This window comes from Pongo abelii, chromosome 20, assembly GCF_028885655.2.
Source record: "Pongo abelii isolate AG06213 chromosome 20, NHGRI_mPonAbe1-v2.0_pri, whole genome shotgun sequence".
Taxonomy (NCBI): Eukaryota; Metazoa; Chordata; class Mammalia; order Primates; family Hominidae; genus Pongo; species Pongo abelii.
The window spans coordinates 9,653,249-9,711,361 of NC_072005.2; the positions used below are offsets into that span (position 1 = coordinate 9,653,249).

The 58,113-nt window shown below is 43.6% G+C and overlaps 2 protein-coding genes, 1 long non-coding RNA gene and 1 pseudogene across 6 annotated transcripts; 1 reads left to right on the forward strand and 3 right to left on the reverse strand.

The window, feature by feature from the left end:
- The first annotated feature begins 4,248 nt into the window (after window positions 1-4,248).
- LOC134760625 (uncharacterized) lies at window positions 4,249-12,430 on the forward strand. The gene is made up of 2 exons (XR_010138416.1): window positions 4,249-5,813; window positions 9,581-12,430. It is a non-coding gene; the product is annotated as an uncharacterized LOC134760625 (long non-coding RNA).
- Window positions 6,460-35,529, reverse strand: ZNF562 (zinc finger protein 562). 4 transcript variants are annotated; one of them, XM_063719292.1, is made up of 7 exons: window positions 35,314-35,398; window positions 34,920-35,005; window positions 21,071-21,225; window positions 19,758-19,846; window positions 18,399-18,525; window positions 16,963-17,069; window positions 6,460-14,316 (listed from the first exon to the last, which is right to left on the reverse strand). In XM_063719292.1, the coding sequence occupies exons 3-7, from the start codon at window positions 21,093-21,095 to the stop codon at window positions 13,384-13,386; spliced, it is 1,281 nt and encodes a 426-aa protein (XP_063575362.1). In that variant the 5' UTR covers window positions 21,096-21,225; window positions 34,920-35,005; window positions 35,314-35,398; the 3' UTR covers window positions 6,460-13,383. The 4 variants fall into 4 exon arrangements, with proteins under 4 accessions (XP_063575362.1, XP_063575363.1, XP_063575364.1 ...); XM_063719293.1 differs by lacking the exon at window positions 34,920-35,005 and having other exon boundaries at window positions 35,361-35,529; XM_063719294.1 differs by lacking the exon at window positions 34,920-35,005 and having other exon boundaries at window positions 6,460-14,313; window positions 35,314-35,423.
- Window positions 35,530-41,975: 6,446 nt separating this feature from the next.
- Window positions 41,976-42,759, reverse strand: LOC100458026 (small ribosomal subunit protein eS4, X isoform-like; annotated as a pseudogene).
- Window positions 42,760-48,856: 6,097 nt separating this feature from the next.
- LOC100458385 (putative zinc finger protein 812) lies at window positions 48,857-54,830 on the reverse strand. Its single transcript, XM_009252760.4, is given in 6 exon segments — window positions 48,857-49,548; window positions 49,551-49,598; window positions 49,601-50,003; window positions 52,455-52,577; window positions 53,496-53,584; window positions 54,806-54,830. Coding segments are annotated over 6 exon segments (1,365 nt in total). The 3' UTR covers window positions 48,857-48,871.
- Window positions 54,831-58,113: the final 3,283 nt, after the last annotated feature.

Below are 58,113 nucleotides of genomic sequence, written 5' to 3' on the forward strand. Positions count from 1 at the left end.
AGGGTGATTAGGTTTTAATGGGATGGTAAGGGGTGCCTGATTGGTCACCAAGGAGGCCATAGTGGTATCCCATACCTGTGGATTAAGGTAGGGAGACACGAGAAGAGGATGGAAAAGAGGCCTTGAATCAGGCATAAGGACAGCAATGAGGTGTGGCTGTAGTCCAGGAATAGTCAGGGAAGCAGATAATTTAGTTAAAATGTCTCAGCCTAATAAGGGAACTGGGCAGGTATGGATAACTAAAAAAGAGTGCATAAAAGAATATTGTCCAAGTTGGCACCAGAGTTGGGGAGTTTTAAGGGGTCTACAAGCCTAGCCATCAATACCCACAACAGTTACAGGGGCAAGGGAAACAGGCCCCTGAGAAGAAGGTAAAGTGGAGTGGGTATCCCTCATATTGATTAAACAGGGGATGGACTTACCTTCCACTGTAAGAGTTACCCAGAGCTCGGTGTCCATCATGGTCCAGGGGGCTTCTGAGATGATCGGGCATCATCAGTCTTCAGCCGCTAAGCCAAGGAGATCTGGGAAGGAGTCAGCCAAGGAACATTGGGTTTGAGCTCCAGGAGCTTTAGGAGTGGCGGTGATGTGAGTCAGAGAGTCAGACTTCCAGTAGGGGCCCACACCAACAGGGCACAGCTTATGAAGAATCCCAAGATATGTTGCCACTTGGCGACTTTTTCTTGGTTACTGAACACCTTGAAGGCGAGGTTGATTAAATCCTGTTGTGGGGCTTGAGGGCTGGAATCCAATTTTTGGAGTTCTTTTTCTAATGTTAGGAGTGGATTGGGTGATAAAATTCATATTAAGGATAAGGGGGCCTTCTAGCCCCCATGGGTCTAGGGCTCTAAAGCATCTAAAGGTAGCTGCTAATTGGGCCATAAACTGGGCGGGGTTTTCATCTTTACATTGGGTAGTTTTCTTTAGCTTGTCCTAATTAACAGCGCTGTATGCCTGCCTTTTTGAGCCCATCAACTAGGCAGTAGACCATGTAATCTTGCCTAGCTATACCTGGGGATTCCATCTGGTATTGCCAATGGAGATCCTCTCAGGGAACTGCCCTGGTGCCCTCTTGGAGGCCTGGCTCATGAAGGTGGCAGGTGTCCATGTAGGACTGGGCTAGAAAATAAACTCTTTCTCGTTCATTTGGGGAGAGGGTACAGGTCAGGATGACATTTAAGTCACTCCAGGTTAAATTGTAGGACTGAGTTAGATATTGGAATTCCTGTATATATTGAGTGGGGTCTGATGAGAAAGAGTCTAAATGCTGGCTCATTTGGGAAAGGTCTGATGGAGAAAAAGGCACATGTACCCTGACTATGCCTTCAGCTCCAGCCACCTCTCTAAGAGGAAATCTTGGGGCACGTTGGGGAGAGCTAGTCACAGAACAAAACTATAAGCCGGACTGGGTGTGAGGAGGGGAGGTAATAGAAGCATTATAGGGTGGGGTAGCAGAGGCTGTGGAAGAATTGGGACCCAATTCAGCCTGGCGAGGAGCAGCTGGGGGAGGAGGAGAGAGGTCACAGGGGTCAGTGGAAAAGGAAGATTCAGAGGACTCTGAGCTTGGGGTGGAGACCAAAGGAGCAGATGGGAGAGAAAGAAGGAAAATCTGGGACAAGTCGCATTGGGAGCAGAAACTAGGGTGGGAGTGAAGTGTAAAAAATGCCTGGACATCAGGCATCTCAACCTTTTGCCCAATTTTCAACAAAAATTATCAAGGTCTTGTAGGATAGACAAATCGAAAGTGCCATTCTCTGGCCACTTGGAAAAATTGTCGAGTTTGTACTGGGGCCAAGTGGTATTACAGAAGAAAATAAGATGTTTAGGTTTTATGTCAGGTGTTAGTCAAAGGGGTTTTAGGTTTCTAAGAACACAGGCTAAGGGGGAAGAGGGAGGAATGGAATGCAGAAGGTTGCCCTTAGTGGAGAAGGTAAGTTTAAAGAGGAAAGTAGACACATGCAGAAATGGAGGTGGGCAGCTACCAGTCTTCCAGTGGGCATCCCTGACTGAGTCTTGGGCTTTAATGTGGGTGAGCAGCCAAAACAAGCATCCCTGCAATTGACCTGCCATCAAGGGAATGTGGGTGAATGATCAAGGCAGGCATCCCCGTGGTGATCAAACACCAAGGGAAGACGGTCTTCCCAAGTCCATGACCAACATCCGGGTCTTTGGATGCACGGATAAAGTGTGTCTCCTTTTTGTCTCTACCAGGAAGGGAGAGAAACTGAAATTGAAAGAAGAGAGATTGAAGGGAGGTGAGAGAGGTTACGTAGAGAGCAAAAAAACCACTTACCCGAGTGCAAAAAACCACTTACTGGTTTGAAATTAGTGAGACGATCCTTCTGCTGGCTGGTCTGATGACCCAAGGTCATAGGTGGATCTCCTCATGGAGGGAGTATAACGACAGGGGATGGGTCTCCTGAGGAGTTCCACTGTCCCAGGTTTCAGCACAAAATGTTACATGCGTCTGAGTAAAGAGAGCACCTAGCAGGCTTTGTGCGAGCAACCATGGCAGTATATTACATCCGGATGCAGATGGGCTGGGTCCAACAAAACAGTCAGCAAAGGGTGGTGGGATTATCATTAGTTCTCATAGGTCTGGGATAAGTGGTGGAGTTAGGAGCAATTTTTTTTGCAGGCAGTGGGGTGGATGTTACAAAGTACATTCTCAACGGTGGGGAGGATATTACAAAGTACATTTACAAGGGCGGGGAGGGTGTACTGTCACAAGGGCCAAGGGCAGGGTACATTCACTAGGTGTGGGGAGGATGTATCTTATAAAGTACTTTCACAAGGGTGGGGGAATATCACAAAGTACATTATCACAAGGGCGGGGGGATGTTGCGATGGCTTGACCATGGTATGGCCAGCTCAGAGTACCTTACAGTTCTGATGTTTAAAATCGTCTTTTTTTTCTTTAAAAAAAAAAAGAAAAAAAAAAGCAGGATTCCACTTTGTCACACAGGCTGCAGTGTAGTGGCATTTTCATGGCTCACTGCAGCCTTTACTTCCTGGGCTCAAGCAATCCTTTGCCTGAGTACCAGGGACTACATATGCGCACCACCACATCCAGCTAATTTTTAAAAATATATTTTGTAGAGAAAAGACTTCTCTATGTTGCCCAGGCTGCTCTCAAACTCCTGGGCTCAAGCGATCGTCCCTCCTTGGCCTCCCACATTGTTGGCATTACAACTGCGAGCCACTCTGCTTGGCCCTTTATTCTTTTACATATTTAATTTTTTTAAAAATCAACAAAGATAGAGGGAAAATCCAAAATGGAATATGAACAGGAACAATCAATCTGAACTTTGTATCAAATGGGTAATAAGACTATGTAACAGGAACAACACAACAACAGTTGCTGCCTAGACATTAGAAATAGAGGCCAGGCACAGTGGCTCACCCCTGTCATCCTAGCATTTTGGGAGGCTGATGCAGAAGGATAACTTGAACAGGATTTCAAGACCAGCCTGGGCAATATAGTGAGACACTGTCTTGACAAAAAAAAGAAAAATTAAAAAATAAAAAAAAATTAGCTGGGCATGGTGATACATGCCTGCATTCCCAGCTACTCAGAAGGCTGAGGTGAGAGGATTGCTTGAGCCCAGGAGGTTGAGGCTGCAGTGAGCTATGATTGCACCACTGCACTCCAGCCTGGGTGACATGGCAAGACACCATCTCTGAAAAAAAAAAAAAAAAAACCACCACCGGCCACTGTGGCTCATTCCTGTAATCCCAGCACTTTGGGAGGTTGAATCAGGCTGAGTCAGGGGGGTCTCAGGAGTTCAAGACCAGCCTGGCCAACATGGCAAAACCCCGTCTGTACTGAAAAATTAGCTGGGTGTGGTGGTACACACCTGTAATCCCAGCTACTTGGGAGGCTGAGGCAGGAGAATCACTTGAACCCAGGAATTGGAGGTTGCAGTGAGCCAAGATCATGCCACTGCACTCCAGCCTGGGTGACAGAGCGAGACTCTGTCATTCATAAATAAGTTTAGAAAAAAAAGAATGTGTCTGAAGGGGTCTTGAGCATCCCTGTGGGCAAATTCCAGGCATCATCCATAATGGTGAATGCACAAATACAAAGATACAAATGAGCCAGAGCCAACCTTACATTCTTGCAGTAAATGCCACTGGGTTTACTATTTTCTTATCATGGGGTTGGAATTTATTTGCTAATTCCTTCCCTCCTTCTTTCCTTTTTTTTTTTTTTTTAAATGGAGTCTTGCTCTGTTGCCCAGGCTGGAATGCAGTGGCATGATCTTGGCTCACTGCATTTTTTAATTTTTAAGTTTTTTTGTAGAGAGGGGGGCTTGCTATGTTGTCCAGGCAGGTCTTGAACTCCTGAGCTCAAGTAATCCTTTTGCCTCCTTTCAAAGTGTTGAGACTCCAGGCATAAGCCACTTTGCCCAGTTGCTACTATTATACTTAGCACATTTTTTTGTTTGTTTTTTGAGAGTCTTACTCTGTCTCCCAGGCTGGAGTACAGTGGTGTGATCTCAGTTCACTGTAACCTCCTGCCTCAGCCTCCTGAGTAACTAGGAATGCATGCACATGCCATCACACCCAGCTATATTTTTTTAGTTTTAGTAGATACAAGGTTTCACCGTCTTAGCCAGGATGATCTCGATCTGACCTCGTGATCCACCTGCCTTGGCCTCCCAAAGTGCTGGGATTACAGGCACATGAGCCACCGTGCCTGGCTTACTTAGTGCATTTGTACCAATATTCATTACCAATATAATTCTGTAGTTTTTAATGACTGTACTGTTTTTATCAGTGATAAAAATGATATATATATATCTCTTCTACTGGCATCATAAAAAGATTTAGCAAGATTTGCTTCATTGTTAATACTCTGAAAGGATTTATGGAGAATTAGGACCAACTGGACCTTGAAAATTTCATGTAATGTAAGGATGTCTGGCTGGACATGGTGGCTCATGCTTGTAATCCCAGCACTTTGGGAGGCCCAGAAGAGAGGATCACTTTAGCTCAGAAGTTTGAGAACAGCCTGGGCAATGGATTGAGATACCTTCTCTACCAAAATAAAAAAGTCTGAGCTTAGGTGCTGTGTTCCTTGTTGTTACAGTGTGAGCCACCGTGCCTGGCCAAGACTGGGTAATTTATGAAGAAAAAGAGGTTTAATGGACTCACAGTTCCACATTGCTGGGGAGGCCTCAAAATCATGACAGAAGGTGAAGGAGAAGCAAAGGCACATCTTACATGGCAGAAGGCAAGAGAGCCTGTCCAGGGGAACAGCTGCTTGTAAAACTGACAGTCCTCATGAGACTCAATCACTGTCATAAAAACAGCACATACCTATTATCCCAGCTACTTGGCCAACTGAGGCATGAGAATTACTTGAACAGCATGGGAAAACCCACCCCCATGATTCTATTACCTCCCACCTGGTCTCTCCCTTGACACCGTGGGGATTACGGGAGCTACAATTCAATTCAAGATGATATTTGGGTGGGGACACAGCCAAACCATATCACCTGGCAACTTGCTTGCAGCTCATAACATCAACTGTTTCTTTGGGCCTTCAGTCCTGCTGACTTCAGGCCTGCTGAGTCCCTAAGCAGAGGAATATGAATTCAAATCTTGATTTTCTCATCGCAGCCCATACTGGGAGATGCCCAGTACCTCTGTGAACACTGACAGAATTTTTTTTTTTTTTTTTTTTTGAGACAGAGTCTCACTCTGTCACCAGGCTGGAGTACCATGGCGCAATATGAGCTCACTGTAACCTCCACCTCCCAGGTTCAAGTGATTATCCTATCTCAGCCCCCAAGTAGCTGGGACTGCAGGTGAGTGCCACCACACCCAGCTAATTTTTGTATTTTTGGTAGAGATGGGGGTTCACCATTTTGCCCCAAATTGTCTCAATCTCTTGGCCTCGTGATCCGACCACCTCAGCCTACCAAAGTGCTGGGTTTAAAGGCGTGAGCCACCGTGCCTGGCCCAGAATTCTTTACTGCTAACACAAGTGGGCCTGGTTCTGGAGGATTTCCCAATGGGTCCTGAAGAACCACAGTTTATTGGCTTGTGGGCAAAGGGGTATGTGTATCAGTTGGCCTTTACTGTGTAATAAACAGCCACAAAAATTACTAGCTGAAAGCAGCAGCTACTTAATTAGCAGAAGCCTCTTGAGGATGGACTTGCAAACCGAAGTTGTGCTGGTTTCTGCTGGTCAAAGCAAGGACTGGCTCACATAAAAAGGAAAGGAGAGAGATTGCACCTTCAGATAGTAATCTCAAGACATCTGTAATCACCACAGGGTGTCACTGGGCCTCTTTGTCAAGGAGCCTGTTCTTTCTGCCACCAGATCTAATAGCTTGTGTGACAATGCACTTCCTTCTGGGTCTCTCTCCAAGTGTAGTAAGTGTATATGGGAATCACTTTATTCAAACAGCCTAGTGCACTTAGTTAGAAAGAAAACGTATTAACAAAGACTTACATTTAAAATTGTTATTTATGGTAACAACGAAAAGTAACATACAAATTTCAAACATCAAGAATAAAATAAATTAAAGTATGATCAATACAGATCAATACAAAGAGGGGAACACAATGAAACAAACAGAAAAAAATAAGATGCTAGAAATTAATCCAAATTATTACTAATTAAATTATATGTAAGGCACTAAATGTGCAACATAAAAGGATTGTTAATTGGTATTATTCAAGTATTCTTTTTTCTTTTTTTTTTATTTTTTTGTGACACAGAGTTTCACTCTTGTTGCCCAGGCTGCAGTGCAATGGCACAATCTCGGCTCACTGCAACCTCTGCCTCCTGGGTTCAAATGATTCTCCTGCCTCAGCCTCCCAAGTAGCTGGCATTACAGGCATGCACCACTAGGCACGGCTAATTTTGTATTTTTAGTAGAGATGGGGTTTATCAGTGTTGGTCAGGCTGGTCTTGAACTCCTGACCTCAGGTGATCCACCAGCCTTGGCCTCCCAAACTGCTGTGATTACAGGCGTCAGCCACTACACCCAGCGGTACACAGATTTTTTAAAACTCCAGCTAAAGTATGTATAAAAAGACACATTTTTTAAAAAAGCATACAGAAAGACTAAGTAGAGAAAAATCAAGCTGATATATAAATATCTAACAGAATTAGTGGAAAAGAAAACATGCGAGAAATAGTGTAGATTTTCAAGCCAAATATTATCTGAAAGAATTCATAAACCTGGGTACTCTCTACCAAGATTAACACAAGGGAAAGAATGCACAATTAATAAGTCATTCCAGAATGCAAAAGGAGACTGAAGTTACACAACCAGCAAAAATGAAAAATATAAAAAGTATAAATTTTTGCTACACATTTGAAAATAAAAACATGCCTAGAAGAATATTCTCAAAATGCTTATGCAAGCCTTAGTTGTCTTTTTTTTTCTTTTTTATGAGATGAGTTTTGCTCTTGTCACCCAGGCTGGAGTGCAGTGGCATGAACTCAACTCACTGCAACCTTTGCCTCCCAGATTCAAGTGATTCTCCTGCCTCAGCCTCCCAAGCGGCTGGGATTACAGGCGCCCACCAACTCACCTGGCTAATTTTATTTTATTTTTTGAATTTTTTTGTAGAGACAAAGTTTCACCGCGTTGGCCAGGCTGGTCTTGAACTCCTGACCTCAGGTGATCCCCCTGCCTCGACCTCCCAAAATGCTGTGATTTAAGGCTTGAAGCACTGTGCCCAACCTAGTTGTCTTTTTTTTTTTTTGAGACGGATTCTCACTCTGTTGCCAGGCTGGAGTGCAGTGGTGCGATCTAGGCTCATTGAAACCTCCACTGCAGGGGTTCAAGAGATTCTCCTGCCTCAGCTTCCTGAGTAGCTGGGATTACAGGGACACACCACCATGCCCAGCTAATTTTTGTATTTTTAGTAAAGACGGGGTTTCAACATGTTGGCCAGGATGGTCTTGATCTCTTGACCTCGTGATCTGCCTGCCTCAGCCTCCCAAAGTGGTAGGATTACAGGCATGAGCCACCACACCCAGTCTGATAACTGTTTTTTGTTTGTTTGTTTTTTGAGATATGGGGTCTATGTTGTGCAGACTGATCTTTAACTCCTGGCCTCAAGGAATCCTTCTGACTGAGCTTCCCAATGTGCTGGGATTAAAAGTGTGAGCCACTATGACCAGCCAGAAGAGATAATTTTAACTTTTTAAAATATTTTGTAGTATTGGCCGGGCACGGTGGCTCGCGCCTGTAATCCCAGTACTTTGGGAGTATGAGGCATGCGGATCTCCTGAGGTCAGGAGTTTGAGACCAGCCTGGCCAACTTGACAAAAACGTCTCTACTAAAAATACAAAAATCAGCCAGGCAAGGTGGAGGCTGCCTGTAATCCCAGCTACTTGGGAGGCTGAGGCAGGAGAACCACTGGAACCCAGGAGGTGGAATTTGCAATAAGTTGAGATCACACCATTGGACTCCAGCCTGGGCAACGAGTGAAACACCAACTCAAAAACAAAGAAACAAACCAAAAATACGAAAATACCTTGTAGTATTTTAAAATAGAGATGTTGTCTCGCTATGTTGCCCAGGCTGGTTTGAACTCCTTGGCTCAAGGGATGCTTTTGCCTCAGCCTCCAGAAGTGCTGGGATTACAGGCCTGAGCCACTATTCCCAGTCTAGATGATTCTTATAGATTAAGAATTTGGAAATAGTAGGAACACGTCCCACTACAGTATATGACAGTCATTGTATACAAATATCATTAAGGGAAAATTTAAAAAAAAATCACAATGTTATTCAAACATAGCTCCATAACATATTAGTAAAGGTAATCAAGTCTTTTTAAGTGATCCATTATGTCACAGTCGAGCTTATACAGGAATACAAGGTTGATGTAACATTGGAAAAGCAATAAATACAAATACCACATTAATTTAATTTAATTTATTTATTTTTGACAGAGTCTCACCCTGTCACCCAGCATGGAGTGCAGTGGTGCAATCTCGGCTCAATGCAACCTCCACCTCCCGGGTTCAAGTGATTCTCCTGCTTCAGCCTCCCAAGTAGCTGGGATTACAGGTGCACATCACCACACCCAGCTAATTTTTGTATTGTTAGTAGAGATGGGGTTTCACCATGTTGGCTGGGCTGGTCTCGAACTCTTGACCTCAAGTTATCTGCCCACCCCAACCTCCCAAATTGCTGGGATTACAGGCATGAGCCCCCACACCCAGCCTGACCACATTTATTTTAGAAAAGCCCCCTTCCATGCATTCACTTCTTCAAGTTTTTTTTTTTTTTTTTTTTTTTTTGAGATGGGGTCTTGCTATGTTGCCTAAGCTGGTCTAGAACCCCTGGGCTCAGGCCACCCTCCCAAGTAGCTAAAACTATAGGCATGCATTACCACATCATTTCATTGAAGTATTTATTAGGTACCATCATGAGCTAGGTGCAGTTCTAGGTATTGAGTTTTATCAGTAAATAAACATGATCATCACAGAGGATGCAAAGGAAGCATTTAATACATTCAAGAGGAATTCAGCCTCATAAATTATGAAATATTGGGAAATAATTCATCATGTAAAAACTGGATATAAAGAAAAAACTTTTCCTGCAGGACATTGTTGCGGGAAGTCAGGGACCCCAAACAGGGGGACCAGCTGAAGCCATGGCAGAAGAACGTGGATTGTGAAGATTTCATGGACATTTATTAGTTCCCCAAATTAATACTTTTATAATTTCATATGCCTGTCTTTACTGCAATCTCTAAATTGTAAAGATTTCATGGACATTTATCACTTCCCCAATCAATACCCTTGTGATTTCCTATGCCTGTCTTTACTTTAATCTCTTAATCCTGTCAGCTGAGGAAGATGTATATCACCTCAGGACCCTGCAATAATTGCATTAACTGCACAAATTGTACACCATGTGTGTTTGAGCAATATGAAATCTGGGCACCTTGAAAAAAGAACAGGATAACAGCAATGTTTAGGAAACAAGAGAGATAACCTCAAACTCTGACCGCTGGTGAGCCAGGTGGAACAGAGCCATATTTCTCTTCTTTCACAAGCAAATGGGAGAAATATCACTGAATTCTTTTTCTCAGCAAGGAACATCCCTGAGAAAGACAATGCACACCTGGGGGTGGGTCTCTGAACTGGCCCCCCTGGGTGTAGCTGTCTCTCATGGTCGAGACTGCAGGGGTGAAATAGACCCCAGTCTCCCATAGCACTCCCAGGCTTATTAGGAAGAGGAAATTCCCGCCTAATAAATTTTGGTCAGACCCGTTGATCTCAAAACCCTGTCTCCGGATAAGATGTTATCAATGACAATGGTGCCCGAAACTTCATTAGCAATTTTAATTTCACCTCGGTCCTGTGATCTCACCCTGCCTCCACTTGCCTTGTAATATTCTATTACCTTGTAAAGTACTTGATGTCTGTGACCTACACCTATTTGCACACTCCCTCCCCTTTTGAAAATCCCTAATAAAAACTTGCTGGTTTTTGTGACTTGTGGGGCATCACGGAACCTACCGACATGTGATGTCTGCCCCGGACACCCAGCTTTAAAATTTCTCTCTTTTGTACTCTGTCCCTTTATTTCTCAAGCTGGCTGACACTTACAGAAAATAGAAAAGAACCTATGTGAATATGGGGGCAGGTTCCCCAATAGGACATAAACTCTTCAAAAAATAAAAAAAGAAATTAAAACCTACAGCCAAGCCAATAAAATGGAGCACATATCTCACCAGAACTGCAAAGACAAGTATGCTGGTATTACTACTTTTAGTTGGTGTTGTGCTGTGGGTTAAAATCAGTCCAGTAAAGCAAGAAAATATTTAGAAAGAGCTTCATCATCATATGAATTTTGGGGGTCATTTTTCAGTCCAAAGTACTTAATATGATTCTTTTCTCTTTCCACATAGAGAATCAGATAATCTGTAAATAATGACTCTTAGTTTTCCACTTTAGGAGTTAGGTATATATATATGTATATATACAGTGACCCCCCAAATTTCACATGACGCTCCAAACTGTATGTGAAAAAAGAAGGGGGTGGGGAGGGGGGAACCGACTGACCTATTTGTTGGTCTCCATTGTGTGAAGACATGAGGAAGTGGGCACTTACATGCCAGGAAGAGAGCTCTCACTAGAGGTTGACCATGCTGGCACTCTGATCTCAGACTTCCAGCCTCCAGATATGTGAGAATATAAATTTGTGTTTTGGGCCAGATATGGTGGCTCAGGCCTGTAATCCCAGCACTTTGGGAGGCCAAGGCAGGTGGATCACCTGAGGTCAGATCTGACCAACATGGAGATCAGCCTGACCAACATGGAGAAACCCTGTCTCTACTAAAAATACAAACTTAGCCAAGGTTTGTGGTGCATGCCAATAATCCCAGCTACTGAGGGTGAGGCAGGAGAATTGCTGTAACTCAGGAGGCAGAGGTTGCAGTGAGCCAAGATCATGCCGTTGCACTCCAGCCTGGGCAACAAGAGCAAAACTCCATCACAAAAAAAAAAAAAATCTGTGTTTTTAAGCTCATTGATTTAAAATTAAATTAATTTGTAAGCCATTTGGTCTGTGGTATTCTGCTATGGTTGCCTGAGCTGACTAAGGCAGATATTGGTACTGAGAAGTGAGGTACTGCAATTAAAAACAAACAAAAAACTAAAAATGTTAAGCAGCTTTGAAACTGACAAATGAGTAGAGGCTGGAAAAATTCTGATATGCAAGCTGGAAATAAGGATGGTAAGGGTTATTCTGGTGAGGTGTCACTGGGGAATGAGGAACATGCTATCGGGAAATGAAGAAAAGACAACCCTTGATATGAAGTGATGAAGAACTTGGCAGAACTGTATTCTACCATTTTATGGAAGGTAGAGCTTGAGAGAGATAAAACTGGGTATGTATCACTAAGATCTGTAATTAAAGTGTTAAAGGACACAGGAAGCTTCATTCTTCCTGACTGCTTACAGGTAAATGTGCTGAGAACAGGCCCCCCAAATCTGACCATAAACAGGCCATGAGAAACTGGCCATAAACAAAATCTCTGCGGCACTGTGACATGCTCGTGATGGCTATGACGCCCATGCTGGAGGTTGCTGGTTTACCAGAATGAGGGCAAGGAACACCTGGCCCACCCAGGGTGGAAAACTGGACAACTGCTCAAGGCATTCCTAAACCACAAACAATAGCATGAGTGATTTGCGCCTTAAGGACATGATCCTGTTGCAGATAACAAGCCAGAGCCTGTCCCTTTCTTTCCCATAAGGAATACTTTTAGCTAATCTATAATCTATAGAAATAATGTTTACCACAGGCTTACTGTCAATAAATATGTGGGTCAAACTCTGTTCAAGCTCAACTCTGAAAGCTGTGAGCCCCGATTCCCACTCTGCATTCTGTGTCTTTGTCTTAATTCCTCTGGAGCCACTGGGTTAGGGTCTCCATGACCCAGCTGGTCTCAGCAAAAATGCAAAAGGAGAGCTGAATTGCAGAAGAAATTGTTAAGGAAAAAGGAACCATAACTTGGAGATTTGGAAAATTCTCAGCCTATCCATACTGCAAAAATTAGAAAACTTGTACTGAAGAGAATCCTCAAAGTGAGAAGAGAGACTGGATTATACTAGAAGAGACACTGCTACTTACATTGTGCCACCTAAAATGGACAGAGAAGACAGAACAGAACAGGCAAGGTTGTCACACTTCTTATTTTACAAGAAGGGGACACAGAAATAATCACCTGTGAAAGTGCACTGGCAGTTATGGATGGTTTCATTCCTGACATGCTCTGCAGGATCCATGGGAACAGAAGAGAACCTTGGAGGAGCATCTTTTTAACAATCCACCTATGAGGCCTACATCATCTTGGCTTCTGGTAAATTTTGACATGAATGTGCCACACTGGCAGCCACTAACCAACAGGGGCTGGGATCAATCTGCATGATTTATCTCATACAGAACTTGTTAATGCTATGATCTTAGGAATCTAATCACCAAGGTGAGGCAGCCTGCAGTACTGACCTCACCATCCATGACCCTTCTTCACAGATGCCCAGACTCAGGGAACCATGAAGTTGTATTCAGAACCTGTAGGTTTAATTTCAGACCCTTGGGATGCATCTAAGGCCAATCCGTGAGCCATTACTACTTCCAAAAGGCATTTAGGACAAATCTGATGGTCTTTGCACTGCCAATAATTAAAGATGGCAACCAATGGGCTAAATGGTAACAACACTCATATCCTTACATTCATAGGATTTCTCCCCAGTGAGAATTCTTTCATGCATACTTAGGCATGAGGAAACAGCAAATGCTTTCCCACATTCTTTACATACAAAGGGTTTCTCTCTGGTATGAGTTCACAGGTGGGGTGAGGAATACAGAAATTCCTTCCCACATATCTTGCATTTACCTTTCTCCACTGTGAGTTTTCAAATGTTTACTACGATGGGAAGAAGTAATGAAGGTCTTCCCACATTCAACACATTCATAAGGCTTCTCTCCTGTGTGAATTCTTCTATGTTGAGTAAGCGTTGAAGATCTATTGAAGGCTTTCCCACATTCCTTACACTGATAGGGTTTCTCTCCAGTGTGATTTCGTATGTGTATAGCAAGGCCTGTGTATTGAGTGAAGGCTTGGCCACATTCCTTACATTCATAGGGTTTTATTCCAGTGTGAGTTCTTACATGTTGAGTAAGGTGAGTTGATCTAGTGAAGGCTTTCCCACATTCCGTACATTTGTGTGGTTTTATTCCAGTGTGAATTTGAATGTGAACATTAAAGGATGAGGAATTTCTAAAGGATCTTCCACATTCTTTACATTCAAAGGACTTCTCTCCTTTATGAGTTTTTGCATGTGCAGAAAGTTGAGAAAAATTAGTGAAGGATTTCCCACAGTTCTTAGTCTTTTCGGATTTCTTTCCAGTATGAACTGTTACACACTGCTTTAGGTGTGAGGAAGGTGTGATGACTCTCTCACATTCCTGAAATTCACAGAGTTTCTCTCCAATGTGGATTCCCATGTGATTATCAAGGCTTGCAAAATACTTAAAGCCTTTTCCACATTCCTTACATTTGTAGGGTTGTCTTCCATTGAGAATTTCAAGATGCACAGCAAGGCCTGGAGTTAAGGTGAAGACTTTTCCACATGGATTAAATTTGGAAAGTTCCTGTCCAATAGAGGCTTCCTTGTGCACACTGAGGATGTCTTTTCCATAACAATTACCCTCAGAAGTGTTCCCTCCATTCTGAGCTCTCATGTGTGTCTTAAGGCAAAACTGTTCACTGAAGACCTCACCACAATTCTCACAGAGTTTCCATCCACTGTAGCTTCTTGTCTGCTGATGAGGGGATAAAGGATTTAAAATGTTTTCAGACATATTAAGAGATTTCACCCATCTGAACACAGAAACATTATTTTGAGGACAATTACTTTTTAATGTTTAATTTTTTTTTGAGACAATGTCTTGTTCTATCTCCCAGTCTACAGTGCAGTGGCACAATCTCTGCTAACTGCAACCTCCACCTCCCAGGCTCAAGTGATTCTCCTGCCTCAGCCTCCCGAGTAGCTGGAAATACAGGTGTGCGCTACTGCACTGGGGAGTTTTCTATTTTTTTTTTGTAGACTCAGGTTTTGCCAAGTTGCCCTGGCTGGTCTCAAACTCCTGAGTTCAGGTGAACTGCCTGTCCTGGCCTCCCAAAGTGGTAAGATTACAGGCGTGACCCACCATGCACAGCATGTTTTACTTTTTTCAGAGCTGGGGTTTCGCTCCATTGCCTGGTCTATAGTGCACTGCAGTGATCATGGCTCACTGTAACCTCAAACGCCTGGCTGGGTTCAAGTGATCATCCTAGCTAAAAGCTGTGTAGCTAGGACTATAGGCATGCATCATCATGCCTGGCCAATTTTTTGATTGATTGATTGATTTTATTTTATTTATTTTTGGGATGGAGTCTCACTTTGGCTGGAGTGCAGTGTCATGATTTCAGCTCACTGCAACCTCCGCCTCCTGGGTTCAAGCAGTTCTTCTGCCTCAGCCTGCCGAGTAGCATGTGCAACCAGACCCAGCTAATTTTTGTATTTTTACTACAGATGGGATTTCACCATGTTAGCCAGGGTGTTCTCAAACTCCTGACCTTCTCATCCGCCCACCTAGGCCTCCCAAAGTGCTGGAATTACAGGTATGAGCCACTGTGCCCAGGCTCAATTTATTTTTATAGAGACAGGGTCTTGGTATGTAGCCTAGGCTGGTCTCAAACTCTTCAACAAACCCCTGTCTCAGCTTCCCAAACTGCTGGGATTACAGACATGAGCTACCAAGTCAGCCTACTTTGATAACCATAACTTTTACAATTTTTCTTCCATGGTTTCATTTCCTACCCTCTTGATTTCTTGCCAGAATTCTATGCCACTGGCTCTAATTGTTCAAAAAAAAACTGTCTTTTTTTGATTGTCAGGGGTGGTTTGAGACAGGGTCTCACTCTGTCACCCAGGCTGGGAACCATGGCACAATCACAGCTCACTGCAGCCTTAAACTCCCAGGCTCAAGCCATCATCCTGCCTCAGTCTCCCGAGGAGCTTGGATTACAGGTGCATGCCAACGTGCCCAGCTAATTTTTCATTTTTTTGTAGAGACAGAGTCTCCCTGTTGCCCAGGCTGGTCTTGATCTCCTAGACTCAAGCAGTTCTCCTGCCTCAGCTTCCCAAAGTGCTGGGATTACAGGTGTCAGCCATTGCACCCAGCCAAATTGTGCAGATTTTCATGAAACTGTTTAAATCCTCAATGTCTAGTTACATATGTGGGAATATGTACTTTTGGGTATTTTGCAGTGACAAGTTATACAGGTATGGAACATCAGAAAATTCATCACATTCAGACTATCTCTCCAGAGACCCTGCTCCCTCAAGGGTGCAGGCTACTTCTCTCTCAAGTATCTCTCATTTGTGCTGTTTCTTTTTCACTGCCAACTCCACCTCCCGTGTTTAAGCAATTCTGCCTCAGCCTCCCATGTAACTGGGATTACAGGTGCCCACCACCACACCTGGCTAATTTTGTATTTTTAGTAGAGATAGAGTTTCACCATGTTGGTCAGGCTGGTCTCAAGGTGCTAACCTCAAGTGATCCACACACCTCTGCATCCCAAAGTGCTGGGATTACAGGACTCACTTTCTTTTCTCTTCTTTTCTTTTTTTAGACGGAGTCTCACTTGGTCGCCTAGGCTGGAATGCAGTGGTGCAGTGCTGGCTCACTCAGCAACCTCGGCCTCTGCGTAAGCGATTGTCCTGCCTCAGCCTCCCGAGTAACTAGGATAACAGGTGTCCACCACCACACACAGCTAATTTTGTATTTTTAGTAGAGACAGAGTTTTCACCATGTTGACCAGGCCTGTCTCAAACTCCTGACCTCAAGTGATCCACCTATCTTTGCCTCCTAAAGTGTTGGAATTACAGGCATGAGCCACCACATCCAGCCTTTTTTTAAAATCAGAGATGGTATCTTGCTATACTGCCTAGACCGGTCTTGAATTCCTGGGCTGAAATGATGCTCCCACCTCAGCCTCCCAAGTAGCTGGGAATACAGATGTAAACCACACCACTAACTGAGCTGATTTTTTAGAATGGAATTCTCAGTCTTTTCTGAGAGAGGAAATTAAGAAATATCCCTCGTGGCCTGACACAGTGGCTCACACCTGTAATCCCAGCACTTTGGGAGTTCAAGGCAGGTGGATCACGAGGTCAGGAGATCAAGACCATCCTGGCTAACATGGTGAAACCCTGTCTCTACTATAAATACAATAAATTAGCTGGGCATGGTGGCGAGTGCCTGTAGTCCCAGCTACTCGGGAGGCTGAGGCAAGAGAATTGCTTGAACCTGGGGGTTGGAGGTTGCGGTGAGCTGAGATGGTGCCACTGCACTTCAGCCTGGCAAAGCAAGACTCCATCTCAAAAAAAAGAAGAAAAAATAAATATCCCTCATGAATCTTACCATTTGTATCCCAGTGAATATTTGATTCTTCAAAAAACCCTGCTGAAGTGATGACCGTTTGGTTCTAGGCTGTATTTCCCATTCTGAAGTTAAGCAGAAAAAGAAATCTAAGGGTTTAGAGAAGAAATTATTAGTTTAAAATGAGTCATTTGTCCTTGTTTTCAAATTAAACACAATATAAAAATAAAAGCCACAGGCCAGGCACAGTGGCTCAGGCCTGTAATCCCAGGACTTTGGGAGGCCGAGGTGGGTGGATCATGAGGTCAGGAGATCAAGACCATCCTGACCAACATGGTGAAACCCTCTCTCTACCAAAATACAAAAAATATATATGTATATATATTAGCCGGGTGTGTTGGTGTGTGCCTGTAGTCCCAGCTACTCAGGAGGCTGAGGCAGGGGAATCACTTGAACCCGAGAGGCAGCAGTTGCAGTGAGCTGAAATCACACCACTGCACTCCAGCCTGGGTGACAGAACGAGACTCCATCTCAAAAAAAGAAAAAGAAAAAGAAAATAAAAGCAACAGAACCTTGAGGATTTTGGTATGTCAAAAATTTGGCTATAAGGATGTGGGGTTTATTACACAACTGATGTGTTTAGATAGTTTATTACAAACTGCTCCTGTGAAAATTACAACTGATGGGGAACAGGAGGAGAAGATTATCAGGAAAGGAAAGCAGGAAAGATCAGGATAAAGAGCATATATCAAAATGATAAACTTAACAAAAAAAAGAACAACTTTGGGAAGCTGAAGCAGGAGAATGCCAAGAACCCGGGAGGCGGAGCTTGCAGTGAGCAGAGATCCTGCCACTCCTGGGTGGCAGAGTGAGAGACTCCCTCAAAAAAAAAAAACAAAAACAAAAACAAAAACAGAACAGGTAGTTTTGTTTGACTAGACGGAAAATAAAAGTCAGAGATATCTGAAATTCTGGGAAAAATAGCTTAAATTTTCTCAGGCAAAGTGGATCTTTAAAAATCTTTTTTTTTTTTTTGAGTCAAAGTCTCACTGTCACCCAGGCTGGAGTGCAGTGGCACAATCTCGGCTCACTGCAACCTCCGCCTCCTGGGTTCAAGCAATTCTACTGCCTCAGCCTCCCGAGTAACTGGGACTACAGGTGTGTACCACCATGCCTGGCTGATTTTTTTGCATTTTTAGTAGAGACAGGGTTTCACCGTGTCAGTCAGGCTGGTCTTGATTTCCTGACCTTGTGATCTGCCTGCCTCAGCCTTCCAAAGTGCTGGGATTACAGGCGTGAACCTCCGTGACTGGCCTAGTCTTTATATTTAGGAATTTTTTTTTAGAGATGAGGTTTCACAATGTTGCCCATGCTAGTATCAAACTCCCAGGCTCCAGCGATTCTCCCACCTCAGCCTCCCAAGTATCTGGGACTAAAGGTGCAGGCCAGTATGGCAAGCAAAGTGATGTTACTCTTACCCACAGAGGCCAGGTTCATGTAGTTCTCCAGCATCACATCTCTGTAGAGGTATTTCTGAGTTGTGTCCAGTAAAGCCCACTCCTCTGGGGTGAACTCCACAGCCACATCATCAAACGTCACTGAATCCTAAGTCATCAAACACATGCTGGTTTGAGCCAATGAACACTTCCACCAATATTCACTGGAGAATGAGGAAAGGGGAACCTTATACTCACTTATATGTGGTTCTCAAGTCTCCCCTGATCTATTCCAGGGTTTAATGTCTCAGGAGCTCTTGTGTCTAAACAATCAAGGTTGAACTCCTACGGGCATATACCTTTAACAGCATTTTTTTCTTTTTTTGTGTGTGTGACAGAGTTTTGCTCTTTTTGCCCAGGCTGGAGTGCAATGGCACGATCTCAACTCACTGCAACCTCCACCTCCTAAGTTCAAGTGATTCTCATGCCTCAGCCTCCCAAGTAGATGGGATTACAGGCATGCAACACCATGCCTGGCTAATTTTTGTATTTTAGTAGAAATGGGGTTTCACCATGTTGGCCAGGATGGTCTCAAACTTCTGACCTCATGTGATCGGCCCACCTCGGCCTCCCAAGGTGCTGGGATTATAGGTGTGAGCCACCATGCCCATCTGAACAGTACTTTTTAGAAAATTTTTTAAATCTTTTTTGTCTGATCTATTTATTTTTAATTTTTTAATTTTTTTAATTTTAATTTTTGATTAGAACAATACTTCCTAAACATGAATTTTTATCTATCTAGCAGCTATCTATCTATCTATCCAATCTTTTTATTTATTTATATATAAAGACAGGGTCCCACTGTGTCACACAGGCACAATCGCTGCTTACTGCAGCTTCGATCTCCTGGGCTGAAGTGCTCCTCCCACCCCAGCCTCCTGAGTAGCTGGAATTACAGGCATGAGCCACTGCACACTGCTTACATTATCTCAGCACAAACAGGCTAGAAGCTCTTCCTGTCCCATTGGTCTCTAGGCAGCACACTCCTCAGCACACTGCAGATACCTGATAAACGCTGATGAGTGAATAAATTATTTGATAAAAGGACACTTTCATCTGCTTTATCATCTGTCACTGCACCCAGCAATGTAATAAAGATGCAGTTGGCACCATGAAGGTCAAGCTTAATTAGTAATTACCGAGCTACTGGAATGATCTTCAAGTTAACACTTTATGTACAGGAGACCTCATTCCCTGGGGAAATTCATCTGGGGACTCAGTCCTTGAGTAAGGCTTCATTTGCTCTAAGAAAACTCTGGAGATGAGTCTGTCTAGAAGGAAATGTGTCTACCTATTGGATGTAAGTATGTCATTTTGTACAACGGTACATTTTCTGTTTACCTGGTAAGAATTTGACCGGTGGTCCTCTACCATCGTTCCTATCTTTGTCTTTTCTTCAAAAGGACAGATTGGTTCCCTGGAAAAAAACCCTAGTGGAAAAGTAAGAAGGCATGAGAAGCCACAGCTGCCCACATTCTCATGCCGAGAAGTCATTCCATCCTAGCTTGAAATTCCCATATGCTCCTGCACACTCGAAAAAACTATACACACACAACACTTCCATGAAATGCCATAGTACTCCTGTATCACCTAGACCCAGAAAAGCAGATGTGGGCTGAGCTGCCTGTTGTGTAAAGGGTAACAGTTTCCTTTTTCAAGGAAACATACACCCTGAAAAATGTACTCTCTATCTGCCCATAATAGTAACACTCATGAAGCTTATGTAGCATTTCCAAAGGCACACAAACCAGGGCTGAATTCTAAAACAGCATTCTGACTGGGCACAGTGGCTCATGCCTGTAATCCCAACATTTTGGGAGGCCAAGGCGGGCAAATCACTCGAGGTCAGGCATTGAAGACCAGCCTGGCCAACATGGCAAAACCCCGTCTCCACTAAAAAAAAAAAAAAAATTACAGGAGGCTGAGGCAGAGAATTGCTTGAACCTGGGAAGTGGAGGTTGCAATGACTCGAGATCAAGCAACTGCGCTTCAGCCTGGATGACAGAGTGAAACTCCGTCTCAAAAAAAAAAAAAAAGAAAAAAAATTAGCTGAACCTGGTGATGCATGCTTGTGATCCCAGCTACTTAGGAAGCTGAGGCAAGAGAATTGCTTGAACTCAGGAGGTGGAGGTTGCAGTGAGCCAAGATTACACCACTGCACTCCAGCCTGAGTGACAGAGCAAGATTCTGTCTCAAAAAATAAATAAATAAAAATATGAATAAAATAAAACAGCATTCTGTGTCTCACTTGAATTCCTCCTAAAAGAACTAGCAGTGGCCGGGTGCGGTGGCTCATGCCTGTAATTCCAACACTTTGGGAGGCCAAGGCAGGCAAATCACCTGAGGTCGGGAGTTCAAGACCAGTCTGACCAACATGGAGAAACCCGTCTCTACTAAAAATACAAAATTAGCCTGTGGTCCCAGTGACTCGGGCAGGTGAGGCAAGAGAATTGCTTGAACCCAGGAGGTGGAGGTTGTGGTGAGCTAAGATCACACCATTGCACTCCAGCCTGGGCAACAAGAGCAAAACTCCATCTAAAAGAAAAAAAAAAAAAAAAGCAGCATGCCTGTTCAGGCCCAGCTCACTGGACTCTTATGTTGTGGAGGGTGACCTAAAGCAGAATTTCTGAAAAAGAGCATCAACAAGGACTTACCAAGGGACAAATCAATGGCTGACATCCTCTGAAGCTGATGGTGAGATGTGCCTCAATGCTGTCTTTCTTGATGCCAAGATCGCCTCAGGGCAGCTTATGAATCTAGGTGGATACAGGCAATCTCCATTCCTCTTTGTACAGGGTTATCTGAGGTCCTGTTCATACCAATCATCAAACAACAAGCATCAAACATCAGTCATTGAGCATTATGCATGGGCTTTCTCTCTGCAGGTGACAGATGTGAAGGCCACCAAAAACTGTATACTTAGTATCATCACTCAGTAATGATAGTATTAGTAACAGCAACTGACATTTATTGAGGACTAGTATGTCAGAAGTAGCTCTAGTAGCTTTATATATACATGCTCACTTAATTTTCATAACCATCCTTCCCAATAGCTATCATTGCCTACATCTATCTATCTATCTGTCTATCTATCCATCTATTTATTGAGACAGGGTCTCACTCTGTTGCCCAGGTTTAAGTACAATGGCACAACAACAGCTCTCTGTAGCCTAGACTTCCCAGGCTCAAGTGATCCTCCCACCTCAGCTTCCTGAATAGCTGGGACCACAGGTGTGCATCATCAAGCCTTATTCTTATATTATTATTATTATTTTGAGACAGAGTCTCACTCTGTTGCCCAGGCTGAAATGCAGTGGCATGATCTTGACTCACTGCAACCTCTGCCTCCCAGGTTCAAGTGATTATCAGGCCTCAGCCTCCCAAGTAGCTGGGATTACAAGTATGCACCACCACGCCTGGCTAATTTTTATATTTTTAGTAAGGATGGGGTCAGTCAGGCACGGTGGCTCATGCCTGTAATCTCAACACTTTGGGAGGCCAAGGCAGGTGGATCACAAGGTCAGGAGTTCGAGACCAGCCTGGCCAACATAGTGAAACCCTGTCTCTACTAAAAATAGAAAAAATTAGCTGGGTGTGATGGTGGGCACCTGGAATCCCAGCTACTCAGGACACTGAGGCAGGAGAATCGCTTGACCATGGGAGGTGGAGGTTACAGTGAGCTGAGACTGTGCCATTGCACTCCAGCCCAGGCGACAGTGCGAGACTCCATCTCAAACAACAACAATAAAAAAGAAATGTGCAAGGATGGGGTTTCATCATATTGGCCAGGCTGGTCTCAAACTCCTGGCCTCAAGTGATTCTCCCACTTCAGCTGCCAAAGTGGCTGGGACTACAGGTGCACACCACTGGATCTAATTTTTTGCATTTTTAGTAGAAACAAGGTTTCACCAGGTTGCCCAGGCTGGTCTCAAACTCCTGGGCTCAAACAATCCTCCCACCTTGGCCTCCCAAAGTGCTGGGATAATAAGCATGAGCCACCATGCCTGGCCCATTACCTCTATTAATGCTGAAAAAAACCTACATTCAAATAATCCTAGTAATTGGTCTGATATTTGACCCTAGAGCCTGATCTCCTGTATATGCTGTTACCCCAGTATGACTAGAAGACAGTCCAGACCTGCACAGAACAACTCAGTAGTCACTAGCCACGTGTGTTATTGATAACTTCATTGTGTACCTAAGATGATGAAGAACAGAATTTAAAATATTCAAAAGATGGCCGGGTGCGGTGGCTCACACTTGTAATCTCAGTACTTTGGGAGGCTGAGGCAGGCAGATCACCTGAGGTCAGGAGTTCAAAACCAGCCTGGCCAACATGGCAAAACCCTGTCTCTACTAAAGATACAAAAATTAGCCAGGTGTGGTGGCACATGACTGTAATCCCAGCTACTCAGGAGGCTGAGGCAGGAGAATTGCTTGATCCTGGGAGGCAGAGGTTGCAGTGAGCCGAGATCATGCCACTGCACTGTAGCCGGGGAGACAGAACAAGACTCCATCTCAAAAAAAAAAAAGAGAAAAAAAATACAGACAATAGGCCGGGCACAGTGGCTCATGCCTGTAATCCCAGCACTTTGGGAGTGTCAAGGCGGGCAGATCACGAGGTCAGGAGATCGAGACCATCCTGGCTAACACGGTGAAACCCCGTCTCTACTAAAATACAAAAAATTAGCCAGGCATGGTGGTGGGTGCCTGTAGTCCCAGCTACTCGGGAAGCTGAGGCAGGACAATAGCATGAACTTGAGGTCAGGAGTTCAAGACCAGCCTAGCCCATATGGTGAAACCTCATCTCTACTAAAAATACAAACCTTAGCCACTCGTGGTGGCACATGCTGTAGTCCCACCTACTCAGGAGGCTAAGGCAGGAGAATCACTCAAACCCAGGAGGTGCCCACCTCAGCCTCCCAAGGTGCTGGGATTACAGATGTGAGCCACCTCGCCTGGCCAGCTGTTGTTCTAAATGTTGTTCTTTACTGAAAAGAATGAACACAACAGTTGGCACTTGGTATACAACTAATGTAGATAATGGCCTTATCTCTATGCCTATTTGAAAAAACAGCCAGAATTGGCCGGGTGCGGTGGCTCACACCTGTAATCCCAGCACTTTGGGAGGCCGAGGCGGGCAGATCACGAGGTCAGGAGATTGAGACCATCTGGCTAACGCAGTGAAACCTCATCTCTACTAAAAATACAAAACAAAACAAAAGAAAAAAAATTAGCCAGGCATGGTGGCAGGCACCTGTAGTCCCAGATACTCGGGAGGCTGAGGCAGGAGAATGGCATGAACCTGGGAGGCGGAGCTTGCAGTAAGCAAGATTGCGCCACTGCACTCCAGCCTGGGTGACAGAGAGAGACTCCACCTCAAAAAAAAAAAAAAAAAGGAAAAAGAAAAAAGAAAGGAAAAGAAACAGCCAGAATCACTCCACACCATTGCCTCCAGACTGCATAAATTTTCCTTCCTATTCACTTCCAAAATACAGTCCTCAAGGGTCCTGACATTCCAAAAATCATCACACTGGTTGACTGTGTAGATGGTTTTTTTTTCTTTTTTTTTTGAGACAGAGTCTCGCTCTTATTGCCCAGGCTAGACTGCAGTAGCATGATCGCCACCACTGTAGCTATTGTTCTTTTTTTTTCTTTTTCTTTTTCTTTTTTGAGATGGAGTCTCGCTCTGTCGCCCAGGCTGGAGTGCAGTGGCACGATCTCGGCTCACTGCAGCCTCCACCTCCCAGGTTCAAGCGATTTTCCTGCCTCAGCCTCTTGAGTAGCTGGGACTACAGGACTTCAGAGTAGCTGGGACTCCCTAGTTCAAGTGATTCTCCTGCCACAGCCTCCCAAGTAGCTGGGATTACAGGTGCCTGCCACCATTCCCAGCTAATTTTTTTTTGTATTTTTAGTAGAGATGGGGTTTCACAATGACTGCCAGGCTGGTCTCGAACTCCTGACCTCAGGTGATCTACCCACCTTGGCCTCCCAAAGTGCTGAGATTACAGGTGTGAGCCACCACACTTGGCCTGTGAATTTGTTTTTGGGTTTTTTTTTGTTTTTTTTTTAAGAAGGAGTTTCGCTCTTGTTGCCCAGCCAGGAGTGCAATGGTGCGATCTTGGCTCACTGCAACCTCCGCCTCTTCAGTTCAAGCTATTCTCCTGCCTCAGCCTCCCAAGTAGCTGGGATTACAGGCATACATCACCACACCTGGCTAATTTTTGTGTTTTTAGTAGAGACTGGGTTTCTCCATGTTGGTCTGGCTGGTCTCGAACTCCTGACCACAGGTGGTCCACCCGCCCCAGCCTCCAAAAGTGCTGGAATTATAGTTCACTTGTTTTAACGTTCCTTAAAGTTTAATTTTCCCCAAGAAGGGACTGCACATTTTGGGTTGGATTTATTATCAGTACTTACAAAAAATACTATGTTATGGTTAAGTTGTTCCACCACTGGCCAGTGGACTGTCTTCAAGATGGCTCCTTTCCTTTTGACAAGACCCTAACAGTCACTGATTGTTTTCATACAGGGCATGTATTCCAACACTATCTTGTACATTTCTTGCACGGTTTGGCTTATGGATGTAATCATATATGTGATCTGAGGACTTCTGGGTTTCTGCCATTTTTGAAAAGTTTCTCAGGGCTGGATGCAGTAGCTCACACCTATAATCCCAGCATTTTGGGAGGCTGATGCAGGTGGATCACCTGCTTATGAATGTAATCATATATGTGATCTGATTTGGCTTATGGATGTAATCATATGTGTGATCTGAGGACTTTTGGGTTTCTGCCGTTTTTGAAAAGTTTCTCAGGGCTAGATGCAGTAGCTCACACCTATAATCCCAGCACTTTGGGAGGCTGATGCAGGTGGATCACCTGAGGGCAGAAGTTCAAGACCAGCTGGGCATGGTGGCTCACGAGGTACAGCCTGGGTGACAGAGTGAGACTCTGTCTCAAAAAGAAAAGAAAAGAAAATATCTCAAATACCACCGTTTATATAATACATTTCTATATATGCACATGTGTGCTTTAAAAAACAGCTCTAGGCCAGGAGTAGTGGCTCATGCCTGTAATCCCAGCACTTTGGGAGGCCAAGGCAGGTGGATCACCTGAGGTCAGGAGTTTGAGACCAGCCTGGCCAACATGGTGAAACCCTGTCTCTACTGAAAATACAAACATTAGCTGGGCGTGGTGGCACATGCCAGAAGTCCCAGCTACTCAGGATACTGAGGTTGGAGAATTGCTTGAGCCCGGCAGGTGGAGGTTGCAGTGAGCCAAGATCCTGCCACTGCACTCCAGCCTGGGGACAGAGCAAGACTCTGTCAAAAAAAAAAAAAAAAGCAGTTTCTGTGGCTACAAAGAAGTGAAAAAAACTCCAAGGAGATGGTAAGAGAATCAAATTTCCATATCCACAACACCCTTCTCCTTAATCCAGCACCAAGAATGTGGAAAATTTCTACCAACTCACAGTTTCTACACTGGAAAAAACTGAGATCAAGGTGGACAACCACCTTCTCCACCATCCTGGGTTCCCTGGTAAAAGATCAGTCCCTCCCTGTCTCAACCCACAGGAAGCATCACAAGAGCCTGAAGGGAGAAATACCCTGAGGACATCCAGGGACAAAGATGGGAGGCAGGACTACCATCCCCAGCCCTGGGAGCACCATACTGTAGGGGTATGCTACACAGGTCCCCTGGGCAGAACACACAGCCAGCCTTCCCACATTGCTGGAATATGCCCTTTAGGACTCCCCAACTCTGGATGGGCAGTATTCTTAATTGTTTGCTAGAGCAGAGGCAAACATGGGTTTGAGATTCCACCTAGTGCTGAAAAGGAGGCAGTGACCTAAGGAAATTTTAAAGAAAGGAAATCGTTTTGGGAGGCTAACACAGGCAAATGGCTTGAGCTCAGGAGTTCAAGACCTGCCTAGGAAACATGATGAAAACCCACCTCTACTAAAAAGTACAAAAAGTAGCCAGGTGTGATAGCGTGCACCTCACCTACTTAGGAGACTGAGGTGGGAGGATTGCTTCAGCATGGGAGGTAGAGGCTGCAGTAAGCCATGATCACACCACTGCACTCCAGGCTAGGTGACAGAGAGAGACCTAGTCTTAAAAAAAAAAAAAAATCAAAAGAATTTAAGAGGCTGGTTGCTATGGCTCATGCCTGTAATCCCAACACTTTGGGAGACTGAGGCGGGTGGATCACCTGAGGTCAGGAGTTCAAGACCAACATGGAGAAACACCGTCTCTACTAAAAATACAAAATTAGCTAGACATGGTGGCGCATGCCTGTAATCCCACTACTCAGGAGGCTGAAGCAGGAGAATCGCTTGAACCCAGGAAGCAGAGGTTGCGGTGAACCGAGATCGCACTATTGCACTCCAGCTTGGGCAACAAGAACAAAGCTCCATCTTAAAATAAACTTAATGATACCCCTTAAGATACTAGAAAAGCAAAAACAGACCAGATTCAAAATTAGTAGAACAAAAGAATAAAGACCAGAGCCAAAATAAACGAAATTGAAAATAAAAAACAATACAGAAGATCAATAAAACATGAAGCTGATTACTTGAAAAGATAAACAAAATCAACCTTCGGCTAGACTAAGGGAAAAAAATGACCCAAATAAAATAAAAAATGAAAAAGAAAACAGAACAGAAACCACAGAAATACAACCGATCATTAGAAACTATTATGAAAAACTATATGCCAATAAACTGAAAAGCCTGGAAGAAATGGACAAATTCTTGGGTGCATACAACCTACCAAGACTGAACCATGAAGAAATAGAAAACCTCAACACCAATAACAAGATTGAAGTGATAACAAAATGAATCCCATCAAAGAAAAGCCCAGGACCTGATGACTTCACTGCTGAATCCTACCAAAAACTTAAAGAACTAATACCAATACTACTTGAACTCCTCAAACAAAATTGAAGAGGAGAGAATATTTCCAAACTTAGTCTACAAGGTAAGCATTATTCTCATATCAAAACCAGACAAGAGCACAACAACAACAACAAAACTACAGGCCAATATCACTGATGAACATACCTGTAAAAACTCTCACCAAAATATTAGCAAACCAAATTCAACACATTAAGAAAATCATTCACCACAATCAAGTGAAATTCATCCTAGAAATACAAGGATGGTTCAACATATGCAATCAATAAATGTGACATACCAAATTAACAGAACCAAGAACAAAAACCGTATAAGATTTCCACAGATGCTGAAACACCATTCGATAAAATTCAATATTGCTTTTTGACAAAAGTCCCCAACAAACTGTGTATAGAAAGAATATACCTCAAAATAATAAAGGCCATATATGACACACCGACATCCAACATCATACTGAACAGGGAAAAATTGAAAGTCTTTCCTCTGAGATCTTGAACAGAACAAGGATGTCCACTTTTGCCACTTCTATTCAACATAATACTATAAGTTCTGGCCAGAGCAATTAGGCAAGAGAAACAAATAAAGGGCATCTCAACTAAAAAAGAAGTCAAATTAGCCTTGTTTGCCAATGACATGACCTTTTCCTCCTTAGAAACAGGGTCTCCCTCTGTTGCCCAGGCTGGAATGCAGTTGTGATCACAGCTCACTGCAGCCTCAGTCTCCTGGGCTCAAGTGATACTCCTGCCTCAGCCTCCCAAGTAGCTAGAACCACAGGCATGTGTGACAATGCTAACTTTTTATTTATTTTCTTTTAGAGACTGGGGGCAGAGGGGTCCTCAATATATTACCCAGGCTGGCGTTGAACTCCTGATTTCAAATGATCCTCTTGCTTTGGCCTCCTAAAGTGCTGGGATTACAGGCATGAGCCACCATGCTCAGCTGACATAATCTTATATTTAGAAAAACCTAAAGACTCCACCAAAAACCTGTTAGAACTGATAAATGAATTCAGTAAAAGTTCAGGACACAAAATCAACATAGAAAAATCAGTTGCATTTATATATGCCAACGGTGAAAAATCTGAAAAAGAAATCAAGGAAGTAATCACATTTACAATAGCTGCAAAGACAATAAAATGCCAGCACCAGGCGTGATGACTCACAATTGTAATCCCAGAATTTTGGGAGGCTGAGGTGGGAGGATTGCTTAAGCCCAACAGTTCAAGACCAGCCTGGGCAACGTGGCACAGCTTAGTCTCTATTAAAAAAAAAAATTAGCCAGGCACGATGGCACACACCTGTAGTCCCGGCTACTCAAAAGAGGCTGAGGCAGGAGGATTCCTTGAGCCCAGGAGTTCAAGGCTGCTGCATGAGCTACAACTGCACCACTGTACTCCAGCCTGGGCAACAAAGTGAGACCCCCACCTCTGAAAAAAAGAGAAAATAAAAAGTAACCAAAAGTGTGAAGGAGCTATACAAGGAAAACTATAAAACACTGATGAAACAAACTGTAGAGGATACAGAAAAAAAATGGAAAGATATTCCATGCTCATGGATTAGAAGAATATTGTTAAAATGACAATACTACCCAAAGCAATTTACAATTAAGAGCAACTCTTATCAAAATAGCAATGACATTCATCACAAAAATAGAAAAAATCCTAAAATTTATATGCAACTACAAAAGACTTCAAACAGCCAAAGAAATTCTGAACAAAAAGAACAAAGCTGGAATCATCACACTGCCTGACTTCAAAATATACTACAAAGCTATCATAACCAAATCAGCATGGTACTGACATAAAAAAAAACAAAACACAGAGATCATGGAAGAGAACAGAGAACCTAAATACAAATCTACACATTTACAAACAGCTCATTTTCAACAAAGGCACCAAAAGCATACAATGGGAAAATAGCAGTCTTTTCAATAAATGCTGCAGGAAAACTGGATAACCATATGCAGAATAAAACTAGATGCCATCTCTCAGCATAAAAAAAATAAAGTCAAAACAGATTAAAGACTTACATCTAACACCTGAAACTATAAAACTAGTAGAGGAAGACACTGGGGAAACAATCCAAGACATTGGTCTGGGTAAAGATTTCTTGGGAAGATCTCAAAAGCACAGGCAACAAGAGTAAAAATAAACATATGAGATTACACCAAGCTAAAAAGCTTCTCCACAGCAAAAGAAACAATCAACAAAGTGAAGAGACAATCTACAGTATGGGAGAAAATATTTACAAACTATCCACCTGGGATTAATAATCAGAATATATAAGGAACTCAAACTTGATAACAAAAAAAATCCGATAAAAAAATTGGCAAAAGGTCAGAATGGATGTTTCTCAAAAAAAAGACATACAAATGGCCAACAGGTAAACAAAAAATGCTCAACATCACTAATCATCAGAGAAATACAAATCACACATAACTACAATGAGACATCATCTCACCTCATTTAGAGTAGCTTTTATAAAAAAGACAGGGAATAACAAATGCTGATGAGGATACTGTGAAAAGATAATCCTTGTACACAGTTGGTGGGAATATAAATTAGTACAGCCACTGTAGAGAACAATATTCAGGTGTGGTGGCTCATGCCTGTAATCCCAAAACTTGAGGCTGTGGTGAGAGATCACTTGATCCCAGGAGTTCCAGACCAGGCTGGGCAACACAGCAAGACCTGTCTGTACACACATGCACACATAAAACCTGTCTGAACCTGGCAAGACCTGTCTGCATGCACACACACACACACACACACAAACAGTCAGGGACAGTGGCTCATGCCTGTAATCCCAGGTCTTTAGGATGCCGAGGCAGGCAGATCACTTGAGGTCAGGCGTTTGAGACCAGCCTGGTCAACATGGTGAAACTCTGTCTCTACTGAAAATACAAAAATTAGCTGGGCATGGTGGCATGCACCTGTAGTCCTAGCTACTCCGGAGGCTGAGGTAGGATAATTGCCTGAACCCAGGAGGTGGACATTGCAGTGAACCAAGATTGTGCCACTGCACCCCAGCCTTAGTGACAGAGTGAGACTCTGTCTCAAAAAATCAAAGAAACAAACAAAAAAACTTAGCCAGGTGTATTAGTGGAGGCCTGTGGTCCTGGTTACTCAGGAAGCTGAGGTGGGAGGATCACCTGAGCCCAGGAAGTCAAGGCTGCAGTGAGCCATGATTATGCCATGGCACTCTAGCCTGGGTGACACAGCAAGACTATCTCAAAAAAACAAATAAACAAAAAAAAAAACAGTATGGGGGTTTCTCAAAAAATTAAAAATAGAACTACCATATGATCTGGAATCCCACTGGGTATATATCCAAAAGAAAGGAAATCAACATATTTGAAAAGATATATATACACTCCCTTGTTTACCGCAGCACTACTCATAATAGCCAAAATATGGAATCAACCTAAGTGTCTAACAATGAAAGAATGAATAAAGAATATACGGTATATATAGACAGCGGATTATTCTTCAGCCATAAAGAAGAATGGAATTCTGTCATTTGCAGCAACTGGATAGAACTGGAGGTCATCATGGAAGTGAAATAAGCCAAGCATGGCAGACAAATACCCCATATTCTCACATGTGGGAGCTAAAAAACTGGATCTCATGAGCATAAAGTACAGATCAGTGGTTACTAGAGGCCAGAACGGTAGGAAGGAGACGGAGATAAAGAGAGGTTGATTAGGCTGAGTGAGGTGGCTCATGCCTGTAATCCCAGCACTTTGAGAGGCCAAGGCGGGTGGATCACCTGAGACCAGGAGTTTGAGGCCAACCATTCCAATATGGTAAAACCCCGTCTCTACTAAAACTACAAAAATTAGCCAGGTGTGGTGGTGCACCCCTTAATCCTAGCTACTCAGGAGGCTGAGGCAGGAGAATAACTTGAACCCAGGAGGAGGCAGAGGTTGCAGTGAGCCAAGATCATGCCACTGCATTCCAGCCTGGGTAACAGCGAGACTCCATCTCCCCCCCCGCAAAAAAAAGAGGTTGATTCATGGGTAAAATATACAGTTAGAAGAAATAAGAACTGGTGTTCAATAGATCAGTAGGGTGACTACACTTAATATGCATCTATCATACATTTCAACACAGCTAAGAGAATAACTTGATGTTCCTACAATAAAGAAAAGATAAATATTTAAGGTGACAGATATGCTACTTATGCTGATTATGTGACTGTATCAAATTATCCCATGTACTCTGAAAATATGTTCATCTATTATGAATCAAAAAAATTTTTCTGAATTGTAAAATACAGAGTGGGAGATTCTGGGGCCACCATGTCTGTGGGTAAAGACATTCCCTTGTCTGGATCATGTAAAGACATCCCTCCAAGATGTCACTCCAAGTTACTGCACCTAATACCACCTACCACTAATAAGGAGCAATGAGCTATGATTATGCCATTGCTCTCCAGCCTGGATGATCCAGCAAGACTTTGTCTCAAAGAAAGAAAAAAAACCCAGTATGGAGGTTTCTCAAAAACTACCATCCATAGACCTCTTGAATTTTGGAGGCAACATGTACATTTGCACGTACTTTAACGCCCCACACAGTTACCTGTAAGGATTCTAGTTTCAACTGTAGACAAGGGCAATTTCAGGCTGCAATGCAAGCTTCCCAAGCACTTGGTCCACCTGATCCAGCAGATCCAGTGATACTCAACATGTCCATGTTAAATGGTATGTTATTTATTGGAAGCCTCTGGCATGCACCAACAGAAGATGTAGAGTACAGCCCTCTGGTATTGCAGAGTCAATCCATGCTCTCTTGTGCAGATTAACTGTTTTTCTTTTGAGAAACAGGTTGTGATTTGCCACTAGCACATGACAGAGAATTAACAACTAGTCATGGGACATGAAGTAACTAAGGCAGAACTGAGTAATTTGAGACTTTTGGTCCCCAAAGCATGAAGTACATACTGTCACCCATTATCAAACAATGGTTGTCAGCTTCTCCTCTGGACCCAATTCCAAGTTTGTAGGAAATCGCATGAAATAAAGGAATATTTACACACACCATGAGAATCTAATCAGAAATATCTGATTGTATGACTTTCTAAGAGAATGAGTGTGACTCTCTGAAAGTCAATATAACAGACAATAATAACTGTTATAGGCAAAAAGACACTGAAGACACTAATAATTGCAATGCAAAAATCTTGAATGGATCTTAGATCCAAAAACACCCAAGAGCATACGTTGAATCAATGAGGAGAATTTTAGTTATTACGGAAAGCAGACATTAGATGACATTATTATTTTTTATTTAAGTGAAATACTAGTATTGTGGTTTTAGTATGACTGCCTTTTTTTAGGAGCTGCATTATGAAGTATTTAAAGGTCAAGCATCACGTGTACAATTTATGCTCAATTTACCCTCAAATTGTTCACCATAAGATTTACCTGAGGAGAAAGAAAAAAAATGCTAAAAAATTAAGTAAATCTACTAGACTGGGTGTGTTAGATGTTCAAGTTTTCCTTAGGATCAAATTTTTCAGAAAAAAATGTAAAAATTACACTTAATCCAAACATGCTCTTAATAATAAAAAATTATACAGATACTAGATATTTTATTACACTGATACTAGAATAATATTCTGATTATAATAAGTAAATAATTCTAGTGTCAGTGTAATAAAGCCTCCATCCTTTCTTCCTGGTTCCTGGAGGCCCCTGTTTTGAAGCTCTGTGGGGAAGTACAGACCTAAGAACTTCAGATGAAGAGAATAGTTGAGTTTTTTTTTTTTTTTTTTTTTTGAGACAGTTTCGCTCGTCACCCAGGCTGGAGTGCAGTGGCGGGATCTCGGCTCAATGCAACCTCCGCCTCCCGGGTTAAAGTGATTCTCCTGTCTCAGCCTCCAGAGTAGCTGTGTAAGATACAATATATTTCTCTGAATTTCTCTTCAAAAGTTCAGCCTATTAACTTCCTTGTTCTTTGTTCTCAAACTCAACTTTCCTTTTCTCCATGCCTCCTTGCTTCTAGTTACTGTAAACAACCTTCCCATCAGCTCTAATCAATAACTCACATCTGTTCCCTTGGCTACCCATTCTGCAGCTATTCCACTCTTCGAAACTGCACATCCCACCATCGTGACTCACACATCCCCCTATCCTTCCTTATTTGGGGAAAATATTCACAGATAGCCAATAGGGTCAGTTTAGATTCTGTGGTCTGACCCTAACCCACGGGGGAGTGACACAGAGGTAGGGACCCAGAGTTAGAAATAAAAACCCCTTCCCCTCCTTTATTCGGTGTACTCTCACCATCATTCCATCCATGAGACTCACCCTTCTATAGAAATAAATTGCGTTGCTGAGAAAACTTTTGCCTGAGTGCTGGTTTCACTTTGCAGCACTGAACATTTTATTTTTTTTATCTCCAACAGCTGAGATTACAGGGGCCCGCCACCAAGCCCGGCTAATTTTTGCATTTTTAGTAGAGACAGGGTTTTACCATGTTGGCTAGGCTAGTCTGGAACTCCTGACCTCAGGTGATCTGCCTGCCTCTGCCTCCCAAAGTGCTGGGATTACAGGTGTGAGCCAGTGCATCTGGCCTGGCTTTCTTAAGTAGAAAGGCTTGCAGCTGGTAACAATTAGAAAAAAAAACCTGCAAGAAAATAAAAATAAAAAACTAAAGGCTTAGTCTACACGTGTTCATATTTACATACAAAAATGGGCATGCCCTAAACAACCATATGTTTTTTCCATCTGAATGTAATGTGTCAAAAATAAGTGGCGGGTGGATCACTTGAGGTCAGGAGTTCGGGACCAGCCTGGCCAACATGGTGAAACCCCATCTCTACCAAAAATATAAAAAATTAGCCAGGTGTGGTGGTGCACGCCTGGAATCCCAGCTACTCGGGAGGCTGAGGTAGGTGAATCATGTTATAAATAAAGTTTTCATGCCACAAAAAAAAATAGCACTCGAATATAACATTTTCTTTTCTCAGCAAGGCAATTTACTTCTATAGAAGGGTGTGACCTCACAGATGGAGCAATGGTGAGTGCACACCAGGACAAGGGAGGGGAAGGGGTTCTTATTCTTGAGGAAAGTGGCCCCTGCCACTGTGTCCTTCCCCAATGGCTAGGGTTAGACCCCACAGGCTAAACTAATTCCAATTGGCTAATTTAAAGAGAGTGACGGGGTGAGTGGTTTGGTGGGGAAAATGGTTATAACAGAGCAGGAAACTGGAATGAGTCAGGGTGGAGTAAGTAATCGAAGTAAGTCTGGGTGGAGCAGGTAATCAGAATAAGTCAGGGTGGAGCAGGTGATCGAAAAAGGTTGCTTTACAGAGAAGTTTAAAATACAAGGCAAAGAATTAAACATACTGACATATTGATTCTTTAAAAAGAAATTTAAACAATCACTTGAACCCGGGAGGTGAAAGTTGCAGTGAGCCAACATCGTGCCACTGCACTCCAGTGTGGGTGACAGAGTAAGACTCCAAATCAAAAAAAAAAAAAAAAAGTAAAGGACATCAAGACCGCCAGATTCTCAGATGAGACATTTTTTAGCAAATAAATGGAAGTCACAGCCCTCTTGAAACCATTTTTCTGCCCATGCTCACCAGGAACATGCCGGAAGAGATAGGTTCCAGACGCGGGAGAATGCGGGGCCAGAGCCAACCTCACCAGAACGGCAGAAATCCTTTTCCTTTCAGAAAGAAAAAAACTCCGAAAGGTTGCTTTCCAAGCTTTTCAAGAGAGGAGCACAGCGGATGAAAGTACTCAAGAAAACACCCGGCGGAGGCAGGACAAACACACTTCCTGACACGGCTCCCGACGGGGACAGACTGAGTGTGCGGCCTCTCGGAACTGGCCAGAGGCTGCACCAGGAGGACGGACAGCCCCTAGAAAAGCGAGTGAAACGAGGTGGATCTGAGAAGCTCCTGGGCGACCATGCCCAATCCTTCCTTTGCCGCCCCCTGCTATCTCCCGGACCCCCAAGCAGGTGGAACTCACCACAGCAGGGGTGGACTCCACCACAATAAAGGCGAAATGGCACTGACCATGCGGAGCCACAGCCGGTAAAGATGGCGGTGGCACGCTGACATCACTTCCGCTCCGAGCCTCCAGCGGGGTGGGGCTCCAGGGCTTGAGTTTCAGCCACGTAGGACACAGAAATTATAGTTTCCTCCTGGTTGGGTGCGGACAGTGCCTGGGGTTGGCTCAGGGAGCGAGATGCAGAAACGGGTTCAGAGAAAAAGATGAGTTTAGAAACGGGCCTCTGGACGGAACTGTGGGCGAGGGGTGGGGCCCATACTTGGGGGCGGTTTAGAGGTGGGACCGGGCCTAGCCCGCCTTTCAAGTGGCCAGACGGGCTGGAAAGGCGGGGATGGGGGATGGGATGCACCCCAGAGGATGGTCCTCCAAAGCTTATCCCAGGCGGGCTCAGTGGCTCACGCCTGTAATGCCAGCACTTTGGGAGACTAAGGCAGGTGGATAGCTTGAGTCCAAGAGTTCCAGACCAGCCTGAGTAAAATAGCAAGACAGTGTGTCTTTCTTTTCTTTTCTTTCTGTTTTTTGTTTGTTTGTTTTTTTGAGGCAGAGTTTTGCTCTTGTTGCCCAGGCCTGTGCCCGGCTCGACCCTGTCTCTATTAAAATAGATATTTAAGGCCAGGCACCAGTGGCTCACGCCTGTAATCCCTGCACTTTGGGAGGCCAAGGCGGGTGGATCACCTGAGGTCGGGAGTTTGACACCAGCCTGGCCAACATGGTGAAACCGCGTCTCTACTAAAAATACAAAAAATAGCTGGGTGTGGTGGCAGGCGCTTGTAATCCTAGCTACTCAGGAGGCTGAGGCAGGAGAATCGCTTGAGCCCAGGAGGCGGAGGTTGCCGAGATTGGGCCACTGCCCTCCAATTTGGGGGACAAGAGCGTGACTTCGTCTCAAAAATATATATATATATATGTGGTGTGTGTGTGTGTGTGTGTGTGTATCTATATAAAGCTTTTTTGTATGCCGCTCCTCATGTTCCTGGAGACTTTCCATGATTCTTCCATATTAAACCTGCCAGTGATAGACCAGTGAATGGCATGGTCTGTCTCTTCCATTCGGTCATTCTTTCTGTAGGCCTTTCTTTTTTCTTGTTTTTTTTTTTTTTTTTGAGACGATCCTCTCTCTGTCCCCCAGGCTGGAGTGCAGTGATGCAATCTCGGCTCACTGCAAGCTCCACCTCCTGGTTTCACACCATTCTCCTGCCTAGCCTCCCAAGTAGCTGGGACTACAGGCACCCACGACCACACCCAGCTAATTTTTTTGTATTGTAGAGACGGGGTTTCACGGTGTTAGCCAAGATGGTCTCAATCTCCTGACCTCATGATCCACCCACCTCGGCCTCCCAAAGTGCTAGGATTACAGGCGTGAGCTACCGGGCCCAGCCTATTTTTTCATTCTTTATTTTATAGAACCTGCTGTTTCCATTGCGTTTTCTTTTTACTTTTTTTTTTTTTTTTTTTGAGACGGAGTCTCACTCTGTCGCCCGGGCTGGAGTGCAGTGGTGCGATCTCAGCTCACTGCAACCTCCGTCTCCTGGGTGCAAGTGATTCTCCTGCCTCAGCCTCCCAAGTAGCTGGGATTACAGGTGGCTGCCACTATGCCCAGCTAATTTTTTCTATTTTCAGTACAGAGGGCATTTCACCATGTTGGCCAGGCTGGTCTCAAACTCCTGACCTCGTGATTTGCCCGTCTCAGCCTTGCAGAATGCTGGGATTATAGGTGAAAGGGGCCAGCCCCTCTACACCTGTGGGTATTTCCTCATCAGGTGGGATAAGAGACTGAGAAAAGAAATAAGACACAGAGACAAAGTATAGAGAAAGAACAGTGGGCCCAGGGGACTGGCGCTCAGCGTCCAGAGGACCTGCACTGGCACCAGTCTCTGAGTTCCCTCAGTATTTATTGATTACTATTTTCACTATCTCAGCAAGGGGAATGTGGCAAGAGAACAGGGTGATAGTGGGGAGAAGGTCAGCAAGAAAACATGTGAGCAAAGAATCTGTGTCACAAAGAAGTTCAAGGGAAGGTACTATGCCTGGATGTGCACGTAGGCCAGATTTATGCTTCTCTCCACCCAAACATCTCAGTGTAGTAAAGAATAACAGAGCAGCATTGCCACCAGCATGTCTCACCTCCAGTCACAGGGCAGTGTTCTCCTATCTCAGAAGAGAACAATGTACAATCGGGTTTTATACCAAGACATTCCGTTCCCAGAGGCATTCAGGAGACAGAGGCCTTCCTCTTTTACTAATCCTCCTCAGCACAGACCCTTCACGGATGTCAGGCTGGGGGATGGTCAGGTCTTTCCCATCCCACGAGGCCATATCTCAGGCTGTCTCAGTGGGGAGAGACTTCGGACAATACCCAGCTTTCCTGGGCAGAGGTCCCTGTGGCTTTCCGCAGTGCATTGTGTCCCTGGTTAATCGAGAATGGAGAATGGTGATGACTTTTACCCAGCATACTGCCTATAAACATATTGTTAACAAGGCACATGCTGCACAGCCCTAGATCCCTTAAACCTTGATTCCATACAATATGTTTTGTGAGCACAAGGTTGGGGCTAAAGTTACAGATTAACAGCATCTGAAGGCAAAACAATTGTTCAGGATACAGATCAAAATGGAGTTTCTTATGTCTTCTTTTTCTACATAGACACAGTAACAGTCTGATCTCTTTCTTTTCCCTACAATAGGCATGAGCAACCACGCACGGCCACATTTTCAATATAATAATACTTTCTATAAATCTTGATTTTTTTTCTTCATTAAGTACGTATTTCTGGCTGGGCACGTTGGCTCATGCCTGTAATCTCAGCACTTTGGGAGGCCAATATGGGAGGATTGTTTGAGGCCAGGAGTTGGAGACCAGCCTGGGCAACACAGCAAGACCCCATCTCCTTAAAAAACAATAAAATTTTTTAAAAATTCCTTTTTACTTTGTCTTTTCTTTTTTTTTTTTTTTTTTTGAGATGGAGTATCACTCGTTGCCCAGGCTAGAGTGCATTGGCACGATCTTGGCTCATTGCAACCTCTGCTCCCTGGTTCAAGCAATTCTTCTGTCTCAGCCACCCAAGTACCTGGGACTACAGGCACGTGCCACCATGCCCAGCTAATTTTTGTATTTTTAGTAGAGATGTTTCACCATATTGGCTTGGCTGGTCTGGAACTCCTGACCTCATGATCCACCCACTTTGGCCTCCCAACGTGCTGGGATTACAGGCTTGAGCCACTAAGCCTGGCCAAAAATATGTATTTCTATTGTTATTTTTCTGATCTTACCACATGGGCCAGGACCACATTTCCTACATTGTAAAATAGCACTGATACCAGATATTTTCCTCAAGTTTATTCAGAAATGTAACATAATCCCAATAAAAATACCAAAATTTTTTCTGGAGTTAGGTACATTGATACTAAAGGTTTATATGGAAAAAGAAAACTAATAATAAGCAATAAAACAAAAACAAGGCCGGGCACGGTGGCTCACACCTGTTATCCCAGCACTTTGGGAGGCTGAGGCAGGCAGATCACAAAGTCAGGAGATTAAGACCATCCTGGCCAACATGGTGAAACCGTGTCTCTACTAAAAATGCAAAAATTAGCTGGGCATGGTGGCACATGCCTGTAGTCTCAAATACTTGGGAGGCTGAGGCAGGAGAATCACTTGAACCCAGGAGGCAGAGGTTGCAGTGAGCCGAGATCGCACCGTTGCACCCCAGCCTGGGACAGAGGGAGACTGTGTCAAAAAAAAAAGGAAAACAAAAACAAAAGCAATGATGAGCAGCAGATGTTAAAACATACTATTAACAGTTTTCACACAAGGCAAAGAATTAAATTATTTTAAAATAAAAAAAGGAAAACATTCTATAAAGCCTCTATAATTAAAACTATGTGGTACTAGTACATGAAGCAGAAACAGACTAATAAAATATCTATAAATAGACCCAAGAACATGTAGAAATTTGGTTCATAAATGTGGTATTTTGCTGGGCGTGGTGGCTCACGCCTGTAATCCTAGCACTTTGGTAGGTCAAGGCAGGAGGATCACTTGAGGTCAGGAGTTCGAAACCAGCCTGGCCAACATGGTGAAACCCCATCTCTACTAAAAATATAAAAAATAGGCTCGGCCGGTGGCTCATGCCTGTAATCCCAGTACTTTGAGAGGCCGAGGTGGGTGAATCACCTGAGGTCGGGAGTTCGAGACCAGCCTAACCAACATGGAGAAACCCCCGTCTCTACTAAAAATACAAAAGTAGCCAGGTGTGGTGGCGCGTGCCTGTAATCCCAGCTACTCAGGAGGCTGAGGCAGGAGCATCACTTCAACCCAGGAAGCAGAGGTTGCAGTGAGCCGAGATCGTGCCATTGCACTCTAGCTTGGGCAATAAAAGCAAAACTCCACCCCCCAAAAAAAAGTGGTGTTTCAGATCAATAGGGCAAAAAATGTCATTTGTAATGGAAAGTCTAAGACGGTTAGCCATCAGAGAAAAGATGAAATTAAATCTATACTTCATAGCATATACAATATACTCCAAATGGACTAGTGATCTAAGTGTGAAAAATAAAACCATACATGTATATAAGGTGTTCAAGTGATTTCTTGGCTGAGTAAGGAAAAAGATGTAACTACAAGGTGGCAACAGCATACAAGCTTCATTTGGGATGTGCTTTGACAAGTTAGCAGTTGGAGAGGTAGCAAACAGCAAGAGAGTATCCATAGGCTTTTCTACCTGTGGGTTGCTTCTCAGAAAGGGTGGAAAGGAAGAGAGACTCCCAGAGGAGAAAGGGAATCAAAGACGGGGTTTATAAATAACTAAATGATGATACTCGCCAGACTGGCAGCATATCTTTCAGTTAAAAAGCTCTGAAGGGCCGGGCGAGGAGGCTCACGCCTATAATCCCAGGACTTTGGGAGGCCAGGGGGGCAGATCACGAGGACAGGTGTTCAAGACCAACCTGACCAACATGGTGAAACCCCATCTCTACTAAAAATACAAAAATTAGCCAGGCATGGTGGCATGTGCCTGTAATCCCAGCTACTCAGGAGGCTGAGGCAGGAGAAACATTTGAAGCCAGGAGGTGGAAGTTGCAGTGAGCTGAGATCTTGCCACTGCACTCCAGCCTGGACAACACAGTGAGACTCCATCTCAAAAAAAAAAAAAACAAACAAACAAAAACAGTTCTGCAGGACAGCAGGGGGATGGGATTTTCATGGCCTCTGGAGTTATCTTATCTATGGCTATCAGATATTGGACATAATTTCAGAGAACACAAAGAAGGCACATTCGAAATGGCTAAAAATAGGCTTGTTCAACCTATGTTTCAAACAATCAAGTGTGTTAAAATTGCAGTTTGGCAGGGATTGGCTATTGTGAATACTAGTGAGATAAACATTGGTGTAAAAATATTTCTTTGAGCACTTGCTCTCAACCCTTTTGGATATATATGCCAAAGTGGAATGTCTGGATCATATGGTAATTCTGTTTAATCTTTTTTGTTTGTTCATTTGTTTGTTTGAGATAGGGTCTCACTCTGTTGTCTAGGCTGGAATGCAGTGACGTGATCATGGATCAATGCAGTCCTCAACCTACTGAGCTCAGGTAATCCTCCCACCTTAGCCTCTTGAGTAGCAGGGATTACAAGTGCATGCCACCACCATGCCTGGCTGAATTAAAAAAAATTTTTTGTAAAGATGAAATCTCACAATATGCCCAGGCTTGTCTTGAACTCCTAGTCTCAAGGAATCCCCTGCCCTGAGCCTCCCAAAGTGCTGGGATTACAGGTGTGAACCATCACATCCAGCATGGTTTTGATTTTCATTTTCATGATGTTTAGTGATGTTGAGCATCTTTTCATCAGCATCTTTTCCTGTGTTTATTGGCCATCTGTATATCTTCTTTGGTGACATTATTCAAGTCCTTTTTCTGTATTTGAATTGGGTTTTGTTGTTGTTACTCTCGGGTTCTAGAAATTTTAAAAATAAACTCCGATATTCATCCCCAGTCGGATACAGGACTTGAAAATATTTTCTCCCATTTGTAGATTGTCTTTTTACTCTCTTGTTATTATGCTTTGATGCAAAAAATTTGTATTATTGATTAGGTTCAACTCATAATTTTTCTTGTGTTGCCTGTGTGGTTGATGTCATAACTAAGAAGTCATTTCCAATTCCAATATCATGAAGCTTTCTCACCTATGTTTTCTTCTAATAGGTTTTCAGCTCTAGCTCTTACACTACACTTAGGTTTTTGATCCATTTTTTTAAAAATCATGCCACATTATTATTATTATTAAGATGGAGGCTTGCTCTGTCTCCCAGGCTGGAATGCAGTGGTGCGATCTCAGCTCACTGCAACCTCCACCTCCCAGGTTCAAGTAATTCTCCTGCCATTGCTTCCTGAGTAGCTGGGATTACAGGTGCACACCACCACACCCGGCTACTTTTTGTATTTCTTTTTAGTAAAGACAGGGCTTCACCATGTTGGTCAAGCTGATCTCGAACACCTGACCTCATGATCCACCCACCTTGGCCTCCCAAAGTGCTGGGATTACAGGCATGAGCCACTGTGCCCGGCCATGCCACATTATTTTTCTTTACGTACAAAGATCTAAAATGTCACTCAGGGACCATTTCATCCACCACTCTGTTTGGCCACCAGTCTTTTGTCTGTCTCTTCTGGAATAGTGAGGTGGATACCTTTTCCTCAGGGAAGAGAAATCCATGGTCTGTTGCCCTTGCCAATAACAAAAATGTTGGAAAGTCTAGTGACAAATCTGTTGCCATTGGCCTCTTTCACGTGAACCACGTTGAAAGATCGACGGTGCCGCTCTCTGTTGTTGATCACACCAATTCTTCCCAGGTTAGCACTTCCAGTCACCATACACAGGTTCCAGTGTCAATCTTGATGAAATCAGTAATCTTACCAGTCTCTAAATCAATCTGAATGGTATCATTCACCTTGATGAGGGGATCAGGGTAGCAGATGGCGTGAGCATCAAGAGTAACCAGATGAGGGATTCCTTTTGTGCCCACAAAGATTTTTCTCAGTTTGCACAACATGTACTTGGCCTCCTCAGGTGTAGTACATTGTACAGCAAAGTGACCCTTGGTGTCACAGGTCAGATGGAAATTCTCTCCCATCTTGTCAATGTTGATGACATTCATGAATCCAGCAGGGTAGGTTATATCAGTTTGGACCTTGCCATCGATCTTAACCGCTGCAGGAAAATCTTTACTTCATCTCCTGTCAGGGCATACTTAAGTCTGTTCCTTAGGAAAATGATGAGGGGTAAACACTCTCTCAACTTGTGGGGACTGGTGGATGGACGAGGAGCAAACACACCAGTCAATTTATCCAACATTCAATGCTTTGGAGCTGCTACCCCCTTCAGATGCTTCTTGGGACCACGAGACATAGCTGTGTTAGGCAAGGAAAGAGTTTATGATCTTTCATCTTTTTTTTTTTTTTTTTTGAGACGGAGTTTCGCTCTTGTTGCCAAGGCTGGAGTGCAATGACGTGATCCCAGCTCACTGCAACCTCTGCCTCCCCGGTTCAAGCAATTCTCCTGCCTCAGCCTCCCAAATAATTGAGATTACAGGTGCCCACCACCACACCCGGCTAATTTTTGTATTTTTAGTAGAGGCGGGGCCTCACCATATCGGCCAGGCTGGTCTCAAACTCCTGACCTTGTGATTCCCCTGCCTCGGCCTCTCAAAGTCCTGGGATGACAGGTGTGAACCACCGTGCCTGGCCTTGATCCATTTTAAGTTCATTTTATATATGGTATAAGGTTAGGGTCTAACTCCCTTCTTATGCATGTCTATATCCAGTTTTTCTGCTAACACTTCTCCCTCACCTCCCACCACAAGCTTTATTCATACATCATTGACAAGGAAAAACTGTATATACTTAAAGTGTGCAATGTCATGTTTAGTATAAACGTTGTGAAATGATTACCACTATCATACTAATTTATGCATCCATCACTTCACAGTCACCTTTTTTACTGTGTTGTGAACACTTAAAATCTTCTGTCTTAGTAAACTCCAAGTATACAATACAGTTTTTTGTTTTTTGTTTTTTTTGAGTCGGAGTCTTTCTCTCTCACCAGGCTGGAGTGCAATGGTGTGATCTCGGTTTACTGCAACCTCTGCCTCCCAGATTCAAGCGATTCTCCTTCCTCATCCTCCCAAGTAGCTGGGATTACAGATGCGCACCACCATGCTAGGCTAATTTTTTGTATTTTTAGTAGAGATGGGGTTTCACCATGTTGGCCAAGAAGGTCTCGATCTCATGACCTCTTGATCACCCCACCTCGGCCTCCCAAAGTGCTGGGATTACAGGCGTGAGCCACCGCACCTAGCCGGACAATACAGTATTGTTAACTAAAATCTCCATGCAGTACATTAAATTACTGAATTTCTTCATCTTGTAATTGAAAGTTTATACCCTTTGACTAATGTCTCCCCAGTCTCTCCCCATTCTCCCATCCACTGGCAACCAAAATTCTCCACTTTTTAGTTTTTCTTCAGATGGAGTATCACTCTGCATCCCAGCTGGAGTGCAGTGGCAGGATCTTGCCCCACTGCAGCCTCCGCCTCCTGGCTTCAAAGGATTTTTTTGCCTCAGCCTCCTGAGTAGCTGGGATTACAGGCGCCCACCACAATGCCCAGCTAATTTTTGTATTTTTAGAAGAGATGGAGTTTTATCATGTTGGCCAGGCTGGTCTTGAACTCCTGACCTCGTGATCCACCTACCTCAGCCTCCCGAAGTGCTGGGATTACAGGCGTGAGCCACCGCGCCCGGCCAGCATTCTCCTCTTTGCTTCTGTGAGTCAAGGACTGTGTGGCTATGTTACAGCCCATATATATGTGAGATTATACAAGATTTCCTTCTCTTTTTAAGGCTAAATAATATTCATGTATATAATCACATTTTCTTCATTTCTAAATGTCCAGGAACATTTAGGTTGTTTCCATATCTTGTCTATTATGAAGGCTGCAATGAACGTGGGAATGCAGATATCTCTTCAAGATATTGACGTCATTTCCTATGGAAATATAACCAGTAGTGGGATTACTGGATCATGATGGTATTGTTAATGGAAAGGCATCTGGATCCAGACCCCAAGAGAGGGTTCTTGGATCTTACACAAGAAAGAATTTGGGGAGTTCATAAAGTGAAAGCAAGTTTATTAGAGAAGTAAAGAAACAAAAGAATGGCTACTCCATAGGCACAGCAGTGGTATGCACTGCTCTGTTGAGTACACTTATGGTTATTTATTGATTACATGCTAAATAAGGGGTGGGTTGTCCATAAGTTTTTCAAGAAAGGGGCAGAGATTTTCTGGAACCTAGCATCCCTCCTTTTTTTTTTTATGATGGAGTCTCGTTCTGTCGCCCAGGCTGGAGTGCAGTGGCGCGATCTGGGCTCACTGCAAGCTCCGCCTCCTGGGTTCACGCCATTCTCTTGCCTCAGCCGCCTGAGTAGCTGGGACTACAGGCGCCGGCCACCACGCCCAGCTAATTTTTTGTATTTTTAGTAGATACGGGGTTTCACCGTGTTAGCCAGGGTGGTCTCCATCTCCTGACCTTGTGATCCATCTGCCTCGGCCTCCCAAAGTGCTGGGATTACAGGCGTGAGCCACCGCACCCGGCCTACATCCCTCCCTTTTTAGACTATACAGGTAAACTTCCAAACATGGCCATGACATTTGTAAAAAGTCATGGAGCTGGCGGAAGTGTCTTTTAGCATGCTACTGCATTATAATTAACCTATAATGAGCAGTGAGGATGACCAGAGGTCACTTTTGTCACCATCTTGGATTTGGTGGGATTTGGCTGGGTTCTTTACTGCATGTTGTTTTATCAGCAAGCTCTTTATGACCTGTATCTTATGCCGACCACCTATCTCTTCCTGTGACTAAGAATGCCTAACCTCCTGGGAATGTTGCCCAGCAAGAAAAAAAGAAAAAAGACTGCCCTTTCTCCATTGAAGGTTCTTGGCACCATGGTCAAAACCCATTTGATTATATCTGTGAAGGTTTATTTCTGGGCTCTCTATGCTATAACAATGGTCTCCATGTCTAGTTGTGCCTATACCACATTGTTTTGATTACTATAGCTTTGTAGTACTATTTTTTCTGCTTTTTTCTTGAGACAGGGTCTTGCTCTGTTGTCCAGGCTGGAATGCAATGGTGTGATCACAGCTCACTGCAGGGTCGACTTCCTGGGCTTAAGAGATCCCTCCTATCTCAGCTCCTGAGTAGCTGGGACTACAGGCATGCACCACGATGCCAAGCTATTTTTTATTTTTATTTTTTGTAGAGATGAAGTCTCCTTAAGTCCCCCAAGCTGGTCTCAAACTCCTGGGCTCAAGCAGTTTTCCTGACTCAGCCTCCTGAATTGTTGGGATTACAGGCTAGTAACTTTTGACATCACAAAGTCTGAATTTTCCAATAATCCTTTTTTTTTTTTTTTTTGAGACTAAGTCTCGCTCTGTTGCCCAGACTGGAGGGCAATGGCATGATCTTGGCTCACCACCACAACCTCCACCTTCTGGGTTCAAACGATTCTCCTGCCTCAGCCTCCTGAGTAGCTGGGATTACAGGAGCCTGCCACTGTGACCAGCTAATTTTTGTGTTTTTAGTAGAGACAGGGTTTCATCATATTGGCCAGGCTGGTCTCGAACTCTTGACCTCAAATGATCTGCCTGCCTTAGCTTCGCAGAGTGCTGGGATTACAGGCGTGAGCCACCTTGCCCTACCCAAAAGCTTCTTTTTCAAGATTGCTTTCACTGTATGGACTCCAGTGAGATTCCATATGTGTGTGGTCTTTTGTAACCCAAACTTCAGCAATGACTTAACATGATTTTTGCCACATTCTGCTAGTCACAGAGACAAAGCCTGATACAATGTGAGAGGACTACACAAAGGTATGAGTATTGAGAAGCAGGGATTATTGGGGGACAATTTGGAGGCTGGATACTACAGAGAAGAAATTGGCAATACCCAAAAACCCTACCTGTGCAATCTGGAAACTTCATTTTCTTTTTTTTTTTAATTTTGAGGCAGAGTATCCCTCTGTTGCCCAGGCTGGAGTGCAGTGGTGCAATCTCAACTCACTGCAACCTCCATTTCCTGGGTTCAAGCGATTCTTGTTCCTGTCTCCCTAGTAACTGGGACTACAGGAATGTACCACCATACTCGGCTAATTTTTTTTTAATTTTTAGTAAAAACAGGGTTTGGCCATGTTGCCCAGCCTGGTCTCAAACTCCTGAGCTCAGGCAATCCACCCCCTAGCCCTCCCAAAGTGTTGTGATTAGAAGTGTGAGCCACCGTGCCCAGCCTTTATCCTTTTTTTTTTTTTTTTGAGAGAGTTTTGTTGAGTCCCCCAGGCTGGAATGTGTAGTGTGCAATCTGGGCTACCTGCAGCCTCCAACTCCCAGGTTCAAGCGATGCTCCCACCTCAACCTCAAGAGTAGCTGGGGCCTACAGGCATGAGCCACCATACCCCGCTAATTTTTGTATATTTTTTAGAGATGGGCTCACCATGTTACTCAGGCTGGTCTCGAACTAAGGAGCTCAAAGTGCTGGGGTTACAGGCATGGGCCACTGTGCCTGGCCTTGCAATCCTACTTTTTTTTTTTTTTGAGATGGAGTTTCACTCTTGTTGCCCAGGCTGGAGTGCAATGGCATGATCTCGGCTCACCCCAACCTCCGCTTCCTGGATTCAAGTGATTCTCCTGCCTCAGCCTCCCACGTAGCTGGGATTACAGGCATGAGTCACCACACCCTGCTAATTTTTTGTATTTTTAGTAGAGACGGGGTTTCACCATGTTGGCCATGCTGTTCTCGAACTCCTGACCCCAAGTGATCCACCCACCTCGGCCTCCAAAAGTATTGGGATTATAGGCATGAGCCACCATGCCCAGTCAAAATCCTACTTTTAAGAATTTTTTTTATACTAAGTCCCGGATTCAGTCTAAACTTCTAAGAATTTGCCTTAAAGGTAAACCTTTAACAATTCAAATAAGTTCAAGAGTATTAATTGCAGCACAGTTTGTAATTTCAATTTGAATGCCTAAATGCTCTCAAATATTAGAGTATCTGAACATATGGTACATCCACCAATGGAGTATCCTGCAGCTCTAGAAATGTATGAAGATCTCTATGAACTCACATTAAGTGATTTCCAAGGTACATGGTTAAGTAAAAATACAAACTCCATCTCAAAAAATAAAATTTTGTGTTTTTAACCTCATTTATTTAAAATTAAATGAATTTGTAAGCCATTTGGTTTGTGGTATTCTGTTATGGTTGCCTGAGCTGATTAAGGCAGATTTTGGCACTGAGAAGTGAGGCACTGCAATTAAAAACAAACAAACAAACAAACAAAAACTAACAATGTGAAGCAGCTTTGAAACTGACTAATGAGTAGAGGCTGGAAAAATTCTGATGTGCAAGCTGGAAATAATAGTAAGGGTGATTCTGGTGAGGTGTCATTGGGGAATGAGGAACATGCTATTGGGAAATGAAGAAAAGACAACCCTTTATATGACGTGGTGAAGAACTTAGCAAAACTGTATTCTAGCATTTTGTGGAAGGTAGAGCTTGAGAGAGATAAAACTGGGTATTTATCACTAAGATCTGTAATTAAACTGTTAAAGGATACATGAAGTTTCATTCTTCCTGACTGCTTATATTAAAATGCAAAAGAGGAGACCTGAATTGCAGAAGAAATTGTTAAAGAAAAAGGAACCAGAACCTGGAGATTTGGAAAATTCTCAGCCTATCCATAATGCAAAAATTAGAAAACTTGTATTGAAGAGAATCCTGAATGTGTGGCTGAACAATCATTTGACAAAGAGATCATGAGTGGGATTCATGGATTATATCAGCCATCTTAACAGAAGTGAGCACAAGGACTGGATTATACTAGAAGAGACACTTCCACTTAGGTTGTGCCACCTAAAATGGACAGAGAAGACAGAACAGGTAAGGCTGTCACATATCATAGATTTTACAAGAAGGAGACACAGAAATAATCAGCTGTGAAAGTGCACTGGCAGTTAAGGATGGTTTCATACCTGCCATGCTCTGCAGGATCCGTGGGAACAGAAGAGACCCTTAAAGGAGCATCTTTTAACAACCCACCTCTGGGGCCTACATCATCTTGGCTTCTGGGAAATTTTGACATGAATGTGCCACACTGGCAGCTACTAACAGGGGCTGGGACCAATCTAGATGACTTATCTCATACAGAACTTCTTAATGCTATGATCTTAGAAATCTAATCACCAAGGTAAGGTAGCCTGCAGTACTGACCTCACCATCCATTACCCTTCTTCACAGATGCCCAGACTCAGGCAACCATGAACATGTATTCAGAACCTGTAGGTTTAATTTCAGACCCTTGGGATGGCATCCAAGGCCAATTCATGAGCCATTACAACCTCCAAAAGGCATTTAGGACAAATCTGAATATCTTTAGTATCACTGCCAATAATTAAAGATGGCAACCAATGAGCTAAATGGTAACACTCATACCCTTATATTCATAGGGTTTCTCCCCAGTGTGAATTCTTTCATGTCTACTTAGGTGTGAGGAAACAGCAAATGCTTTTCCACATTTTTTACATACGAAGGGTTTCTCTCTGGTATGAGTTCACAGGTGAACATTAAGGGGTGAGGAATACATAAATGCTTTCCCACACATCTTGCATACAAAGGGCCTTTCTTCACTGTGAGTTTTCAAATGTTTACTATGATCGGAAGAAGTAATGAAGGTCTTCGCACATTCAACACATCCATAAAGCTTCTCTCCTGTGTGAATTCTTTTATGTTGAGTAAGCGTTGAAGATCTATTGAAGGCTTTCCCACATTCCTTACACTGATAGGGTTTCTCTCCAGTGTGATTTCATATGTGTATAGCAAGGCCCGTGTATTGAGTGAAGGCTTGGCCACATTCCTTACATTCATAGGGTTTTATTCCAGTGTGAGTTCTTACATGTTGAGTAAGGTGAGTTGATCTAGTGAAGGCTTTCCCACATTCCGTACATTTGTGTGGTTTTATTCCAGTGTGAATTTGAATGTGAACATTAAAGGATGAGGAATTTCTAAAGGATCTTCCACATTCTTTACATTCAAAGAACTTCTCTCCTTTATAAATTTTCACATGTGCAGAAAGTTGAGAAAAATCAGTAAGGATTTCCCACGTTTCTTAGTCTTTTCAGATTTCTTTCCAGTATGAACGTTACACACTTCTTTAGGTGTGAGGAATGAGTGATGGCTCTCCTACATTCCTGAAATTCACAGAGTTTCTCTCCAATGTGGATTCCCATGTTATTATCAAGGCTTGCAAAATACTTAAAGCCTTTTTCACATTCCTTACATTTATATGGTTGTCTTGCATTGAGAATTCCAAGATGTGCAGCAAGATCTGGAGTTAAGGTGAAGACTTTTCCACATGGATTAAATTTGGAAAGTTCCTGTCCAGTAGAGGCTTCCTTGTGCACACTGAGGATGTCTTTTCCATAACAACTACCCTCAGAAGTGTTCCCTCCATTCTGAGCTCTCATGTGTGTCTTAAGGCAAAACCATTCACTGAAGACCTCTCCACAATTCTCACAGAGTTTCCATCCACTGTAGTTTCTTGTCTGCTGATGAAGGGATAAAGGATTTAAAATGTTTTCAGACATATTAAGAGATTTCACCCATCTGAACACAGAAACATTATTTTGGTGACAATTATCATTTTACTTTTTAATGTTTAATTTTTTTTTCATTTCCTAGCCTCTTGATTTCTTCCAGATTGAATGATGGGATCTTTTGCTAGAATTTTGTGCCACTGGCTCTAATTATTAAAAAAAAAAACTGTTTTTAATTGTTGGTGGTGGTTTGAGACAGGGTCTCACTCTGTCACCCAGGCTGGTACCATGGCACAATCACAGCTCACTGCGGCCTTCATCTCCCAGGCTCAAGCCATCATCCTGCCTCAGTGCCCTGAGGAGCTTGGACTACAGTTGCATGGCAACACACCCAGCTAATTTTTTGTTTTTTGAAGAGACAGGGTCTCCCTGTTGCCCAGGCTGGTCTTGAACTCCTAGACTCAAGTGGTTCTCCTGCCTCAGCTTCTCAAGCTGCTGGGATTACAGGCATCAGCCATTGTACCCAGCAAAATAGTGTAGATTTTCATGAAACTGTTCCAATCCTCAATGTCTAGTTACATACGTGGGAATATGTACTTGTCGGTATTTTGCAGTGACAAGTTATATAGGTATGGAACATCACAAAATTCATCACATTCAGACTACCTCTCCAGAGACTTTGCTCCCTCAACGGTGCAGGCTACTTCTCTAATTCTCTTAAGTATCTCTCATTTTTGCTGTTTCTTTTTCATTGCAAACTCTACCTCCCAGGTTTAAGAAATTCTGCCTCAGCCTCCCAAGTAACTGGGATTACAGGGGCCCACCACCATGCTGGCTAATTTTGTATTTTTAGTAGAGATAGAGGCTAGTCTCAAAGTGCTAACCTCAAGTGCTGGGATTATATCCCAAAGTGCTGGGATTACAGACTCAGTTTATTTTCTTTCTTTCTTTCTTTCTTTTTTTTTCTTTCTTTCTTTCCTTCTTTCTTTCTTTCTTTCTTTTTTTTGTGAGATGAAGTCTCACTCCATCACCCAGGCTGGAATGAAGTGGTGCAATCTTGGCTCACTCAGTAAACTCCACCTCTAGGTTCAAGTGATTTTCCTGCCTCAGCCTCCCGAGTAACTGGTATGACAGGTGCCCACCACCACTAATTTTGTATTTTTAGTACAGATGGAGTTTCACCATGTTGGCCAGGCTAGTTTTAAACTCCTGACCTCAATTGACCACCCACCTCAACCTCCCATAATGTTGGGATTACAGGCATGAGCCACCACATGCAGCCTCTTTTTAAAATCAGAGATGGGATCTTGCTATATTGTCTAGGCTGGTCTCAAACTACTGGGCTCAAATGATCCTCCCACCTCAGCCTCCCTAGAAGCTGGGATTACAGAAGTAAGCCATAGCTCTGATGGTGCTGATTTCCTAGAATGGAATTCTCAATCTTTTCTGGGAGGAAACTAAGAAATATCACTCATCTTACCATTTGTATCCCATTGAATATTCGATTCTTCAAAAAACCCTCCTGAAGTGATGACCATTTTGTTCTAGGTTGTATTTCCTATTCTGAAGTTAAGTAGAAAAAGAAATGTAAGGGTTTAAAGAAGAAATGTTTAAAACGATGAGTCATTTGTGCTTGTTTTCTAATTAAACATAGTAATAAAAGATAAGCCAGAGAATTTTGAGGATTTTGATATGTCAAAAATTTGGCTATAAGGACGTGGGGTTTATTACACAACTGATGTGTTCAGATAGTTTATTACAAACTGCTTCTGTGAAAATTAAAACGATAGGGAACAGGAAGAGAAGATTATCAGGAAAGGAAAGTAGGAAAGATTGAGATAAACAGCAGGTATCAAAATGATAAAGTTAACAAAAAAAAAGAACAGGTAGTTTTGTTAGGTCATAGGAATGTTTGACTAGATGGAAAATAAAAGTCAGAGATATCTGAAATTCTGAGAAAAATAGCTTAAATCTTCTGAGGTAAAGTGGATCTTTAAAAATCTTTTTTTCTTTTTTTGAGATGGAATCTCACTCTGTCACCCAGGCTGGAGTGCAGTGATGCAGTCTCGGCTCACTGCAACCTCTGCTTCCCGGGTTCAAGTGATTCTCCTGCCTCAGCCTCCCGAGTGGCTGTGGCAGGGATGTGCCACCATACCCAGCAAATTTTCTGCATTTTTAGTAGAGATGGGGTTTCACTGTGTTAGCCAGGCTGGTCTTGATTTCCTGACCTTGTGATCTGCCCAACTTGGCATCCCAAAGTGCTGGGATTACAGGCATGAGCCACCATGCCCGGCCTAGTCTTTATTTTTATGATTTTTTTTTTTAGAGATGAGGTCTCACAATATTTTCCATGCTAGTATCAAACTCCCATACTCAAGCACTTCTCCCACCTCAGCCTCCCAAGTATCTGGGACTACAGGTGCAGGGCACCATGCCAAGCAAAATGAAGTTACTCTTACCCACAGGGGCCAGGTGCATATAGTTCTCCAATACCACGTCTCTGTAGAGGTATTTCTGAGTTGTGTCCAGTAAAGCCCACTCCTCTGGGGTGAACTCCACAGCCACATCATCAAACATCACTGAATCCTAAGTCATCACATACATGCTGGTTTGGGCCAATGAACACTTCCACAAATGTTCACTGGAGAATGAGGAAGAGGAAACTTATACTCACTTATATGTGGTTCTGAGATCTCCCAAGATCTACTCCAGGGTTTAATGTCTCAGGAGCTCTTGTGTCTAAACAATCAAGGTGAACCTACTAGAGGCATAGGCCTTGAACAGCACTTTAAAAGTTTTTTCTTTTTTTGTTTGATCTATTTTTAATTTTTAAATATTTTTATTTTTAAATTTTCAACTTTTATTTTGAGGAGAACAGTACTTCCTAAGCATGAATTTTCATCTATCTACCTACCTATCTCTCTATCTAATCTGTTTATTTATTTCTATATAAAGACCGGGTCCCACTGTGTCACACAGGCACGATCGCTGCTTACTGCAACTTCGATCTCCTGGGCTGAAGTGCTCCTCCCATCCCAGCCTCCTGAGTAGCTGGAATTAAAGGCATGAGCCACTGCACACTGCTTACACTTCATCTCAGCACAAACAGGTTAGGGGCTTTTCCTGTCCCATTGGTGTCTATGCAGCACACTCCTCAGCACACTGCAGATACCTGACAAATGCTGATAAGTGAATAATTTGATAAAAAGACACTTTCATCAGCTTTATCATCTGTCATCACACCCAGCAATGTAAGAAAGATGCAGTTGGCACCATGAAGGTCAAGCTTAAGTAGTAATTACTGAGCTACCGGAATGATTTTCAAGTTAACACTTTATGTACAGGAGACTTCATTCCCTGGGGAAATTCATCTGGGGACTCAGTCCTTGAGTAAGGCTTCATTTGCTCTAAGAAAACTCTGGAGATGAGTCTGTCTAGAAGGAAATGTGTCTACCTATTGGATGTAAGTATGCCATTTTGTACAATGGCACATTTTCTGTTTACCTGATAAGAATTTGCCAGGTAGTCCTCCACCATTGTTCCTATCTTTGTCTTTTCTTCAAAAGGACAGATTGGTTCCCTGGAAAAAAACCCTAGTGGAAAAGTAAGAAGACATGAGAAGCCAGAGCTGCCAAAATTCTCATGCCCAGATGTCATTCCATCCTAGCTTGAAATTCCCATATGCTCCTGCACACTCGAGAAAACTATACACACAACACTTCCATGAAATGCCATAGTAGTCCTGTGTCACCTAGACTCAGAAAAGCAGACATGGGCCAAACTGCCTGTTGGATAAAGGGTAATAGTTTCATTTTTCAAGGAAACTTACACCATGAAAAATGTGACTATCTGCCCATAGTAGTAACACTCATGAAGATTATGTAGCATTTCCTAAGGCACACAAACCAGGGCTGAATTCTAAAACAGCATTCTGGCTGGGCACAGTGGCTCATGCCTGTAATCCCAACATTTTTGGAGGCCAAGGTGGGCAAATCGCTTGAGGTCAGGCATTGAAGACCAGCCTGGCCAACATGGCAAAACCCCATCTCCACTAAAAAAAAAAAAAAAAAAAAAAAAAAAAAAATTACAGGAGACTGAGGTAAAGAATTGCTTGAACCAGGGAAGCAGAGGTTGCAGTGAGTCAAGGTTGTGCCACTGCACTACAGCCTGAGTAACAGAGTGAGGCTCCATTTAACAAACAAACAATATTAGCCAAGCCTGGTGATATGTGCTTGTGGTCCCAGCTACGTGGGAGACTGGGGCAAGAGAATCACTTCAACCCAAAAGGTGGAGGTTGCAGTGAACTGAGATTGCACCAATGCACTCCAGCCTGGGTGAGAGAGCAGGATTCTGTCTACAATAAATAAATAAAATAAAATAAAACAAAACAAAATAGTATTCTACGTCTTACTTCAATTCCTCCTAAAAGAACCAGTGGTGGCTCATGCCTGTAATCCCAACACTTTGACAGGCCAAGGCAGGCAAATCACCTGCAGTCGGGAGTTCAAGATCAGCCTGACAAACAGTGAGAAACCCGTCTCTACTAAAAATACAAAATTAGCCTGTAATCCCAGCGACTCGGGAGGCTGAGGCAGGAGAATCGCTTGAACCCAGGAGGTAGAGGTTGTGGTGAGCCGAGATTGTGCCATTGCACTCCAGCCTGGGAAACAAGAGTGAAACTCCATCTCGAAAACAAAACAAAACAAAAGAAAAAACCAGTGGCATGCCTGCTCAGGCCCAGCTCACCGGACTCTTATGTTGTGGAGGGTGACCTAAATCAGAATCTCTGAAAAAGAGCATCAACAAGGACTTACCATGGGACGAATCAATGACTGCCATGCTCTGAAGCTGATGGTGAGATGTGCCTCGATGCTCTCTTCCTTGATGCCAAGATCGCCTCAGGGCAACTTATGAATCTAGGTGAATAGAGGCAATCTCTATTCCTCTTTGTACAGGGTTATTTGAAGTCCTGTTTGCATCAATCATCAAACAACAAGCATCAAACATCAGTCATCGAACATTATGCATGAGCTTTCTCGCTGCAGGTGACAAATGTGAAGGCCACCAAAAACTGTACACTCAGTATTGTCACTCAGTAATGATAGTATTAATAACAGCAACTGACATTTACTGAGGACTAGCATGTCAGAAGTAGCTCTAGTAGCTTTATATATACATGCTCACTTAATTATCATAACCATCCTTCCCAATAGCTATCATTACCTCTATCTATCTATCTATCCATCCATCCATCCAGACAGGGTCTCACTCTGTTGCCCAGGTTGAAGTGCAATGGCACTAACACAGCCCTCTGTAGCCTAGACCTCCCAGGCTCAAGTGATCCTTCCAACTCAGTCTCCTGAATAGCTGGGACCACAGGTGTGCATCACTACACCTTATTATCATTATATTACTATTATTATTATGAGACAGAGTCTCACTCTGCCACCCAGGCTGGAGTACAGTGGCATGATCTTGACTCACTGTAACCTCTGCCTCCCAGGTTCAAGTGATTATCAGACCTCAGCCTCCTGAGAGGCTGGGATTACAGGTATGCACCATGCCTGGCTAATTTTTGTATTTTTAGTAGAGATGGTGTTTTGCCATATCGGCCAGGTTGGTCTCAAACTCCTGGCCTCAAGTGATTCTCCCACTTCAGCCCCCAAAGTGGCTAGTAATACAGGTGCACACCACTGTGTGGGGAAAAGAAAGAGAGATCAGATTTTTACTATGTCTATGTAGAAAAGGAAGACATAAGAAACTCCATTTTGATCTGTACTAAGAAATATTATTTCTGCTTTGAGATGCTGTTAACCTGTAACTTTAGCCCCCACCCTGTGCTCTCAGAAACATGTGCTATAATGAATCAAAGTTTAATTGATTTAGGGCCGTGCAGGATGTGCCTTGTTAACAATATGTTTGCAGGCAGTATGCTTGGTAAAAGTCATCGCCATTCTCCATTCTTGATTAACCAGGGACAAAATGCACTGCAGAAAACCACAAGGACCTCTGCCCATGAAAGCCTGGGTATTATCCAAGGTTTCCTCACACTGAAACAGCCTGAGATATGGCCTCATGGGAAAGGAAAGACCTTACAATCTCCCAGCCCAACACCCATAAAGGGTCTGTGATGAGAAGGAGTAGTGAAAGAGGGGGGCCTCTTTGCAGTTAAGAGGAAGGCTTCTGTCTCCTGCCTATCCCTGGGAATGGAACGTCTCGGTGTAAAGCTGACCATTCCCATTCATTCTATTCTGATAGGAGAAAACCACCCTGTGGCTGGAGGCGAGATACGCTGGCAGCAATACTGCTCTGTCACTCATTGCTACACTGGGATGTCTGGGTAAAGAGAAACATAAATCTAGCCTATGTGCACATCCAGGCACAGTACCTTTCCTTGAATTTATTCATGATATAGATTCCTTTGCTCACATATTTCCCTGCTGACCTTCTCCCCACCTGTTGCCCTGCTACACTTCCCTCGCTAAGATAGTAAAAATAATAATCAATAAATACTGAGGGAACTCAGAGGCCGGTGCTGGTGCAGGTCCTCCTTATGCTAAGCGCCGGTCCCCTGGGCCCACTGTTCTTTCTCTATACTTTGTCTCTATGTCTTATTTCTTTTCTCAGTCTCTCGTCCCACCTTATGAGAAATATCCACAGGTGTGGAGGGGCTGGCTCCCTTCACCACTGGGTCTAATTTTTTGTATTTTTAGTAGAGACAAGGTTTCACCAAGTTGCCCAGGCTGGTCTCAAACTCCTGGGCTCAAACAATCTTCCTGCCTTGGCCTCCCAAAGTGCTGGGATAATAAGCATGAGCCACCATGCCTGGCTCATTACCTCTATTTAATACTGAAAAAATCCTACATTCAAATAACCCTAATAATTAGTCTGATATTTGTCCTTAGAGCCTGATCTCCTGTGGATGCTCTTACCCCCTACTATGATATGCAGGTCTGTGCAGTCCAGACCTGCACAGAACAATTAAGTAGTCACCAGCCACGTGTGTTATTGCTAACTTCATTATGTACCTAAGATGACTGAAGAACAGAATTTAAAATATTCAAAAGATGGCCAGGCACGGTGGCTCACACCTGTAATCCCAGCACTTTGGGAGGCTGAGGCGGGCAGATCACCTGAGGTCAGGAGTTCGAGACCAGCCTTGGCGAACATGGCAAAACGCCATCTCTATGTCAAAACCCTGTTTCACCATGTTGGCGAGGCTGGTCTCGAACTCCTGACCTCAGGTGATCCACCTGCCTCGGCCTCCCAAAGTGTTGGGATTACAGACGTGAGCCAGCGAGTCTGGCATGCCTTTCTTAAGTAGAAAGGCTTGTAGCTGGTAACAACTAGAAAACAAATAACTTCCAAGAAAATAAAAATAAAAAACGAAAGGCTTTCAGTCTAAAAGTGTTCATATTTACATACAGAAATAGACACACCCTAAACAACTGTATGTTTTTCCCATCCAAATGTAATGTGTCAAAAATAAGTAAAGGACACCAAGACAATGCCAGATTCTCAAATGAGACATTTTTTAGCAAATAAATGGAAGTCAGAGCCCTCTTGAGACCAGTTTAATGCCGGTGCTCACCAAGAACACGCCGGAATCGCCAGGTTCCTGACGCGGGAGGATGCGGGGCCAGAGCCAACCTCACTAGAATGGCAGAAATCCTTTTCCTTTCGGAAAGAAAAAAATTCACCAAGGTTGCTTTACAAGCTTTTGAAGAGGGGAGCACAGCGGATGAAAGTACTCCAGAAAACATCCCACGGACGCGGGACAAACACACTTCCTGACGCGGCTCCTGACGTGAACCGACTGAACCTGCGGCTGGGAACTGTCCACACTGGGAGGACCAACAACCCCTGGAGAAGCTAGTGAAATGAGCAGGATCCAAGAGGCTCCTGGGTGACCGTGCCCAATCCTTCCTTTGCCGTCCCCCCACTGTCTCCAGGACCCCCAAGCAGGCGGAACTCATCACAGCCGGGATCGACTCCACCAGGATAAAGGCGAAACAGCACTGACCATGGGCAGCCAGCGCGGGAAAAGAGAGTGGCGGCGGGCTGACGTCACTTCCGCTATGAGCCTCAGGAAGGACTGGGCTTCTGGGATCCAATTTCAGCC

Bases quoted from the DNA above. Each gene is read 5' to 3' on its own strand.
- ZNF562 (XM_063719293.1), bottom strand. From the start codon at position 21,095: ATGTCAGCCATTGATTTGTCCCTTG. The intron at 18,526-19,757 runs GTAAACAGAAAA...TTGATGACTTAG, and splicing joins ACCGGTCAAATTCTTACCAG to GATTCAGTGACGTTTGATGA. The intron at 14,317-16,962 runs GTAAGATTCATG...TCCCCTCATCAG, and splicing joins TATTCACTGGGATACAAATG to CAGACAAGAAGCTACAGTGG.